Raw genomic sequence first — 72,089 nt, 5'->3', positions numbered from 1 at the left:
CTTTCCTCCTGCCATAATGTTGAGGTTCAGAAGGGACCTCAGAAGTTTGGGGTTACACACTGGAAACGCACCCCTCTCTCAAACACACCTTTATTGTCCTGAGAATTCCTTTCCAGCTTTATAACTGATCTTTATAATTCCAGACATTTTGGGTATCTTGCCTCTATTTTTTGAATGTCATTCCTCTCACTCCATTCTCCTAAATATAACATAGGGTGTAATGCCGGAGAAACTGAGGCAGGAGAGAGATTAGAGAGCTTTCAATATTTTATTAATTGGAGAGTATAATTGACTGTACAGGACTCTCGTCTCAAATTATCCAATCAGACAGAGATAAAAATATACTGGGACCAAGGAATCCGTGTTGGTCCCAGGGCTGGAGGAGACTGTCATCTCAAAGAATCCAGCGTCCAGCATCTAGCATCCAGCAGCTAGCCTCCAGCCTCCAGCCTCCACCCTCCAGCCTCCAGCCTCCAGCTGTGAATAGGAGAAACCCAACTTCTTAAATACCTTTTAGAAACAAAGAAGGGGTAAGTAGCATGGGAAAACTTCTGTCAGGATAGGGGAGGCCATAAATCCTAAAAACCCAGAAACAGGATGTCTGACAGGAATAAAGATATCAATGAGGTATCTTGGAATATTTTTAGAGGGATATTGTAAGTTCTTGAGAACAGGAAAGAGTCAGGAGTTCCACTCTCTTGTTTATTCTGCTTGTGCTGACAATTTGTAACCTTAGAGCAAATGGTTCCCAATCTTAATGGACCAGAAGGGGGGTTACAACTTAGGGAAATAGGGAGAGTGAGATAAGGGAAACTCATACAGGGAAACTGAGGTAGAACAGTTCAAAAGAGACTGTGGCATAACAAGGGCAAGCTCAAAGTTATAAAAATTGTTGGACACATAATCATTTGAGAAATTAAGAATGAAGTTAATCAGGAAAAATAAAGTGATCTCACCTCTGGTTTTAGTTTATGTTTCTTTATTTCTTTTTAAAAGGGATTTCCTCCTTTTTTCTCCCATGTTTTTTATCTCTCAAACTACATGGAAGAACATATAATTTTGGAGAGGAGAAAGTGGGGACTCCAAACCCCTAAAATTATTAGCAGTATGCAAAGAATAGTAAATGGATGCTAACAAGACATAGTTTAGCCAACAGGAATTAAAATGGGGAATAATAAGGAGTTTCTAATCCTAAACAAAAACAAAATCTCTCAGAAAGTTGCCCTTAGTGACCAGAAAATATAGTACAAAAAACAGATTTGGGCCTGAGGATATTAGCTAGGTAAATTTGTCCTTTATTCTATCTAAAAAGAAAACAAAAAGAAGTGTGCTGGGGACAAGGATACTTTCTGGAAAGAAAATTCTGTTTTATCCAAGAAGCAAATTAGATGTTGAGGGATGGGAGTTAGACTGCAAAGATTTTTTTTAAAATTAAAAAAAAAAATTCTTTTATTTTCTCCCCCTAGGTCAATGACTAAGTCAGAGGTTGTTGTTGTTTTTTCTAAAAGAGTTGTAACAAAGGGGAAAAAAGCCTAAAGGCTTTAAGCCAAAAAAGTAATGGCACATTATATTCATTCTCTTATGAGGAAGAGCTCTAACACTCCAGCTAAGGACTCCATCTGAAGCAAGGAAATAAAAGCAAAAAAAAAAACAAAAACAAAAAATAAAAAACAAACAAACAAAAAAAAAGAAAGCTCTACAGTAATGCCTGGCAGTGACCAAAATATCTGAAGAGAGTAAACATGAAAAGTAGCCACTGAAGACTAGACAGAAAGAGACTGATGGAAAAAAGACTGCAAAGAAATTGGTGCTCCAAGAGCAATTACATATTTCTCTTGGAGCACACGTCCAGAACAGATCATGTATTACGTGTAATGAACAAAGAACAGCAGAAATGGGTTATTGTTGTTTTTGTTGAGTTGTTTCACTTCACAATGAATCTTTGAGAACCCATTGGTAATTTTCTTGGCAATGATACTTGAATACTTAGATATTTCTTTCTCTGCCTTATTTTAGAGATAAAGAAATGTAGTTAGTGACTTGCCCAGGGTCATATGTCTAGTGTCTGAGAATGGATGTTGGATATGCACACACAGGGAACCTTAAGCCTGTATCATCCTTGGCTGGAGGATGAACTAAATGAGTTGGAGTGGAGGGATGTGCTTGAGTATTACACTAAGATGATTGGTGAATTACTTTTATAATTACATTGGCCTCTGGACAAGATCCCACTCCCTTTTCCCTCTAATCTTAAGAACTATTACTCTTAGATCCAACCATTCTGGAGAGCAATTTGGTTATCAAATTGTTATCAAACTGTGCATACCCTTTGATCCAGCAGTGTTACTACTGGGCTTATATCCCAAAGAGATCTTAAAGAAGGGAAAGGGACCTGTATGTGCAAGAATGTTTGTGGCAGCCCTCTTTGTGGTGGCCAGAAACTGGAAACTGAGTGGATGCCCATCAGATGAAGAATGGCTGAATAAATTGTGGTATATGAATATTATGGAATATTATTGTTCTGTAAAAAATGACCAGGAGGATGATTTCAGAAAGGCCTGTAGAGATTTACATGAATTGATGCTGAGTGAAATGAGCAGGACCAGGAGATCATTATATACTTCAACAACAATACTAGATGATGACCAGTTCTGATGGATCAGGCCATCCTCAGCAACGAGATCAACCAAATCATTTCTAATGGAGCAGTAATGAACTGAACTAGCTATACCCAGAAAAAGAACTCTGGGAGATGACTAAAAACCATTACATTGAATTCCCAATCCCTATATTTATGCACACATGCATTTTTGATTTCCTTCACAAGCTAATTGTACAATAATTCAGAGTCTGATTCTTTTTGTACAGCAAAATAATGTTTTGGTCATGTATACTTATTGTGTATCTAAGTTATATTTTAATATATTTAACATCTACTGGTCATCCTGCCATTTAGGGGAGGGGGTGGGGGGGTAAGAGGTGAAAAATTGGAACAAGAGGTTTGGCAATTGTTAATGCTGTAAAGTTACCCATGTATATATCCTGTAAATAAAAGGCTATTAAATAAAAAAAAAAAAAAAAACCAATACTATATGATGATCAGTTCTGATGGACATAGCCATCTTTAGCAATGAGATGAACCAAATCAATTCTTATGGAGCAGTAATGAACTGAACCAGCTATGCCCAGCAAAAGAACTCTGGGAGATGACTAAGAACCATTACATAGAATTCCCAATCCCTCTATTTTTGCCTGCCTGCATTTTTTACAGGCTAACTGTACAATATTTCAGAGTCCAGTTCTTTTTGTACAACAAAATAATGGTTTGGACATGTATATTTATTTTGTATTTAATTTATACTTTAACATATTTAACATGTATTGGTCATCCTCCCATCTAGGGGAGGGAGTGGGGGGAAGTAGGGGAAAAATTGGAACAAAAAAATTACCTATGCATATAACTTGTAAATAAAAAGTTATTAAAAATAAAAAAAGAACTATTATTCTTTGTAACATTAGAATTTCATTCTTAAGAGCTTCCCATATCAAATTATGATTGCTTTCTGAATATTTAAAGGTACTTATCATGGACTAGTATGTTTTCTCTTCTTCAGGGTAAATATCATTAGTTCTTCCAACTTTTTCTTCTATGGCATATCTCATAGTCCTCTCATCAATCTTGTTGCTCTTTGAATACCCTCAAGAAAGAAACCCTGGAGACTCAAACAGGGTAATGTTTCTTTGAGTTAAAGCACCATTCAAATTCTCTGAAAGATTGTTGCTTCAGGTTTAACGTACTATATAGTTCTTAATTTCACAAATCATGTAGCATGTAGCTCACAATTGCTCTCTAATTACTACTGTTGGGTGTGGTGTTCTCTTCTTTAAAATATAATGGTTCTCTCTGGGAGAGTAGGTTTCTCGGGGAGGTAGCCCTAGTATCAGTTCAGATCAATAATCACCCCAAATGCAGCCAGGGATTAAAGTACAGTCTTTTATTGTCTCTTCCAAAATCTTATCTTCTTCACTTGGGGCTCGGCTAGTTTTCTGGAGGCCTTCTCTCTCCTTGGTTCTAAGAGCTCTTGCCGAATGTCTCCAAATCCAAAGGTTTGTCCTTCAGCCTCCAGCCAGCATAAAGGTGGAAAATGGAATGAATCTCTTGTCTTCTTGGCTGGGGCTGGGCAGCTTTCTGGAGAGCCTTTCAGATAAGCCTTAGTCTCAATGGGGGAAGTGCAAGAGCCCAGCCACCACAGTGAAGTGAATGAATCTGGCTGTGCCTCCAAGAGAGGGCTTCTCTCTGAACTGAACTCCCTTGACTGGCTCACTGAAGCTCTATTTATGCTCCTTCTCCGAGAGTGGGATTGTGGGATCTGAGAGTGGGATTATGGGTTTCCTCCTAGAGTGCTCTCTGACCCTAAGAGCTTCTTGCTTATATGAGCTCTCTAAAGGTGTGAACACAAGCATTGTTTCTATCCCACTGAGTTAACACTAGGATTCTAACAGTTATGCACTAGGTATATTGGGGTCATAGCCCACCCCTACTTCCTTGCCATTAGGACTGGGAGAATTGAGTTAGAAAAATCTTTGTGTAATGCTGGAAAAACTGAGACAAGATAAAGATTAGAGAGTTTTTAATATTTTATTTGGATTTCTGAGAGGGGGAGATTGTGCTGGGGGCATAATGCCCCCAGGGCTGATGTTCAAAGCATCCAGCCAGTAATGTGAATTCTCAATGACATATTTATAGCTCTTCAGGTAGCTAAACAAAGGCAGGGGGTGGAGTCCAAACTCTGATGAGAGGGAATCTCCAAACAGGGACCATCAATCTTGTTCTGACAGTTGTGGGGTAAGACCATAAATTCTTACAAACTGGGAGTTAAGGAGGTATCTATCTTAGAGCCAGGAAGTCTGGATTTAGAGGTATAAACAATGCCAATTAGGTATCTGAAATAGGATATCTGGAGTCTTCTCTTCTGGAATGTCAGATCTCCACAACCCTAATTATCTCAGTTCTAATGGGCATAAAAGCAGGGTTGCAATCAGGGAAACTGAGGAAGAACAATTTAGGGAAACTAAGTCAAAACAATTTAGGAAACTGAGGCAGAACAATTTAGGGAAATTGAGGCAGGATAATTAGAGAAACTGTGGCACAACACTTAGAGCTCCATCACCTTTATATACCGTTGTGTCATAAACTCCAGGTGCATTATCTTGATCCTCACTAGATTAATTCCTCCTCTGTTTGAGTATTGCCCCTTGCTTCAATGTCTCCTGATCTTGACCTTTTTATCTTGATCCCTATCCTGTTAGGATTAAGTTATGATCCTTTCCTGGAATTATGTCTTGTCCATTCTCCCAGTTTTTTCACCCCCCCCTTACCTGCCTTTGTTTCCCCAATAAGATTATATACTCAGGTTATATATTCTGTTTGCAAATCCTAGTTAGCTAAAACCCTATATAAGTTCCCTGCCTCAGTTTATTTATGCTGAATGCTTTGGATAAGAGTCCCATTCAGTTGGTTAGCCTCAACTCTTCACGTTAAAGATTAAAATCCATCTCTATGTGCCTCAATTTCTCAGGTATTACACTATCTTTTAATAGTTAGGAAGGACATAGAAGTAGCACAGGGGATAAAGCATTGATCCTGGAGTCAGGAGGACCTGAATTCAAGTCCTATGACTAGCTGTATCATACTAGCTAATGTGACCTCTGGACAAGTCACTTAGGACTGACTGCTTTGCTACATTAGAGGAGAAGGTGTGTTGGAATCAGCTTTAAATAATTTGTGAAGGACAATTATTATGTTTTTTTTAGCGTGAGCATTTACAACTCAGAAGTAGGCAGATTTTACAAACTGACTTTTTTCTTTTTGTTTTCTTGATTGTTTAGACTTAAGAAAGTGATAGGTAAAATGTTAATAATGTACATTAAATCCAAAAATATATCATGTATAAATTCCCACCCCCACTCCCATCCAAAGATCCATTTGTTAAATATTTACCAGCATGCCCTTGGCCAGTGGACATAATTAGGTCAATGTAAAATCATTTACTGTAACAGCATAGTAAAAGAATTTATATTCGAATATTTCTCCTAAAATCAAAGGCACATTCTCCTATAAATACATCATTAATGGATAGAGTTAGTAAGTATGATTTTGCAAATGAGAATCCTCTACATGTTGTTGTTTGTCCTTCATTCTGGAAGAGGACCATGACATCAGGAAGGTGATACTATGACCTGCAACTAAATTGGAATTAAGTGAGGGAGGGCTCTCTCACAGTCATCAGCCTCACTTTCCCTTCCAGAGCCATTTAGGTCCAGTTGCAAGATATAGATCAAGAAGACTAGAGATGCAGTGGGAGATAGTGGACTTTTAAAATTAAGGTCTTCAAAAGGTCTCAGTTTAACTGAGGCTGCATCCATTCAGTGAGTTAGGCTAGGCAGTAATTGAGGCAAAGAATCTCCTCTTTCATCTAGTCCAAAAAAAAAATCTAAACAAGTGGAGGGATATCTTGCATTTCCAGTGCTATAGGGTCTCAGATGTGCTCTCATCTTGACATTAAATTACTTACTCACTGGGTGAAAGATGAGATGATGATTGGGGGAGGGGGAGGACAGGGTTGATGAGAGAATATTCTGAGTTCTCTAGCTTTGCTTTCTGCCAGGTGTGGTGTCTCCTCTGGAATTCATATTTTATAACTGTTTGCATAGTGCCTTACACATAGTAGATGACTGATAAATATCTATTAATTGGTTCATTAGCTATAGTTTCTACCTTATGAAATCTATGACCAGGGCACTGACAGGTTCTTTTAGGAGAAATTGGAAACATTATCTTAGGACCAGAAGGAAGCTTCTCCAGTTCTATTCCTTTGAAATCTCAGAAACAGTTTGGAAGTTCCAGGAGCTGATCTCTTTCTTTATCTCTGTGTCTTTATATCTATCTTTCTGTTTCTCCATCTCTGGCTCTCTTCAGTAGACTGACTCTGGAAGTCAAGTCTGTAATATCCTCTCATAGACTCTGTGTAAGCATATGTCTCCAATGGCCATAGCCTTCTGTAGGAAGATGCAATTGTTAATGGAAGAAGTTAGAGGGAAGAGGAATTTCCCCTAATCTCCCACCTGTCTTTGTTTCGCTCTGCTAGAAGAGCTCTTGAGAACTGTCTCAATTCTCTTGGAGTGGGACCAGTTTGCTTTTTGCTTTTTATCTGAGTCACTAGAAATGTGATTAATCTTCTTAGCCAGTTATTAGAAGTTCTTCATGCTCCATCAGTTCCCTTCATCCAATTGCCAAAGGCTCATAATACTATCAAGTTAATTGTCAAGTCACCAAGTGAGACATTTATTAAGTGCCAACCCCTGAGCAAAGTTCTGGGGATACAAAGAAAGGTAAAAAATAGCTTCTGGTGTTATGAAGCACATAGTATAATAGGGGAGACAAAGTGTAAACAGTTGTGGACAAATGAGCTACTTTTAGTGCAGATAGGAAATAATCAACAGATGAATGTGCACATGCATGCACATATACAATTATATAGTATATATAAACACATGTACATAAATGTATATTCATATGCATATGGCTACATGGGATATATAAGTACATGCATCTGTGCATATGAACATACACATATGCACCCATAAACATGTACATATATACACATATACATGCATGCATGTATTTAGTTTAGTCATTCAGTTGTATCTGATTTTGTGATTCTGTGGACTATAGCACACCAATGCTGTCCAAGGGGTTTTCTTGGCAAAGACACTGGAATGGCTTGACATTTCTTTCTCCAGTAGATTAAGGCAACCAAAGGTTAAGTGATTTGTTTAGAGTTATACAGCTAATAAGTATCATGAAGCTGGATTTGAACTCAGATCTTCCTGACTCTAGTTCCAGAGCTCTATCAATTAGGCCACCTTGTTGCTTCTACATACACACACATATAAATTTACTTTTATCTATTTATCTACTTACCTATCGATCTATCATACATCTATATAATGCTAAGATATATAATTGACATGACTTAGCAACTGATTGATTATTTAACTAAGTGTATGTATGGAAAAAGTGAGGAGTTGAGAATGACACCTAGGTGATTAGCCTGGAGAACTAGGAGAATAGTTGTAACATTGATAGTAAGGAGAATAAGAAAAAGGGGAAGATTAGAGCAGAAAGATGAGTTCAATTTTGGACAAGTTGAGTTTCAGATATTTACTAGACAAGGAGTTTGAGATGTACATCAGACAGTTGGAAATGGTAAATTAGCACTAAACAGAGAAGTTAGTACTAGCTTTAGAAATGATTTATATAAAGAAGATCATTGAATTCATAAAAACTGATTATATCACCAAATAAAATAGTATAGAGGAAAAGGACCCAGAAAGGATACCCATGGTTAGTGGAAGAAATATGGATGAAGGTTCACATCAAGAGAGACTCAGAAGAGCCGTTAAGGTTGGAGAGAACAAGCAGAGAGTACTATTATAAAAACCTAGAGAGGAGAGATCATCTGGGAGAAGAGGTTGATTAACAGTTTTAAAGGTTGAGGAAAGATTAAGAAGAAAATTGAGAAAAGTCTTCAGTTTTATTAATGACTAACAATGACCCATATTCAATTAATATATCAATTAGTTTGGAAAACTCTTTTGCACTCTTTTTTTAGATTGTTGGGGAAACTCCCAATTTTCATCGGGGACTTAGTACCTATGATCCATCTCCCATCCATGACGTATTTAAGGGACTACATGAGTAGCCCAATTTAACAAAATCTGAGAGCTCATATTGTCTAATGTTCAAAGATAATATTGGAAAAGCAGTTTAGAGCCAGCTTTTAGAATGACTTGAATGCCAAGATAAAAGATTTTATTCTTTTGTTTTGGCCATGAGAAGTCACCAAACATTTCTGAGGAGAGAAGGCACTTGGTAAACCGGTATCCTCAAAAATTTAATCTGGTTGCATAGGAGTAAGCCAGGGCTGGAAGCAATGTTACCGAGTAAGAGGCTATTTATTGAGTAGACCAGGTGTGAAGTCCAGTAATCAGCTCTCTTCCCAAGGGAGACAACTTGGTATTCTATAGACTTAGAGACAGAAAATCTAAATTAGAGTTCTAAGTTAACTCCTCTGTACCTTAGTTTCCATATCTGTAAAATGGAGATAATACTTGCAATACCTATCCTACAGGAACACATTTTGCAGCCACTATAGACATGTGAATTACTATTATTATTAGTAAGAATAGTAACACCTTACACAGTTGTGAGAAAAACTTTTATCTTGTACTTTATAAATATGAGTTATAATTCTTATAATTGACAGTTTAGTGGTACATTGAAAAGAGTGCTGGATTTACATTTGGGAAGAACTGATTCCATATCCTGCCTCCCCTTTTTTATTAGATGTGGGATCCTGGCCATATTACAACATCTATTTGCTTCAGTTTTTTTTACCTGTAAAATGGGGATGATAATAATAGCACCTATTTCCCAGAATTGTTATAACGATAAAATAAGGTAATTGTAAAGCACCTTGCAAACAACACCATACACATGTCAGCCACTATTAGTATCCAACCTGACAACCAGCAGTATGGCAGAGAGGAACATTCATTAACTCATTCATTCCTTTCATACTTTTTTTTTTTTTTTTTGAGTTTTACTTATTGTTTGTAGGAAATTGCTGTCTCCTTCTTTGAGAACCTCAGGTGTATGCCTGTCTGTGTCTGCCTTCCATTCTTCCCCAAGAAATGTCACTGGCTGTCACTCAGACATTGTCCTGTGTTTAAGACCACTTTGTAGCTGGAGGGGACATTTGACTCTTGTTTAAGATGACATTTTCTTTGTTGGAGCTCTGGGATTTTTTTTTTTTCCCTTCACCTCCTTCTACTGTTGTCTCTGAGCCCAGATTCCTGTCACTCTGGTCTTAAAAAGAGATAAATCTCTAAAGAGGGGGGAAAGCCAGACAATGTTTTCAGCACTTCTCTGTTGCCAATCTGTTACTCCTTTGGGAAAGGAGCTTGCTTTGCAATGTGAGCTCTGGCTGGTGGCTTCATTAGTGCATGTAGCATCTGCATGGGGCTCTAGCTCAGCTTTGTCTCTTAGAAGGCGTTCTGTCACACAGGACAACAAAAGGAGCAAAGAGATTTTTTTTTTGCTGGCTTTTTGTCTCTCTGTCTTTTCTTGGTATAAACATGTATATGTCATTTTACCCTATTTTTGCCTATCTCTTTCTCTAGCACAGAAACAAATGGGTATTTATACACATATCCACTCCCTGTCTGACTTATAATCACTTACCCCATACAATTATAAATTTCTTGATATTGAAACTCTAGATCAGCTATATTTTTAGGTATTGGAGTTAAGGTCATCTAGTCCAAAACCCCCATTTTAAAGAAGAGGATAGTGAGTGGAGAAAGGAAATGGTTTACTCAGGGTCATCCAGGTAGAGTATAATAAAGTACAATAGAAAAAGGGACTACAGAATCATCTGGAGCCAAATGATTGGGCTCAAATATGACTTGTTACTTTTTCTATCTGTATGATGTTATGCAATTCACTTTACATTTCTGGGCCTTAGTATTATCACTTGTAAAATCAGAATATTGGACTAAATGACCTCTTTTCATAAGAAGGTCCACCCATGGCCAAGTGGCAAGTCTGGATGGGAGCTTTAGTGTTCAGCTGGTTTGCTAATGGTATTTTCAATTAATGCATATTCCACTAGTGATTAGAGGCCATTTAGATCTTGGTTCAGACAATGATAGTCCAATGGATTAATGATATAAGTATTTCTTCAAATAATGCAGTCTATAATCCATCCATACCTGCTTATCCCATGTGATTCTCACCAATCTTTTTATGATTTCATTTTGACTTTCTCTTTACAAGAAGAAGATACCAGTGGAGATGATTTTCTTCATTTTTTCTTAGCATAGTACTTCTCTGACTTCTACCCCTGTTTCTTCTCTGTTTCTCCTCCCCTATAATGTGAGATGGTAGAATCAGAGCTGAAAGGAATCACATAAATTCAATAAACCAACTCTTCATCTTGCAGATGAGGAAATAAGATCCAGAAAGATGTGACTTTTCCAAGACCACACAGGTAGAAAAGCCTTAGATTAAAACAGAGGTATCTGATTTCACAACACATACTCTTTTCATGGATCATACTGGCTTCAATCTTGGACCTTTGCTATTCTTTGTCTCTCTAATGAAACAAATAAGAATTTGGGTTTTAATCCATTAATACCTTAGGTCAAATTCATTTATAAGATTATCCTCCTTCCTAGCAAGACATGGAGTGGAAGTGACACAGGACATTTAATTTTGACTAGAGAAGAGAAGAATCTCAGCATAGGGTTAATACAATAGACTGTTGCATATAGAAGGCCTTGGATATCTGTGGTATCATGAGGATCAAAAATTACAATTATCCAATGTGTAAAAAAACCTGCTGAGGCAGAGATGTGAGTCAAAGATACTTTATTAAAGAGTCCATGGCCCCCTCTAATGAAATGGACTCTATTTTCTTCATGATCTGAGTTACTCCTGGTTCCTGGGATCTTGTTTTTATAGGGTTTGATACCCAAATATGCAAAAGAGCCAGAGTAAAATACAGAATTTATTGGCTGATAGATTTTGTTCTTGAGAGTCAAAAATGATGTATCAGCAGGGGATCACAGGTTGAGTGAAGCATGGGACATCTTCACTGACTAAATAATCATAAAATAGTCATGATGGTTACCTGCTCATGTTGGATAAGAGAGAATGACCCAGAGGTACAAAAATAAGTTGAGGAACTTTTCAAAGAATCAAGGTATCCCATCCATGCTGGGTCCGGGCATGAAATTTCAGTAAAATAAGATAGAGATATGTTTGTCAGCATTCTTGTGATCACACAATTGAGCTTCATAACTGCCAAACAAGTGGTGAAGAACATTACATTAAAGTATGAGACCCATATAAAGACCTACTATAAGAACCCATTGTATCTAATTATCCCTATGTGATTCATATAAAATATCAAACTAATGCTAACTGGAATAGAGTAGGGATTCAAATGAATCATTTTTCATAACATATGCCCAAACAAAAGTGGATGATCAATTGATGAAGAAAGTTCTGGAACCAGAATTAGTCAGGGAAGCCAAAGTGTCAGTCTTTTGTGACATAAGACTTCTAGATTCTTAAGGGCTTATGGGTTAAACACTCCTTGATATAAATGCATTCTCTAATTTTATGTATAAGTCCCTAGAAGGGAAGGGAAAAGGAAAGGGGAAAAGGAAAAAGAAAGAAAAAGGGAAAGGGAAGGAAAAAGAAGGGAAAAAGAAAAGGAATAAATATTTATATAGTGTCTACTACATGTCAAGCACTATGCTAAATACTTTACAAATATTATCTCATTTTATCTCCTGTTACAAAAGAGATTGGTTAACTCATCTTCTCAAAAGGTTGTGTAGAAGGTGGGGGTGGAGTGGAAATGGAGATCTTCCCTGATTTGGAAGGAATGATTTGTAAATGCCTTTGCTATGATCTGTAAAAGTGTCAGAAGAGAGAAATGTTGTACCTCTGGCAAGCAAATGGTGGATACTTTGAACAGAGTGGGTGTCTGATAAATGGCTAAATTTATTTACCTAAAAGGTAATTTTTGAATCACAACTTTCATAGTATGGAGGTCTGCAAGTCAAAAAGGTGACTCCTTATTTGGGGCCCTTATATATTTGGTTGCCAAATATTTACAGAGCATCATGCAAGTCCTATGCTAAGATTTTTAAAAGCATTTTGTGAACATTAATAATATTTTCTCCTACAGGCACCTTAAGCTGAGTATCTACTTAATAAAGTCATTGTGAAACCTGCCTATTATTAATCTCTCAGCACAGAAATAATCTTTTATTTATTCCACTGTTGCTTTTTTACCAGCAGACTGTATTTTTGAGCTCTTGAGTAGAACAAAACCTGAGTTGGCTTTGTTCTGGGTCAGCTTGGAACACTTGTCTAAGAGAAAAGAGGAAATGGAGTCAAGCAGTTGATACTTGAAGCTATGAGGAAGAGTGGGCAGGTGTGGACAGGCTTTCTTTCTCTTCTTTCTTTTTGGTTCTAAATGGATTGCTGTTGAGGCTTGTCTGTTCTGAAAATATGTTGGGCTTGTTTGCTGTCTAACTGCCTTCTTGTTTCAGCCAAACAGCAAGCATCTTGACAAAAATTCCGTTTAGGTGTGTAATATATGTGTATACATACATATATATGTATATATTTCTATATATTTATCTAATATATGAGATTACATTGAAAAATAGACAAACACACACACATACAGAGAGACCTCATTCTCTATACTAGAACAGGATGGAGAACTACAGTGAAGATATTCTTTCATTCTGATATGTGAGATTTAATTTAAAAACATAATTACTGCATTATTTAGTTAGCTTACTGTATACTTGTCTTGTTTTGTTAAATTCTACTTGGGAACTGTGTATGCCCTAGTATTTTTTCCTCACCTACAATGAGTAGATAGAAGTACAAACAAACACAAATAAATAAATAAATAGATGTGTAAGTGGAAAATCAATGAACAATAATAACCATAGCTAACATTTATATAGTGTTTACTATTTACCAAGCATTGTACTAAATGCTCTATAGTTATTATTTCATTTGGTCCTCATAATAACACTGTGGGTTGAAACTCTTTATTATCTCCATTTTACAGATGAAGAAACTAAGGCAAACAGAGGTATAAGTGACTTGTCCAGTGTTAAGGACCACACCTAAATATGAAACCCCGAAAGCCTCTAAGGGTTAAAGGGGGACTGTACCATTAAGGGGCAGGTCAGTTCTCTAAAAACCTTCACAGTTCTGAATTATAACACACTTGAAGGAATTGGAAATTATCCTTTATTGATGCATATGTTGCTTGTGAATTGGGAATGAAATAAATAGGAGGCAAGAGGGAACAGGAGAAGAATCAAAGAATGGAAGTGCCTCTCAGTCTCCTTGTATTGTTATCATCCTCTCACATGAAAGGATCTATTTTGTTGGTCAGAATTAGAACCCTAACAGCCACTGGGAGGCGGCTCTTAAAACACCCAGCAGCCACTAGCAGGTTGCTCCTGTAGCAGTCCAGGGTTTCACAGCTAGTCAGATTTGAATTTGTATTCTTGATTTCAAGCCCTTTCTAACTGCCCCTGGGCTGTGAACAAACATTTCTTAATCATTTATTTTGTGCCAGGTACTTCGGTAAATGTTGGAAATAGGACAAAAATAAAAAAAAGAGTCTTTTCCTTCAAGAAGCTTACATTCAAATGATATACAGCTTTTTATACCTTCATGTGCAAGATGCTTACAGAATAAATAAAAAAAAAAAATGCACCAGATATAAGGCACCAGAATCTGAGGAAAAAGGAAACATCTTTTGTGGTGGTTGAGCTAAGCCTTAAAGAATGCCATGGATGCCAAGAAGCAGGGTAGATAAGGTAGAGATTTCCAGTCATGGGAGATAGACCATAAAAAGGCACAGATGACACACAAACATTGTGTGTAAGGAAGAGAAAGAAGCAGTATAGTTGGGTTAGGGTATAGAGGATGGTCAGACTGAGCTTTATCATTTTGGTAGCTGAGTTGGGGAAAGACTTGAGGAAAGCAGTCCTAATAGAAGTTTGCTACCATAGTCCAGACAAGAAGTGAAAAGGGACTATTCAAGAATTATAAAAATGTTGTAAAGGTAAAAATGAAAAGAAATGGCCATGATTTTGATATGTGTGATAATGAGAATATCCAATTGAAGATGACACTGAGGTTAAGGATTCTGAGTGACTGAAAGGATAGCGTTTTGCTTGACAGTAAGGAGAAAGTTGTTAAGAACAGATGATTTTTTGGGGGGGAAAGATAATGAGTTCTGTTTTGGATATATTGAGTTTGAGATACCTATACACCAAAATAATTTGAGATTTCCAAAAAGCAAATAGTGATGTAATGCTGAATCTCAGAAGACAGATTAGGGCTGGATGTATAGATTTAGAAGTCATGAAAATTCCCAAAGAACAGAGGACCAATCATGATCATTGAACTGATAGGAGCTGATGAGATCACAAAACAAAATGGCATGGAAGAAAAAAATGGTTCAGGATCTTAAGGAGAAAACTGGGGCTAATGGATGAGTCGAAATAATTTGAATACAGATCTAGCAAAGGAGATTGAGAAGTGCCTATTGGTTGAGACATAGTGGCACACATAATTCTAGAGCCTAAAGAGATTGAGGCTGGAAGGTATTTTAGGTTTGGGGATTAAATTGAAATTAAAACTATACTGTATGGATCTCCACACTAAATTTGACATTATTGTACTAAATTCTTGGAATGGGGGATTCATCAGATTGTCTAAAGAGGAGTGAAACAGTCTAGATCAATAACAGAAAGGTCAAAACTTTTGGTCAATTAATAATGAGATCAAGAGGTAACTAGATCCTATATTCCAATCTTGGTGAGGTGAGGAAGAAGAAGAAGATGACTAGAAGGATAAAGAAGAGGACAAAAACAATTATGGAATACAATGCAATAATGATAATAATTACAACTGAAAGAATGAGCACTTGAGGAAGCTGTTAAATAAGTAGTAGGAGAACCAAAAGAGAACAATGCCAGAGAAATATGGAGAGGAGAAAATATACTAGAAAAAAGAGTGAAAATTTCAAGAGTTATAAAGAAGTCAAGAGAGATGAGGACCAAGAAAATACCATTAGATTTGTCCACTTAGATGTTTTTGGTGGTTTTGGAGAGAGCAATTTAAATAGAATAATGAGGCAGTCACAGGGGTCCTCAAACTACAGCCTGTGGGCCAGATGCAGCAGCTGAGGACATTTATCCCCCTCACCCAGGGCTATGAAGTTTCTTTATTTAAAGGCCCACAAAACAAAGTTTTTGCTTTTACTATAGTCCGGCCCCCCAACAGTCTAAGGGACAGTGAACTGGCCCCCTATTTAAAAAGTTTGAGGACCCCTGGGGAATCAGATTCCCCAAACTGTTCAGAGACATAGAACCATTGTTTGCAAATCTGGTTAAATCAAGTGAGGTTGTTGTTGTTGTTATTGTTATTGTTTTAAAGACTGAAGAGACCAGGATGTATTTATAGATATCAGAGATTGATCAGAGATGATAGGAAAATTAATGGGAGACAAGGGTAGTGTTACAGATTCCTATGCATGGAAGAAAAGGTTCAGGGTATATATGGAGGAATCAGGTTGTAGAAGGGGGTAGGTGCAGGATAGTGGCAGGGTACTGCAAGATTTCTTGGGTGGAATGCTGGATGAAATATGTGGGACATGATTCAATTATCTGTGACCAATTAGATAAAGTGGTCTGGTTAAGTTTATCCCCCTTTAATCACCACTCTTTATAGCTCTACTTCAAAATAGGAATTTCAAAACTAAGTGAGTTACTTTCTCCAGGAACATGGGTCATGGATTCTAGAGGTCCAGTACTAAAAACAATAGTCCAGTTGAGAAAAAGGGCAACAGTTGGAAGATCAGGGACAATATTGCTTGTACAGTTACTTAGATAGAATTATGAAGCATGCCTAATACATTCCATTATCATAGTAAATGCTTAATAAATATTTGTTAAATGGAAGCATAAGTGAATGAATCTGCAAATTGGTAGATACAACAAAAATGGATTTTATTCCAATCTTTAAGCATGAGATGATAGCAAAAGTCCAAGACTAGGAATCAGAAAATGGGAACTGAATTTTCAATGCAATTAGTAGGTGTTAGAATTGGTAAGCTGATAAAATTCTTTGAGATTCAATTTCATCCTTAAAATGGGGGAAATTGTAGATCTGAAAAAATTCCAAGAAATCATTTAGGTACAGTTTGTCATTTTACAGATGAAGGAATTGAGACATAGAGAGATAATGTGACTTATCCAAAGTCACGTAACTTCTTAATTATAAAGGTGGTCTTACAACCTAGGTTTACTTACTACCAGTTTTACTCTTTCTCTTCTAGCAATCTGGTCCTCTTCTTTCACTTCACTCCCTCTGCACATAACTGTGGTACTCTTCATGTAAGCAAAAGGAATGTTACTGTCTTGCCATCTGTCTCTGGGGAATAGTAATCTCATTAATGCTAATATTCTTGGGAAATGACTTAATACATTACCTTGTGACTCTACCCAGCATTCCTTTGATATTATTTGACCCTCCCTGGTCATCATTCTTTAAAATATTTTGTCTTCTCCTAATAGAATGTAAGTTTTTTGGGGGACAGGGACTATTGTACATTTTGTATCTGCATTTCCAGTACTCTAAAATAGATAAGTACTTTTTTGTTGTTATTTAGTTATTTTAGTCACATTCAAACTTTTTGATTCCATTTGTTTTTGTGGTTCTTGTTATTTTTATTGTTTTATTTTGTTTTTTTGGTAAAGATGGTGGAGTGGTTTGTCTAGTTTATTTTTATATGTGAGACAAACAGGGTTAAATAACTTGCCCAGCAAATAAGTATCTGAAATCAAACTTGAACTCACAAAGATGAGTCCTTCTGACTTCATATCTGGTACTCTAACCATTTTGGCCCTTAGCCACCCTGGTGAGTGCTTTATAAATGCTTTTTCAACCATCTATAGTTAAGAGACTATATGTGTTGATCATCTATCGTTGAGGTCTGAACCCCATTTTGGTTGAACTATCCACAGCTCCTACTCCTCACTCAATGCCTGACCAGATGCATGCTTTGCATTTACAAATCAGCTGGGTGGGTGTCTAGTTCCACATACCAGCAAACTACTTCCTTTTAGGAAATCAGAGAGGATGTAGCCACTTTGAACCTATTTGATATACAGAAAGCTAGGAATCTTTATTCATCCCCATATCTTTTTTGTCCCCTGAGGCAACTGGGGTTAAGTGACTTGCCCAGGATCACACAGCTGGGAAGTGTTCAGTCGTCTGAGGCTACATTTGAACTCAGGTTCTCCTGACTTCAGGGCTGGTGCTTTATCCACTGCGCCACCTAGCTGCCCCATCCCCATATCTTCTTAAATTCAATGCATGCTTGGTCCTACTTTGCTGGTATCTGACTGTAATTTGTGCCTAGATCTCAGCTCATAGAATTTAGAGGTGAAAGGCACCTTAAAGATCAAGCATCTTGTGCAATTGCTTCAGGTTGAAATGAGTAAACAGCTCTAATTAAGTAAAGAGACTTTCTCAAGATCATTCAACTAATAAACAGTACAGTGGATTTTGAACTCTCAGAACTCTTCTAAGTCCAGAATTCTTTCCACTGTTTCTTCCTGTCATCCATATTTCTATCTTGCTCATCCCTTTCACCAGGGATGGTTTAGTGTCATCAATATCTGTTCTAAGTTACCACAACTCTACTACACTTGCTACATATGTGCCTGGTACTGTAAAATTACTGGTATTCTTTGTCCCATTATCCTGGGATCCTGGGTCCAGGATTCATTGCCCATATTTGAACTACTTAACAAGGCAGTTGAGACAATGTAAAGTAGCTCAATAAACTCTGGCATTGGAGGACCTAGGTTTAAATCTCACTTCTACACTTTATTACTCCTTCTTTTGCCCTATCATTGTCTTCCATTCATTTGTCTTGGAATCTCCAATCCCTCTTTGCTCTTTGCCACTGCTGCATGCTTTCCACACGTTATCTACCTTGAGTCATATTTTGCAGTTATTATGAAAGGTGTGAAGAGCCACAGCATGTGGCAGTCTATTTTTTTGTGGCCCTCAAGTAGTTTTCAATTTGTGGTTAAGCCCTTGTAGCTTTCCAGTGGTTTCATGACTTCCTTAAGCTCCCATACTTCACAGCCTGGTGATTTTTTACTCTGCTTCTACTTAGGAAAAAATGCTGAAACTATCCTTTTAATCTTAAATGACTACAGACTAAAGGAATGAATACATAACACTATTTTTCATTCCCTTCCTGACAATTTTCTAACCAGAAAGTGATGTCCAAGATTTCAAAAGAGGTGGTCTCTAAAAAAACAGCCTGTCTGACTATGGCAGAAATCCAAATGTAAGCAACACATTTTTAGATTTGATCTTCAATCTTAACATTTCTGAGATTAAACTTCTCTACAGGTAAAATGTGGATTATTATGATGGCTAATTGAACAATTTTTGGGAAAACATGTTTGGGATTCAATGACTAGTCATGTTTATAACTAAAGCACTAAAGTTCAGAAAAAATTCTAATCATCTGGACTCTAGGGAATATTAAGAACTTTTTAAACCTAGGATGTATCTAGCAGCTAACTTGTGATAGAAAGATCCTCAGATTTTAATTAGACAACTTAAGTTTTAATCCCAGCTTGGCTATTACTACCCAGTGGGGTTAAACAATTCCTTTCTCCTTTTTGGGCCTTGGTTTCTTTACTTACAGAATTAGATGGTTGACTCGATGACTTTTAAATTCCTTTCTAGCTTGAAATCCATAGGGTTATAGAACTACAGCTGGAAGCTATCTTGTCCACTGCCCTCAAAGTAAGTACTTAAGGGAGGGTTAGAGAAGTCAAAGGTCTTAAGAGTATAAATTCTATATCAATATTCTGCAGAAATAACTTTTGGAGGTACTGAATTATTCCTATTCCATTTCATAGAAAGAAAAGCCAGAAAATAGGTATTAATAAAATTCTTAAGGGATGAATACAAAAATCTGGTCTATTATAATAGACATTGTAGGAACCTCTGAATTCATCTGAACTTTTTCAGTTCTTGTTGGAAGATCGCTTAGATTTAATCACTAAGATTGTCTTATTTCTGATATGGGTAAAATTCTTGTAAAATTTCAGAACTGAAAGAAATCTCAGAAGTCATCCAGTCTACCTTACCATTTAAGATGAATCCCTTCTAAAAGATCATAGATAACCTAGTGTTCATTTAAAGAACTTCAACATTGGGGAATGAACTGCCTCTTAAATCTGCTCATTCTGCCTCAGGACAGTCTTAATTTGTTAAGAAAAAAAAAATACACAATCTTCTAAAATCTCCTTTTTTAGCTTCTATTCACTGTTCTTAGTTTTGCTCCTTGGATTCAAGGCTAGGATTGTGGTAGAGCCTCTGGTTCCCCATTAATTCTAATGCGTTTTTTTCTTTTAGTGACTATTTATACATATATATATATATATATATATATATATATATATATTATTTGTATATGGTCTCTGAGCTATTGTCTTCCCCATTAGATTGTAAATTCCTTGAGAGCTAATACTGTTATATACCTTTCTTTGTATCTTCAGTGCTTAGCACAGTATATGACACATCATAGGTGCTTAATAAATGTTTATTGACTTACTACTCATATTGGATCTTGAAAGCTGATTGTTCAATTTTTAAGGTAAGTATTTGTATCTTGGAAACTGGTAAATGCTACAAATCAGGGCTAGATTTATTGTTTTGTTGATTATCCAGATTTAAGAAAGTGATGCAGAAAATAATTCAAATCAAACATAAGTGTCACAAATATGCTTTCCCCCCACCTACTTGTCGTTAAATTTTTTACCGGCAAACTCCTAGTTCAAGCAGAGTAAATCTAATCCCTTGACTATCTACTGGTCTTTAAATGCTGGAGAAGAGCAACTATATATGTCTTAAGAAATCTCAGCAAGTTAAACACCCCAGATCATATAATTTCATTAGATCTTTCCAATAACCTTATGATTCAGGTGATTTCACAGATGCGGAACCTAAAGTTGAGAAAATTAGATGAGAGGCTTAGATTATGCAAGACCATATAGCAGGCCTTGAGCAGGATTCAAATTCAAATCGCTTTTCTTGATTCCAAGTTCAACATTCTATTCACTGGGCCATACAGCTGCCAGTTCCCTCATTACTATTGCTCACTTTCCTCTGGACACTGAAATTATCCTCTAAGTTGTTCATACTTCTCTACTTTGATGGATACATGATTTAATAGATGTAGGCCTTAGTTTTTTAATGGTGTCAATTGAAATCTATTCATACATAGCTTTTCAACCTGAATGACACTTCTCTGTGTCTTTCCATAAATCTTCCATGTGGAATTCATCCAAGCTGTTGTGGATCTTCCTTTAAGTCTCTTGACATTCTGGGGCACCAATGAAACAAAGGGATGTTGTAGCCATTATCTCCTTCTTTCTCTACATGACCAGCTTACATCCCTTTTCTGACACATTTCCTTCATATTATAACTCTTACTATTTTTTGATTATATACCACAAGCCTAATAAAATGGTTAGGGCACTGGTTCTGAGTTGAGTCCTTGATTTAAATGTGACCCCTGCCTTTGACTATCCATGTGACCTTAAGCAAGTCCTTTAACTTCCTTGGGCCTTAGTTTCTTTAGCTATAAGATGAAGTGATTAGAATAAATGGTTTCTTACTTTGGATACCTGAAGTCTATTCTAGACCTAAATCTATGATCTTTATCTTACTCATTATGCTTTAGGTGACTTACAAGTTTAATTTCTTGGTGCCAAATATTTAACACCAAATATAACCAAATATTAAAAAAATTTGCAGACTGTCTTAGCACACATACTTAGGAAGCTTCTGAATACCAAAAGCTTATTACAAAAATATGATACAAGTCAATTAAGCAAGACTGTTTTATTGAAAGAAGAAACAAAACTAAGGGCAATGAGGAAGCATGATAGAAACAGGTTAGGAGTGAACTCTGAGTGGAATTGTGCACCCCACAGGGAACTAAGGGTAATGGAGCACCTTCTTCCAAACCAGTGAAGTCCAGTAGCTTTTTATACAGTTCTTATCTAGATATTCTGTGCATTGGAGGAAGGAAGTGAGGAAAAATCCAGACCTGAGGTCTACTGTTGATTCACACTGATAGGGAGAGAAAACTTTTCAGAATTGGCAGCTAGTTGTTATCCAAATTCCCCAATGTGGGAAGTTATTGCTGGTCTTACTTTCATAGGGGAATTCTGGTGTTTTCTCTGAAGCTTCTTCATTGAATGGCTCAGGCAGTATCCTGTATTCTTTATATAGCCATACCCTATCACCAGAAGAGCAATAGTGTTTAAACATCATTTCTTTGATTCAGAAAAACCTTTGTTTCATTGGCTGCTGTGAAAATTTTTCATTTGATACTCGATTTCTTCAATAGTCTCTGGTTTCTTTAATATCCTAGTCATCTGCCTCCCCATGCCATCCAATTCAGTTACTATGCTTCTAAAAATGGGGCAATTCTGGATTCTAGTTAAAAAAAAAAAAAAAACACATTTTAATTCTTTGGATGAAAAGAGCTATAAACATCGAATAAGCCATTATATACATGCAGAACACTTACTAGAGTTAACATAAGCCATCTGCACTGAAGAAAGGAAAGATTTCTTAAAGTCACTCTTTCTATTGCCGATGAATCTTAATAATTAAGGCAGCTACTTGAGCTCCCTAGTTAATCTTTTTCCTTTCTCCTCTCCTTTCCCTCAAAGAAACAAAGCTGCTTATCTGCTAGTGGGCAAGGAATAAACTATATATTTGGGGCTTGGGGGGTGTATTTTTTCTTTCTTTCTTTCTTTTTTTTTTCCATTCACAAAACTTCACAGACATTAGTCATTTCTATTATGCAAATGGACATGGAGCACAAATAAGGATTTCCCATTTTGAAAACCCTCTTTCCTTGAGAAATTCTTCAGATCCTGCCTGGGACTGAATTTCTTCCACACACTTGCCCTCCTGTTTCCCTTAATCCTCTGGGCTGCATGAATTGAGGAGGGAAATTATTCCTCTCCAGGAAAGGAGAGGAAAGTTTTCCAGAAAAACTTATCATTTGGACTTTGTATTGAACCCAGCCTTCTCTGAAGCTCCTTTATCCTTCCTCTTGAATGAATGAATTGCAGTAATCAATTTTAGCTTTTGAAATAACAGATTGATACTTTTCCCATAATTTACCAGTGACTTTCTTTATCAAAGGAAAAAAAAAAAAAAAACTCTTTCTGAGGACTAACTAGAAAAGTGAGGAAGACTGAACAGGCAGTTTTATTACCTTTATAGGAAAGTTTCTTCTTGAATGCATTCATGAGATCCTAGGGGACCCAAACAGAACTTGGGGAGACATTTGGAATTTTGTACACTTTAAAGTGCTGTGTGAAATCTTTGTTATAATCCAGAACAACCATCTTTTTTTAAAAGAGGAAGAAAGTGAAGTACAAAAGAGAGGTGAATTATTCAGTGATGTCTGGAAATCATGTCAGAAACACTTTGATTCTTAGTCTACTGACTTTTCCATTTGATAGTAAGTCATAGATCATAGACCCAGGGATTGAAGTGACCAGAGAGATGGCTTGGATCATAGGATTAGTCCTTCATTTGACAGATGAGGAAAACCAGAAGGAGAGAAGGAAGCTGACTTACCTAAGGTCAACAGGGAGAAAACATTAAGAGATGCTTCAAACTCAGATCTTTTGACTGCAGAAAAAGTGTTACTTTCCCTATATCATGCTGAATTCTTCTTTCTTATATAAATAGCTAGAAAAAGTAATTAATCCATCAAAGCCTCATGGAATTTTGAGAGAAAGAGAGACAGAGAGTGAGAGAGAGACAGAGAGAGAGAGAGAGAGAGAGAGAGAGAGAGAGAGACAGAGAGACAGAGAGACAGAAAGAGAGAGAGAAAGAGAGAGAGAGAGAGAGAGAGAGAGAGAGAGAGAGAGCGAGAGCGCACCGTGGCAGAGTGAGGAAAAGAAGCCAGACTTCAATGTTTGGTTGACTGCTTTTTCCAGGATATTATAAACTATGGTTCTCAATTATCTAATAGTAATGAATGGATCTGAAGACTGGACATTTCTTCTAAGGGATCAGAATCACTAGTCTTATATTAATATCAACCAGAGAAAATAATTTATTTTGATTTTCTTATGATTTTGCCAACAAATTAGCTATGAACCACTAAATGATTTTGGAGCTTGGTTTGTGCATCTGTGAAATAGAAACAGTGATGCATGAATAATTTATTCCTATGAATTAGGCATTACTTACAGAAAAACCTAATTAATGAAGACTAGTTGGGAGAAAGTCAGAATATGGGAGAAAGTATTCTGGATTTAGAATCTAGTTTCAAATCCCAGTTTTGCTACTCACTACCTGCATGATTTCAGGTAATTAACTTAACCTCTAGGGACCTCAGTTTCCTCATCTGTAAAATGAAATGAAATGAAATAGTTGTACTGGATAACTTTTAAGCTCCCTTTAAATTCTAAATCAAGATTTATTAACCTCTTTGATGGCATAGATACCTTGGTAGTATAATAAAACCTATAAACCTTTTCACAGAATAATGTTCTTAATAAAATTAAATACTTGAATTACAAAGGAAACCATCTATGTTGAAATGCAATTATTACAATAACTTTTTAAATTTATTTTTTATTTTTAATTTCAACATTTATTTTTATTTTATGGTATTGTATGACTTTATATTAAATAAAATAAATATTATTTGTTATTTAAATTACATTAAATTCAATTTAAGTTTAAATAAATTAGTTCCCAGAGTAAGAACCCCTATTCTGCATCCATGATGAAGGAATGAATGAATATTTATTAAGAGATGATTATGAAGAGACACATAGTACAAATCACTGTGCAAAGCTCTTGACATACAAATAGCAAAGTGGAAAGAGTTCCTGCTCTCAAGATTGCTACCATTACTATCACTACCACCATCATCATCTTCAGCTGTATGAATCTGGGTAATTCACTTAACATTGTTCAACCTTAGCTTCCTCAACTGTAAAATAGGATGTAATGATAACATCTTTCTCCCAGGATTTTTGAGAGGATTAAATATGATAATATTTGTAAAACAGTTAAAACAATGCCGGGGACAAAGCAACTGCCATATAAATGCTAAGTATGATGATGATGACACTTTGTTAAATAAAACCCACAGATATATACTCTTTTTTTATCTACTTAGAGCTATAAGAAAAAATGAAAACAAACCAGCTACAAAAGTCTGACTCTAAAACTCATCCCAACAGAGAGACGATTCTTGGTTCTAAGAGGCCAGGCTAATGCAAAGCAAGCTCTGGCAGGTTCTACCAAGCTAAAATCCCAGCAGGAGAGACCATACTTGCTGTTTCACATTCAGCTTAATTCAGCAAAGAGAAGTTAGCAGGTTGACCAACAGGTGATAAATGCTTTGGCCATAAGGAGCCACAAAATAATGTAAGCTCTAAACCTGTCCTCCTCCTTATGGTCCTCTTTCCTCTTTTGCAGTGATGGTGGCAGAGTGACGACAAGGCAACAGGGTGCTAAAAATCATGTCATTTTTTAGACCACCTATAAACAGTACTTTAAATGATGCTACTCTAAATGTCATGAATTTTGCTCAGATCAAATGTCACCTCCTGCATGAAACGGCCTTATTAAAAAAAATCCTTCTTGGTGCTTCTAGCCTATTTTCCCCAAATATATTTTATTTATTTTTCATTTTTAACATACATACTTATATCTATACATGTTGTCTTCCCTGATAGAAACTCTTTGAATGTAGGCACCATTTCATTTTTGTCATTGCCTTCCCTGCACTAACATGGGAATAATATGACAGGGTATACTAGTATGCTAGACTAGTACCTCTGGTATGAATGATGCTGATCCATTTTCAGGGCTTAGTGAATTAAGAGTGCAAAGATTTCTCCAGGAACGCATGAACAATTTGTTCCAACAGGCCTCAGAGGTAATAGAAACAGACACTGTGGAGTGCTGAGAGCTTGGTTAGACATTAAAGATGTCAAAGTCATGCACTTACCATTGCATGCTTATGTGTGCATACATATTTATGTTTGTATGCATATATGAAATCCAGTAGACCTTTAAGACAAACAGCTTTTGATGCAAGATAACTCAGCAGATTTCATATCCAAAAACCAGCTCTGGCAAATGAAGGCCAGCTAACCAAATTTGGGACTGGATAAATCTTTTTTTTTTTTTTTTTTCCTGGATTGGCCAAAGGGATGGGGAAATAACATGAAGCTGGCAAAGTTTTTGCAATCAAAACTAATCTAATCAACTCTCAAAAGGAATGAATGATAGACTCATGAAAATACAATTGTCACTTGCAGTAAAGCACCATGCTACCATTATCAGTGTGTATACTGGCACTATGACAAACCCTGATAAGATAAAAAAAAAATTATGAATAATGAATTATGTGCCTAAAGAGGCCAAGCTTATAATTTGGGTGACTTTAACACTAAAATTAGGCAGAGTAGGTAGAGACTTTCAGACTTGGCAGGGAATCTTTGGGAGAAATGAAGTGGGTCACTCCTATTGGTCACTTCCTACTGAAAATTTTTGCATCTCATCTCAATAGCAATACTTTTTTCCATTTATTTAAATGTAATGAAACTTCATAGATGTACCCTTGCATCAAACATAGATTATGTCATTGTAAAGAGTGATGAAGGCAATGTGTGGCACAGAGTGCTGGACTGATCATAGATTTATTCTTTTCAAGCTAAACATTCACATTTAAAAAAAGTAGCAGCCCAAACGTGAGACTACCACTGTGAGATTAAATGCCAGATTAGAGGCTTCTTGAGTTTAAACAGTTTGTTGCTAACTTTCATGGAAAGTTGGGTTAATACTCAATGGAACAGAAAAACAGCAGACATCTTTCAGAGATTTAGTGTACAGCAGCACATTTTCTCATCTGGGCCAGAACATTCACAAATGTCAAGATTGGTCAGACGAAAATTATGGAGAAATTCTGAAGCCGCTAAATGAAAAACAAGAACTCCATAGGATTCATCAGTAGGATAGTTTGTCTGTTTCTAAGAAGTCAACCTTTAACTCCATCAAAAGTAAAGTGCAAACAAAGGTTAGAATGATATGGGATTCTTAACTTAGTAAGAAAGCAGATGAAATTCAGTTTTATACTGAGAGTAACAGTTCGGTGTATTTTTATGATGCTTAAAAACCTATCTTACAGAGAATTTACACAAGAGAAATCCTTACATGAAGGTCAAAAGAGGCATTATAAGAATATTCTCAAGGACTCTCAAAAGGACTTTAGTACTGATTATAAGACATAGGAGATACTGGCACAGGACCACCCAGAATGGTGTACCCATATCAAAGAAGTGCTGTGTTCTATGAGCAAAGCAGAATTGCAGTAGTTCAAAATAAATGTGAGATAAGTAAATTTAGAGACATTTTGTCTCCCAATGTTTGTAATACGAACTATTTGTGCCCAACCTATCGTACATTCTTCAGAACTCATGTTCATATCAACCACAGTGAGATACACTGTATCTTGACTCTGTCATAATAATGTCATTTTAGTTATCTTTAGGACAACAATCAACCAAGTGCTAAATAAATGCTTTTTGAATAGTTGACTAAATCATAAAGATAAATCAGTGATGAATGAATTGTTATACAAAAGGAAGAAAACCATATTAAGACTAACACTTTTCTTTTGAATGAAATCAAAATAGAGAGGAAAGTAAAGCTAAATGGAGGTACAATTCTTAGGTTCTTAACAGTATGAATAAAAGTCAGCAGAGTTGGTCTTACTATATATGCACTGTGATAACTAGATTTTTGGAAGATAAAAGAACTTGCTTATATAGGAACTTACAAGGTCACTATTTCATGGAACACTTGGCTATTTCATTTGGTAGTGCTTATTATAAGCACAACTAAAAAAACTGTGAAGAAAACTACAACTTAAACACCAATATCTGTTGTGCAGGATGAAGAGGAAGAAAAATTATGCTAAGAATTTGGCAACTATCTCAAGATCAAATCAATATATGATTTCAATATGAGAAAGGGCAAAAGGGAGGATAATGAAAGATACATTAGAAAATGTGATTTGAAATTAAAAATAAAGAGATCTAAATTTCTATAGACTATGAATAAGAATTAAACATGGAAATCATGAATACTTTAAAAAGAGGGTCACATGATAAATATTGAGTGACTTCCCAAAAACTGAAACCAGTTATATCTGAACAAATAAGAAACAACTGATCAACACTAGTTAGAATAAAAAAAAAATCAAAACTGAACAAATTGGAAGCACAAAGTGAGTATACATAATTATACTTCTAGTCCAATTTATTTAACTGATCTGTTGTTTCTCTAAAATGAAAAAATGATGCAAAATAGAGATTATTGACAATTGTAGTCATCATTCCTTAGTGAAGATTAAGGATATAAAACAATCACCAGAACAAGAAGGCCAAAGAAGTTGAGAAACCATCTTATCATGGAAACATTTAATTTCCTTGCCGGAGGAGAAACACAACAATCACAGATAGCCAAAGATTTAGATTATAAACTCAATTATAGAGGAATGTAGAAAAGAATGGTAAAAGAATTGATTGCTTCACAAGGCAAGAAGCTATGCCATATGATGTCCTAAAATGTAAAATCTATCTTTTCCTTTCCCAATAGTCTTTAAACTTAAATTAATAAACACCACTCTAAAATCATAAATGCAGTTGTGCATTAACTTGGCATCTTTATGCATTTTATAACTGCTCAGGGATTTTCTATAACAATCTTTTTTTTGACTAACTTAGATGCTTTTGTACTATATGCTTACAGTTGGCTGCCATCAATTCTATTTAATACCAGTCAGCAAAAACTTAATCAGCTTTATTTCATGCTATCTGCTTCCTTTTGTGCCCTGCTTTTAAAGCTCATATTGCATTTATACAGCCATTATCTATGGCTGACTTTGTATTTCCAATGACATTACCTATGGCTATGACAGTTAAAAGATGGTCAACAGCAAAAGGCCAACTAGTTGCATCCATTCCTAATGAATGTATCCTGTAGAAACTGTCTGAAGTCAGTGCTTCCCACAGATCCAAGAACTCTATTAGTCAATCTAAACTAAGCAAAGGAAATGTGGTGCTAGGTTCCAGAGTTTAGAACAAGATGTTGATGTTCAGCAAAACACAAAGAGGTTGACAGATAAATCAGAATATTAGGTTATTAACAATGAAAGTGTGGTCTGGCTTGGGGGTAGAAGAACTAGGATCACTTAGGATTTAGGAGATGAGAAAGTCACTTATTGAATATTAAATTAAAACAAAGGAAGTCAGATACTTTTAAAGAATATTCCTGCAAATCTAGGTTACTTGCTGAAGGATCCTTCTATATCTTGCAGTATTAGATAGCACCTACCTGGATCTCAATAACCCCTTTGAGCTTAGAACTTCCTGCTAATACTCATTCTTCTTTAGAGACAAGACTTTTCACTTTCTTTCATGATTATATAAAAGGAAGGAATTTACTTCCATAATTGAATAGGGCCTCTTCTGGACCTCTTCTTGGAAACAGTCTTATCCTTTGTAGGAATACCTCTTATTCACCACTTCTTATTCTTTAGCTTTTCTATTTCTAAACTCCATGTAGGATGCCAACCTTCCATGATAAACATTGTTGTATTTTTCATACAATAATACAATTACTTTACTGTTTCCCCTTCCTCCTCATCTCAATCCTTTCCAAATCAGTCACATCCTACTAGGAGATTCTGGGAGTCTTCCTGTACAGCTTGTCTAAGTCTTATATATTATATTATCAGTAGCCACAAAGTAAAATTATCTCTTCTCTTAGAAGATTCAACACAAATTGATTAGTAGCCTAGTGTGTGTAGAGTTCTGAAAGGTAGAGGTGAAGAAAGTATATTTCCCAGTCACAGGAGGGAATTTCACTGAATGCATGGAAGCAGGAGATAGAGTATTAAATTTTTGGGGAATTTTTGTGAGTCAATCTATGCCTTTTATTGCATTATTGGTTAAAAGAACAATAATTTTAGAGAAAGTAATTTCAGTGGCAAAGTTAAAATCCAGTGCTCAGGGGGCTAAGATTTAAGTGAGTGTTGAGAAACTGGAAGTAAAGAGTAGCTTGTACTAAAAGTTTATCAGTAAAAGAGAGAAAGAGAAAGGTGAATAGGATTTGGAAAAATCAAGCTAAATGATAATGATGATGATGAGGAGGAGGAGGAGGAGAACCAGAGATTTGTATTATGACAGGGAAGAAGCTAATAGATGAGAGAAAAGGGAAATGATCAGTAGTCCAACTTCTTGGGAGAAGACTAGAGGTAAGAGAATGCAAGGTATGAGGAGAGCACTTTTCTTAGCAAAGATAAAAGTCACTTATTTCCTTAGAGAGAGGAGTTAAGGAGGGGTGGTAAGTGCGTTGGAGATGTTTACTTTTAGTGCTATTTAAAGAAAAGGGGCAAGATCATAGCCAACTAAATCAAGAAAAGCTTCCTGGAGGAGATTACACTTTAACTGGTCTGTGAGCAGTGGCAAGAATTCAGTAATCTAATCCAATCCAATAAACAGTTATTAAGAGTGTTCTATGTGCCAGGAATTGTATTAAGTACTGGGAATACAATTAATATAAAGAATGAGTCTTTACCCTCAAGGAATTTACAACCTAAAGTTGGGAGAAATTCAACATGCAGAAAATGGAAGGAGTTCATTAAAGTAAACAAAAATCTCAAAGACATAAAAGGCAGGAAACTATAAGGACAAATTCAAAGTTAGAGAAAAATCTAGTTTAGGTAGATAAAAAACTGTAGAAAGAGCTATTAAATGGTGCAGTGAATAAAACATAGGGCTTGGAACTGGAAAGACTCATTTTTTTTTAGTTCAAATGTGGCCTTAGTCACTTAATAGTTGTGTGACTTTGGATAAGTTATTTAATACTTGTTTGCCTCACTTTCCTTATCTGTAAAAGGAACTGAATCCCCAGTCAAAGTCATGTAAAGTCAAGCATGACTGAAATGACAAAATAAATTGTAGGAATTATAGAAAGAAGAGTAACTTGAGATAAATTTGGAAAGATGATTTTAGAGTATAAACTCTTTGAGGGCAGGGATTATCATTGCTTTTTATATTTCTATACCCAGCCCTTAGGGCAGCACTTGACACATAGTGACTGCTTACTTTATTACTTATTTTCCTTTCCTTTCCCTTCCTCCCTCCCTCCCTTCCTTCCTTCCCTCCTTCCTTCCCTCCTTCCTTCCTTCCTTCCTTCCCTCCCTCCCTTCCTTCCCTCCTTCCTTCCTTCCTTCCCTCCCTCCCTTCCTTCCTTTCCTCCTTCCTTCCCTCCTTCCTTCCTTCCCTCCCTCCCTTCCTTCCTTCCTTCCTTCCTTCCTTCCTAAATATTATTCCACATGGCAAGGGAACCAGTAATGTCATTCAGTTATCCTAATTCCAAATCCAGTACTCTTTTCTTCCTTCCTCCCTCCCTTCCTTCCTTTCCTCCTTCCTTCCCTCCTTTCTTCCTTCCTTCCCTCCCTCCCTCTCTCCCATCCTTCCTTACTTCCTTCCTTCCTTCCTTCCTTCCTTCCTCACTTCCTTCTGTAATGCTGGAGAAACGGAGGCAAGGTAGAGATTAAAGAGTTTTTCATATTTTATGTGAAAGGGAGAGATTTACTGGGACCAAATGGCTCCATGGTTTGGTCCTAGGGCTGAATGAGACTTTTGTCTCCAAGAATCCAGCATCCAGCATCCAGCAGAGAATGTGAGTTCATGATATATTTATATTTATACATAGTATACAAAGTAGCTAAATAAAGGTAGGGGGGTGGAGTCCAAACTCTGGTGATCAGGAATCTCCAGGCAGGAACCATCAATCCAGTTCTAACAGGCTGGGCAGGGCAGGACCATAAATTCTAACAAACTGGAGGTAAGAAAGTATCTGGCTAGAGACAGAAAGTCTGGACTCCCCCTTTTTGAATTTACACATTGACAATTTATAACCTCTGAGTTATAACAGTCTTAATGAACCGGAGGAGGCATGGGTTTCCAACTGAGGGGATTGAGACAGAACAATTAAGGAAACTGAGGCAGGACCAATTAGGGAAATAGAGGCAGAACAATAGAGAACTGTGGCACAACACTTCCATTCTCCCTCCCTTCCTTTCTCCCTCTCTCCCTCCCTTCCTTTCTCCCTCTCTCCCTCCCTTCCTTTCTTCCTCTCTCTCTCCCTCCTTCCCTTCCTTTCTCCCTCTTTCCCTTCGTTTCTCTCTCCCTCCCTCTCTCCCTTCCTTCCTTCCTTCTTTTCTTCCTTCCTTCCTCCCTCCTCCTCTCCTTCCCTCCCTCCCTTCCTTCTTCCTTCCTTCTTTCCTTTCCTCCCTCCTTTGTAGATCTAAGTTAAGTCACCTCCTATATGAACCCAACCTTAACTACAAAGTGATCTCTCTTTTCTGATCTCAAAGCACTTCTCTTAGCTAATATTAATTTAACCGACTTGCTTAATGATTTACATTTATCATGTCATTTGTTGATTTAAAAAAAATAGATTTCTTTTCCATATCTTTTGTTTTTACATTGCTTACATCTTCCCCTTAGCCCCAATCTCACTTGATCCTTAAGCTGACCTACTGATTTAACTTCTCTAAATATTATCACCATGTTTATGTGACCCAGGACTCAAGATCCCCTCCAAATCATCCAAATGGTCTTCCTCAGAGAATGATCCCTAGGCTTAGTTTCCTTCTTTGATCATTATATCCTCACCCTGTAGTTTATTCTTAGAAAATATCTAAAATAAAACTTATATATTGTTTGTATCTAGGTTTCCCCAAATGTGGGTAATTTGGTCTGAAACTCTGTTGCAAGTACACAATATAATAAATGCGTATTGTATAGGACAACCTTTATTTTACCTCAAAGAAATTGTGGAAGATGCAAAGGACTCACAGGAGCCCATAAAACAGATAAAGAAACACATAAGGACTCACAAGAGCCCATAAATAGATAAAGATGCACATAAAACACTCAAACCAATTCCAATATTTCAGTTCATCTTTCTCTAATCCCATTGAGACTCTCTAAGGGATTGAACTCTCCAGGGAAGATACTAAACAGCTATGATTCACTATAATAGTCTGGGTGTGGGAGAAACAGGAAAAATCCATATTTCTTACAGCCTCCAAGACCCCCAAATGTGGCTTTAATCCTTTAGTTGTAGGAGTCATGTTGGTTATCTTTTTCTTTTCCAGAGAAGAGCATTGTTCAGAAACTGTGAGGGATCTTTCTTTAAAAGGCTTCATGGCTCAGCACTCAACTTCTGAAATTGGCTGGGGGAGAAGGGGAATGGGATAAATGTTTATATTGTTCCTATCTCATACCAAATACTGTACTAAATGCTTTTCAAATATTTTGTTTGATCCTTACAACAGCAAGGCTTATACTAGTAGGCAGTGTCTGAGACTGGATTTGAAATCAGATCTTCCTGACTCCAGTCCTGATATTCTATTTACAGTACTACCTAGCTTCCTTTCACAGAAGCTCTGACTGCAGCTTGTCCATGGTAGGTTGGTATGTAGCCTGTTCAAGCTTTGGGGTCTCTTTCCTAGAATAAAACTTAAATAAACAAGATTGTGGCCACTGAGTATGAATAGATACTAGAATAACCAAAGAATATATGCCACATAAAGGAGTATGAAGAAAACCAGAGCAGAGTGATGAAAAATTGGCAGTGGGTATAGATGGAATCAGTCATAGGAGATATCAGCATTTGAACTAGTTTGTTTGTGGAACTAAGGATTCAATTTGTCTTTGGAGAGTAGAGATGAATCAGTGGCTCTGGTTCATGAGTAACCCCTATTACTTCCACATTAAACATCCAAGGGATTTAATTGTGAGAACAATCCTGGGAAAGTCTATTTTTTGTCTACCAGAACAGCTAGGAGTGTAATTGATCTCTAGCTTTGGGCTTATCTACAGACAAAGGGGACATTTGGATTTGAGCCCCTGAACTGTATTTTTGGAACTTTGAGTTTGCTCTGAGAAGGAACTATACCCACACAGAGTATTTAAATATTTTGATAATTATTTATTATTAATGAAATGTATATAGCTATGTCTATTTCTTGAGAAAATTCTCTTGAAAAACAGTAGAAAAGAGAAAAAAAGCTTAGTTGTTTTTTTTTTTCTGCCTTCTAGAAGGCAGACTGAGCAAAGGTCTAAACCCCTAGACTAATGAGATAAGCAGTGACACTCAAAAAAGAAGTTGAGCTAGATAAGAAAGAGCTTATCAGTTATTGGCAACACAGAGAAATTGCCATGACCTGGAGCACCTTCTGGTGTTGGGTGGAGCAAATAACAGCGATGAGCACGTGACTGATATACCTACCGACTAGGAAACTGTTCAGCAGTGCTCCCTGGTGGTTAACTAGGCATCCACATTAAAAGAACCTCAGAATTGTAAAGAAGCTCAATTTAGTTAAATGTTACTGGATAAGGAATTTCTTCCATAAATTTCCCAATACGTGTACATCCATCTTCTTCTTCCATTCCTCCAGTGATAGGAGACCCAACCTTCTAAGGTGGTCTTTCTACTTTTGGACAGCTCCAATTCTTAGGGAACTTTTCTTTCTGTTGAGTCAAAATCCATTTCCCTATAACTTCTACCCATTGCTTCTACTTCTGCCCTTTGGGACAAAACAGAACAAATATAATCCTTCCACAACCACTTTTTTTAGGATCTTGAGGACTGCTATTGTTTGTCTCCCCTGAGTTACCCCTTCTTGAAGCTAAAACTCCATTTCTTCAATTGATACTTGGATATATGAAATTATTATCTCTAGTTATCAGTACTGCTGTTTTGTAACACTGAAAAGGTGGGTGTGTAGGGTTTTCCATATAACTTTGTATTGTCTGAATTATTTGCATTATCACCTGTTTTTTTTTCTAATTTTAAAATATTCCAGTTTACTTCTATTTAATTTCAAGTATTGAAGATTCATTGACTTTTCACTGAAACCTTGAGCAATGATACTAGTTTATATATCATGAAAGTCAGAAATCATTGCCCACATGAGATGATAATCACCAAATAGTGATATCATCTTGCATTAATTTAGAGATTTTAATTTTTTCAAACTGCTTTCATAACCATTCTTTCTTTATAAAAAGGCTAAATAAAGGCTACCCTAGTAATTTATCTCAGATTTGCAAACAAGATCTGTCTTAGGAACATAAAAAATAAACAGAAAGCTCTAGGGCTGAACAGACTTCAGAAGCTAACTAGTCCTAAATCTCTGAGAAAAGTTAAGTGATTTGTTTAAGTTCACACAGATGAGCTCTGAGGCAGGATTTGAATCACAACTAGCACTTTTCCCTCTTTTAAGAGCCTATTATGTGGCTGGGAGAAAACAACAACAGCAAAAGAACAAAACAAAAAGATAAACATTGTCTTTATGGAGTTTTCAGTAACATCTCAATTACAACAAAGGGTGTCATTTGTATCAGGGCCAGCTACACAGTGCAGTAGATAATATGTTGGACCTGCAATCAGGAAGACTCACCTTCCTGAGTTCAAATGTGGCTTCAGACTTATTAGATGGATACTATGGACATATCATTTAACTCAGTTTCCTTAGTTTGCCTCAGTTTCCTTATCTGTAAAATGACCTGGAGAAGGAAATGGCAAGCCCACTTTTAGTACCTTTTTAAAGAAAACCCAAAAGAGTTGGACAGCTGACTGAATAAGAACATTTTGAGTCATATAACCTTCAAATTTGTGAAGTTCTTTACAAATGTTATCTCATTTTGCAGATTACCAAGTATTTAAATGCCTAGTATTTATTAAGCTGCAGACACTGAGTTAAGTTTTGGTGATGCAAGGAAAGGTGAATATGATTCCTGTCCTCAAAGAGCTTACAATCTATTGGGGGAGAGACAGCATACAAATATATATGTGCAAGGAAAATATCTGTAGATAATCAACAAAGGGAAGAAACTATCATTAAGAGGGATCAGGAAAAGTTTCTCATAGAAGGTGGAATTATACTTGAGAATCAAGAAGCCATAGAAGTCAGGAGATGAAGATGAGAAGATAATTCCAGGTATGGAAAATAGTTCATGAAAATTCAAGTAGTCAGGAGATAGAATGCCTTGTGAAAGAACAGCAACATATTCTCTTAGCTTATTGGGGACTGCATTAGAATGGGGAGAGGCTTGAGGCAGGACTATAAGGCTATTGTAATTCTAGGTAAGAGGCCATAGGGAACCATACCATATCTGGCGATGTCAAATGAGAGAGAAGAATATAAGATGTTAAGAAGGTAGAGTTTTGCAACAGAATTTTACAACAGATTGAATGTGGGGGGAGGAGGAGTAAGAGACAAAAAAGAGTTGAGGATAATATTTAGGTTGTGAACCAGAATGACTGGGTAGTAGGTGGTGCCTTCAAGAGTAAGATGGAAGTGAGAAAGAGAGGTGTATAATAGGTGGGTGGAAGTGATAATGAAATGGACATATTAAAACTCAATTGAATTTTAAGACTCAAGAGTTTAATGGATATTTAGTTTAATATATCCAGTAAACAGCTGGAGATTTTAGACTGGAACTCAGGAGAAAGGTTAGGACTAGATTAATAGATCTGAGATTTATCTGTATAGAGATGATAATTGAATCCATATGAGCTGGTGGACATTCTTTCCATGCTGCTTACTTCATTTACAAAAATACCTTGAAGTCTCTCCCTATCCAAGTTTTCCTCCATTAGGCTACCAAAATAATTGTCCTAAACCATAGCTCTGCCCATGACCTTCCAATCCCCAAATCTACAAAATCTAAAGGCTCCCTGTAAACTTAAGAACAAAATATATTTGGCATATTTGTATGTTTGGAATTTAAAGTTCTTTATAATATGATCCATTTCTACCTTTTGAGCCTCATGTGTATAATATATGCATATATTATATTGTATACATAATGCATATATGTGTATGTGTATATATATATATATAGTTACCTACTCCATTAGAATGTAACATCAGAGGGAGCAGGGTAGTAAATATATAGAAAGTGCGTTTTGAGCTAAGTCTTTAAAAGAGCTAAGGAAGCCAGGAGGTAGAGGAGGAAGAGATAAAGATGATGAATGGAGTGTGGTGGTTGTCAAAAATAGGGAGAGGAACCCAAAATGGGAAGAAGTGGCCAACAAAGGCAATACCCTAATCCCAGACACAAAGTTCCTGTGCAGGTACTCAGATAAGAAAAGGGAAGCATAATGGAGCATTTTGATTTTTTCCCTTTTAGTTAGAGTATATGGAGGGAGGCTCAATTAAAAGGAAGAAGAAAACTTACCAGTTACCAAGATTGGAGGAGAAAATGTCTTAACTGTAAATTCATGTTGAGTGAATATATTTTCTTTTTTATGGGCTGGATGGGTCTCAAAACCTAGGATGGAGATAAACATGTAGGCAAGGGTTAAATGTTCCCAGTTGTGAGAACTAGGATATATAGATAGTCATTCAGATTGGTTATTATCATGGAGAGTACTGAGTTCCCTGACATTTTCTTGGAGGTCTTGTGAACAGATTTCAGGATTTGGGTAAACATTGTACTAAATGGTATCAGAGGCACCTTAAATCTCTGAATCTATGGAAATTGTGTAGCAACAATTTAGCACTGGGTGGTGACTTGGGTGTCAGGAAATATAGGATCGAAATAATAATAATAATATATACCTAAAACTTCTACATATATAATTTACTATATACCAGGTACTGTGCTAAGATTTACAACAATCTTGGGAAGTATAATATTATTATCCCCATTTTACATTTACAATATTACATCTTCAGATAAAAAATCTTAGATAAACATAAGTGAAATAATTTGCTCAGGGTCACACAGCACTATGTAAGTGCCTGAGATCAGATTTGAATCCAGATCTTCTTGACTTCAAATCTGGCATTCTACCCACTGTGCTACCTAGCTGCCTAGTAGAAGCTAGAAGCGTGCCCTTGTACATGAGCCTTAGTTTGTTCATCTTCAAAGGGAGGGGGTTAGAATGAATGATCTTCATATCCCTTTCAGCTGTAACATGCTGTGATTTATGATTAAGTTTTGCCTATATCAATACCTACTAAGGCATAAAGGGAGTGCAATCTGTATCAAGGGAGGGAATGTGTGCACTATTGAAACCAAAGATTCTTGAAATATAAAAGCTTAAGGCCAACTTACCCCCCTCATTCTGCCTGTACTCTGCCGGAGAGGAAATGAAAACAGGCAAAGTTAATAGATCTTTGTTGGAAGATCTGGGGGCTGGGGAAGTGAAATTACAGATCTGAAGGTCATATGATAAGGGGGTTAGGAGTAGACTGAACCTGCAAGATCAGAGACAAGATGATATTGATAAAGACAGAAGTTTTATTATTTCAGTATTGCCTATACAGGTCTCTGAAGGTACTTTTTGAACGATGCATGAGATGAGAAATCTCCGTGGCCCACCTTCAGTATTGCTGCTGCCCTCTAGCAGAGAATAGCACAGATAAAGGCATACTCCATGCTACACTCAAATGCCAAGACTGCAGAAGAAGTTTCAGAAGTCAGAACTTGAATAATTTTAGTACGTACACATATTTTATGCAAAGATAACTTATAGCTATTTGCTCATCAATACAAGAGAGGCTGGGTGATGAGTAAAACTGTGAGCAACTCATGATTCCTGGCCTGAGTCCTCTCTTTATTGAAAGACCAATTATTGTTTTACCAAGGCACCCACAAGATCTTGTATGATTTGAAAACTCTAATGTGTTTGTTGGACGACTTTCAGGCGTCAGGCATAGTGTCTAAAAATAAGGAGGATGCTTTTGTTACTAGATTTCAATACTGCCAAACTCAAATATAAGTGGATTTCTCTGGACCACATATTGACTTAGAAAACTTCAAATTAACATTAAATATGCTATATTGTATTTATTTTTGTTGTTGTTGTTGACTATTCTGTTGGGAATTTGACATCTCTTCTACAGTCTACTCTGGTTATAATATTATGTTTATTTCAGAACACTACATTTTAGAAGGACATTAATATCTATTTGTCTAGTAGAGAGGATTTACAATGGGGTGGGGTGGGGAGGATGGAGACAGTTCCACATAAAATTGTTGAAATAAATGGGAATATGTCACTTGGGACATATGATGACTTGGAGAGTTATGATATTCATTTCCAAATACTTGAATAATTGTCATGTGAAAGAAGGATTAGATTTTTTTTTTTTCTGCTTGGCCTCAGAGGGCAAATCTCAAACCAGCTAGTTTAAATTTATAGGCAAGCAGATTTCAGCTAAATATAAGAAACAATTTCCTAATAATTTGAGTTGTTCAAAAATGGAATGTCTCTTTGATGAGTTTTAATTTCAGTAAACCAAAAGTTTTAAAGTGGAGATTGGACAATAATTTGTTTCAGTGAAGATATCTTTCAAGTTGGATTAGATGATATCATGAGGGGATCTCCTGTCTATAATTATTTAATTATAGGGTCACCTTTTTGAATTATATGTCAAGATTGCAAAAAATATTGCTTGCATAAGCTGTTGTAATTAGCATTAAATTTTGATGGATCTGTTATGTCATTGATATGAGCCTTTTAACTATGCAGATCATGACCTATTTCCACCTTCTTATCCAGTCCTTACTATCATGCTTGACATATAATCATAGACATTAAAAAAAATACTAGCTAACTGACTATGTTGATATTAAGCAAGATGGACTTCTGTCTCAGGGTGAAGTTTGTGAACCATTAAATAACTGCAAATTTCCCAAAGAAAATCCAACCGTCTTTTCTTTTCCTTTTTCAATTTTTGGAGCCAGTTTATTATTATAATAGGAAGTATTAAATGAACAGCTCTATAGATTATCCATACTACTATAATCCAAGCCTCAAAGTTCCTTTGTATGGAAGTTCCTTTGTATGTCACTTTCTTTTTATTTGTGGAGATTGATTACTTGATTTTCTATGCTAGCATGAGGAATAGAGTTGAAAGAAGCAAAAAAACCCCCAAAAAACAAAAAAACAAAAACAAAAACAGATCTTGCTTTTCTGGCTTCCAGTTTTAAAATGATGTACCATTCTAGATTCTTTTAAGGTCTCTAGAAGAAGAAAGACATTGAAATGAAATCTACAAGTAGAGGAGCTGGCAATCTTCATCATGTGACTATTCTTAGTCTACTTTATTACAAACTTTAGAGCATTTTCTCTTAGGTAAGAGCTGAGACTCTTGGTTGAGCTACAATATCTCAGTTCCAACGGGAGAACTCATTCACTCTATATTCTCTGACATATTCTCCTATTAATATCTTTTCTAATTATTTTCATTTCTGTTTTGCTATTGACTTGGATAAATAAGTTTATTTCCTATTTGCTATGTGTGTTCATTGTGGGATTGGCTTTGGTGGGAAGGGAATCAAAACTTGGATATATAGATTGAGACTTTTTTTTTTTTTTAAAGAAATAGCAATTAGAAGTGAAGAACTAATTCTTCCTCTCTAACCCTAGTCCAGACTAATGATGTTTAAAGGAGCAGATATATATAATATAATTCTAGTCTGTTACTCCTTTTCTCTGAAAGAAATAGAGGTGCTAACCTCCGAGTATTAACCTCAATATCCGGTTTCCACTTCTGGCAGGAATCAAATTTTGTTTTGGAGAAATATAAGGAGGAGACTCGAGGGCTGTATCTACTCTTGCATACTTTCTAGCTACATTTAGACAAACCTATATGGTCAAATAATACCTCCTTGGATACAACACAGTAATCACATACTCCCTATACCAGTTAATAGTGGAAGTATCAACATTATATTGCCTTTTTTACTTAATAATCAAATATTTTTAAGCCTTCTTTGGAAATTCAAGGAATAAATTTTTTACACTGATCTCAGAAACACAAAAACTATTGAGTAGTCCCAGTCCTTCCCAGCAGTCTTCATGAACTAGCAATACTGTTATTTCCCCCTCTGTTGAGTAAGTTAGACAATGAAAACACTTTAGTATCAAGGGAAGAAAATGTAAATTTACCCTGACTGCTTACTTTACCATTCAGAATCCTAATTGCCCTTTAGAAAAAAAAGTTTTCATAGAGAAACCTTAAGATACTTTGTTAAAGAAGTAACCATAGAAGCTCCTGCATTTTTAGAGTTGTAACTTATTCCTGCAACTGTAAAAAAAAAAACAAAAACCCACATCTTTCAATTGTTAGTGTTCAACAAACAACATTTTAATCATATGGCTAATTAAAAGAATAGGAAAAATTGCTATGAATGCACCTTCAGTTTCAAGATTTGATCATTGGATCTCTAATAAAACTTTTCTGGTACTTCTTTAAGTTGTACAGATGGCTTAGGTCAGAATAGAACAAAGTCTAGTAGATCTTGCTGAGCCAGAAAAGCTTTGAGTGTGAGCCCAAGAAAGAATTCAGCATGTATCATCTAAAAATCAGTCTAGTCAAGTATAGACCAACTCATCATCACAAGATTGACCATGATTTAAGAAAATTATCAAATTAAGTAAGCATGAAGAGGTTTCAATTTGCTCTGGCGAAAGCAGTGCCCACAATGATGAAGTTCTGGCTTTCAAAGTTTTGAAAAAGATCGATATCATCTTTTAAAAGTTAATATTCTACGATTATATAAAATACATCCAAACTTACTGTAACAGAATGACATGTCTGATCCTAAAATTCAAACCAAATTCAAATACACAAGCAAAAATAATAAATATGTGATTCATGAATTGAATAAAATTTAATCAAATTAAACTAATTTAAACTTTTTATACCCTTCTTTGGAGGATATGTTAGATAGGATGGTTCTGGACCTTTGATTTTATTAGTGTAAAATCTCAATGTCTTGAGCACATTATCATTCTTTCAGGGACTGGTTAGCTATGTTTTATCACCACTCCTCTGGAATCTTAGTTAGTCATTGTGTTATATTTTCAAAGTTTTTTTCTTGGTCTTTTCTTGTTTTTTTTTTTTTTTTTTTTTTTTTACAATGTTGTTGATATAGTATAAATTGTCTTCTTTGTTTACATACAAGTGTTCCCAGGTTCCTCTGAAACTCTTCATCTCAGCCTCTTGGCTTCCTCTACTCCCTTTAAGATTTAGCTAAAGTCCTACCTCCTAAAAGAATCCTTTCATAATCCTCTTTAATTTTAGAGCCTTTCCTCTGAGATTATCTCCAATCTACATTGTCAAGATCTTGTTTGCACAAAGTTATTTACATGTTGTTTCTCTCCTTACACCATGATTTCCATGAGAACAAGGACTATATTTTTTGGAGGGGTATTGTTTTTTGGCCTTCCTTTATATCTCAGTTGCTTAGAACAATCCTTGCTACACTGTAAGTATTTCATAATTGCTTGTTGATTTCAATTCTTAAAGCATAATAATGTATTTCATTGCATTCATATATTATAATTTTTTTTTTAGCATTCTTTAGTTGATGGGCAATCCTTTATTTTCTAGTTCTTCAATAACATAAAAAAATCTTTGCCTTCTTTCTTTGATTTCTTTAGGGTGCATGTCTAATAGTGGTATCACCAATTCAAAAGATGGTCACAATTTGCTAGCTTTGGGGACATAGTTCCAAATTCTTTTTCATAATGGTTGGACTCATGCACAGCTCCCCCAACAGACTAATGTTTCATGGCAATTGATCCAACATTTTTACTGATCAAGTTTCATCTTTGTTAGAAAGGCAGAAGCTTCACAAATGGATTCACTAGATTATGTAGCACATCTTTCTCTCCATAATGAGAGACTGAAATGTCACCTTCCAAAGACTCATTCTCCAAGGTCAAAATCCTTTTGGAACCCAGGTCTTTTAGTTAACCACCTAGAAGCTACAGGAATCTAGCCTGCCTTTTGAAGTGTATTTTCTTTGAGTAGCAAGTTCACTTTACCAAACCTTTATTTGACATGGTTAGAAAGGGACCGTGGTTTTCCTCAGTCTTTACCCTCCTCTACTTCCATGCCCCAGGTGTGGGTCTTGCTATACAAATGAATAAGTGGAGGTAGGGAAAAAAATGAAACAAACTCCCAAAAAGGTTAGGTGAAGTCATAATGAGTTTGCTATTCTGTTCCTTAAATCTTTGTTTCAAGATTCTGTCTTTCATTTATGGCTTTCACAGTATGGCTAACAACCAACCCCCTAGGAACTTTTAGAAGACTAGTCAATAAACATTTACTAAGTAGGTACCCAGGGCCAAGCACTTTGCTAAATCATGAAGTTACATGTGCAAATACAAGGAAAGAACATCCCTGCTCTCAAAGAGCTTACATTCTAGTGTGGAAGACAACACATAAAAGGGAGCTGAAGAGCTGGATAGGAAATAGAAGAGTAATAAATGAGAAAAGTTGCCACTTGGGCAGGGCAGAATGTTATAGTATGGAAATCCTGAAAGTTAGAAGCAAAGTTGGGAGGGGTATTAAGGTTGACTTGCCTGGGCTGCTCTCCAAACTTGGGAACATCATGAGAAAATTTATCCCTTAGTGAAAGGGACCAACATGGCAGAAGGATGTGTCAGAGTGAAGATGTCCCAGGCACTGAGACAAAGGACAAAGTCCAGAATGTCAGAAGCACAGCCAGGGTCCTAAAAAGACTGTAAACAAAATTCCATGTGGGTTTTGAGTATAGAAAAACCATTAACAACTGAGGGGTTGTTCAGGGAACATTTTATAGCAGATGCAACATTTAAATAGGGATTCAAAGGATGAGTAGGAATTCTAAAATGGAGTAGATAGAATTATTCAAAATATAAAAAACATTGTAAGCAAAAGCACAGAAAGAAGATGATATGGTATAGAAGAATAAGTATGTGAAACACCAGTCAAGTAGCAAACTGAGGGATGATATCTAGGCTAGTTGTTGATCCTAAAACTATGCTATATATATATATATATATATATATATATATATATAGTAACTCAATTGAACTATACAGTATGTAGAGGAGAGTGATGAGTTCTTGAGCAACAAGGTGGGGTTGGCAGAGAAAGACTGACAGATTGATAAGATTTCTACCTGAGGCAAGCAGTGAAAGACACTGATGGGGATCAGTTTAACCTTATAGTTCCACCTTCTGTGGAGGTCATGGGTAGCCCCCAGTAAAAAATTCATAGGTTACATTTAAATAGTTGTTTAAGATTTACAATATCATCTAATTTAATCTGCATAGTAGATCTGTGACGTAGGTGTTATTATTATCCTGTTTTACTGATGAAAAACTCAGACAAGCAGAAGTTAAATGACTTGCCCAGGATTATATAGCTGTTAAGTGTCCGAGGCAGTATTTGAACTAGGGTTTTCCTAAAGTCCAATCCTCTAGGTTTGATGCTACCTAAGTGCTACACACATATACATACACGTAAGCATATGTATATTTACACACATGTATGTGGGCTTACAAATGTTTAAACTTAAGATTGACTTGAATCTGAGTTCAACTTTCTATCTACTATACATTATTTCACACGCGTGCGTGTGTGTGTGTATGTGTGTGTGTATATTCAAACTGGACAAGTTTGCCTGGCAGAATAGAAAAAGTTAAGTCATGAAAAGAAGGTTGGGTAGATTGTGAGGAAATCTTTGGGATACATTGAATTTGGGAAGGCAAAGGGAGATTCAAGTAGAATAGTTCTTGAAGGTCTATAGTTTGAAAGTAGGATCCCAATTAGAGATTTTGTTTTGGGAATCATTTTTCTAGAAATGGCAGTTCAAGCCAAGTGAAAGAATTACCTTGCCAAGAGAGACAGTATAAAGAGAAAAAAAAAGACACTGGAAATCATAAACTTACAAATACTTTCCTTAGGGTTGGAAAAAATAATCAAAACTAGTGGACGTAGAGAAGGAATATTTAAAGAGGTTCAGGAAAAACTGGATACCTGGTATCTCAAAAGCCAAAAGAAAGAGAGGATAACAGCCTTACATACTGTATAAAGATCAAAGGGACTTGAGAAAACATTTCCAGTAAACTGGGAGAAATGAAAAACAGACATTAATGGGTAGAGGAGACAATGGATTATGAAGAAATGAAGGAAATACGTATAGATAACTTTTAAAAAGAAATTTGACCATGAACGAGAGAAACAATGAGGTAGTAGCTAATTGGGGAGAAAGATTGGGGAGGGAAGACTATTTGGGGATTGGTAAGACTTGAACATGTTTATAGGCAGAGGTAAAGGAGTGAACGGAAATGGAGAAAGAGTTGACTTGCTCCCTTAGGAGAAGAGGGACACTCATAATCTTATAATATGAGAGCTCTGAAAGTCAAAAGGATCTTGAATTATTAGTATCTAGTAAATAAACTACTGTTGCCTCCAGTCTAGACCTCTGTCTGCTATTGATCCACATTGTTCCTGCCTCATGGGTTTACAGCAGCTTCACTCTGTCATTCAATGAATACCCATGGGGTGATTGTTCCCTTCCAGTTGCTGTAGAAATTCTATAGATTTTCGCTAAATTTTAGGTTCAGATACGAGGGAATCATTTGCAAAGGAGCTAAGATACAAAAGGTAGATTTTACCCTATGTAATCAGTATAGGTACCTTATTATAAGCATCGAGAAAAGGATACCCTAGAGCAGCCCATGTTCTCCAGTGTAATTAATTTCCAGTCAATTTCCAGAGCCACAAGGCATCATTATTTTTTCAACGGAGTGGGTGATGTGCCATCCATGTACAGAAGCACTGAACATGCAAAAGGCTTTGTCTTTGGTAATATTGTTAGTGAACCAGTCCCAAATCCTGACTCTGAATGTCTAATGGTATCTCCATCTATCTCAGTTCATTGGGAGTTTTTGGCTTCCCTGCTAACATTTTGTCATCTGCTCTTTGGTCCCTGGATGGCACAAAAACGGCACTAATTTTACTTAGCTCAAATAGATGCCATTTCAGGGAGCAATAAAGTAGCAGCTGCAGTGGCACAAGATGGACTATATAACTGTGCTGATTGTCTGGAGTTTTTGGGGTTCTAAAAAAAATTGGAGCAAGCTGGTGGTAACTATTCTGCTTGAGACTCACTGTGGTAGAGAAGTGGCACGTTATAGCGGAAAACACAGAGTTTATAGTCAGAAAATATGTGGAGTGACCTAAACTCTTCTATTTACTATCTGTCATCTTAGAACAGTCACTTGATCTTTTAGACCTCCATTTTTGATGGAGGTGTTAGAAAAAAAATAGAGATAGGTACTTTTCAGGGCTGATATGAGAAAAAAGCACTTAATGAATTTTAGAATACTAATAATGGTAACTATTATTAATATAGTTCCTTAAGGTTTGAAAAAATATGTACATTACATTACACTGTATTATATTATATCATGTCATATCATATTATATTATATTATATCATATCATATATTATATGGCAGCAAGATGCATGAAGGACAAATCACTAGGCCTGGAATTGAAGACATAAGTCCAAATCTGACCTTAGATTACTGGCTATGTGAACTTGGGAAGTCACTTAACCTTATTTGCCTCAGTTTCCTCATCTATAAAATGAGTTGGAAAAGGAAATGGCAAATTAATCCAGTATTTTTGTCAAGAAAACCCCAAAATGGGTCATGAAGAGTAGGACATAAATTTTAAAAAATAGTTAAACAGCAACAACAAGAATATTATACCACACTACATCACATCATTATAAATTATAATATAAATGTTATTTCCTTTTGTCCTTACAGCAACTGTGATAGATAAGTGTTATTATTATCAACATTTTAGTAAGGAGCTTTTGAGTTCTAATTTGACCTCAGAGACTTGATACTACCTGTGTGACCCTAGGGAGATCACTTCACTCTGATTGCCTCACCTCCCTCCCCTTCCCCCCCAAAAAAATCATCATTTTATAAAATGAAGCTTAGAGTTGTATAGCTAGTAAGTGTTTGGGATCAAATTTGAACTCAGTTCTTCCTGATTCCATGTGTACTATTCTATTAATTTTGCTCCCTAAGAGCTATAAAAATATGAGTCTCTATAGTAATAAATGCATCAGTCTCAGAAATTTAATCAAATTCCAGTTACAATGAAATTCTGGCTTAGCTTCTATCTACTGGAACCCACTCTTTACTCTAAACTCATTGTGTGTACACACACACACACACACACACACATATACATCTATGTGTGTATGTAGACATATTCCATGTTCAACACTGTATTCTCCCTTGCCTTAACACACATTCAGAAAAAGTTATAACAGTTTAAATTTGTATTTCAATTTTTTCTTCCTTTTATAGTCCATTTATGCTTGCAATCAAAAACTTTCTTTTATCACTTTTGCTGTAGAAATTTAGAGATATTTGCTTATTCAATTTGAGTTCCTATGTGTCTGTTTAAGTCCCAACATCCATGGAAAGGATAACTACTTAAGGGTTTCTAGGAGTAGTATCCCTTGGAGTCCAGTGGAAGGAAAACTGGTGTGATTTAATTTATCTTACACTTTTCATTTCATCTCTTCACCTTGAAAAACCTATGCCAATTTTGAGTTTGGCATTTTCTCTGCCATACACATCTGCCTTTCCCTTCTTCTCCCAAACATGCTCTAGTGCTAAGCATTTTAGGAGGCAAATCACAGAAATAAAATCATGTTAGATGATTTCTGGCAAGAAGAGTAGTTTGCTCTATTCCATTTTTCCCTTTCTTTTGGCAACCAGCCATAGGTAATTTGAAAAACCTCAATCAGTTGTTAAAAAAAAAAAAATTGAGGGATGGAGAAACAGTGAGAGGAAGATAATCCCTTTGACCACTTAGACCCAATGGGAGATGATAAAATGTATAGGAGAAGTACTAATTAGGAAGTAGAAAAGAGAGAATTCAGATGGTAATAAGCCACCATGAGTCTGCATGGAATTGGAGAGATCCACTATTAAAGTACAAAGAAAAAGAATTTCTATCGCTTCTTGAAATCTCTCTTAGATGGGATCCCTGATGCTATAGGGAAATAGTGTTCAATATAAGACTTAAAAATAGCCTAGTTGTAAGAAGTTATATCATTAAAAATGTAGAAGAGAATGAGATAAGATATATTTCATAGCTATGGCTAAGAAGAAGATGCATAACCAAAGAAGAGGCATTTCCCCTGAGGATAAGTGATCAAAAAATATGAGGCAACAATTCTCCAAATTTTTATTAAAAGAGGAATGCAGATTGAAACAACTCTGAAGTTCTACCTTATGCCCACAACATTGGAAAGATGACAATGATGGGAATATTCAAGTTTAGAAAGCCTATGAAAATACATACTACATTCTAAAACATTGTTGGTAAAACTGTGAATTGTTCCAAGATTGAGGAAAACATTTTTAAAGAGTAGATGATATAAACTTTCATGGAGCTCTAGATTTAGTGTCAAAAAGATCTTAGCTTAAATCCTGCCTCAGAAACTAGTTGTGTGACACTAGGCAAGTTGATTAACCCATGTCATCTGACTTCCCTCATTTATAAAATGAGGAGCTAGACTAGGTGATGTAGAGTTCATCAAAGGTCCTTCTAATCCTAAATCTATTAAATTATAATAATCTTCTACTAAGGGAAAAATGATTAAAGAATTCATCTCTTTGAAATGAATTCATTGCTAATCATATAGTCCAATTTGGTCAGACAAAATATTTATAGCATTATTTTTGCTATAGTAGCAAAGGACTAGAAACAAAGTATATGCACATAGGCTGGGAAATGGCTAAATCAACTGTGATACATGAACATAACAAAATGTTATAGCATCTTAAGAAATGACAAAACAACAAGAGTTCAGAGAAGCATTGAGAATATGTCTATAAAATGATGCAACATGAAGTACAAACAGATGATGCATATGACAATTTCAATAAACACCACAACTGGAAACAAATAATAATAAAGCTTGACCTGAGAAAAGCTGAAAAAGTTAACACTCCTGCTTTGCTTGAAGATGTGGAATACTTTGGTATAGAAAGAACTATGACAATGTAATGTTCAGGCTAGCTTTCTAGAAGTCCTTGAGATCAGCCCAAGTCCTTGGTCTTAGTGGAGAAGTGATGAAGGCAGGACCATCACAAGGCTGGTCAAAGATAGAATGTCTATCTTCCAGTCCTTATATACCTTATTGTAATTATATCATTACTGCATACTGATTATGTATGAACTTAACCATTACATCACTATACTAAGTACTAAGTATATATGTGAACTGAAGAACCATTATCTCATCACTTCCACTTGCTTCAAGTATACTTCTCCAGAGTTGCAGCCCTCTACATTTCCTGCTTTCTTTTATTTTATAAAACAAGTGGTCACATCTCCTGACTTCTCAGGAAAGTGAGAACACCAAACCAGATATTGTTAGCAGGTTTCCTCTGGACTGAAGGGAATTACTTGAAACAGGTATACATAAATCTATCAGCATGGGAGGTATTATGAAAGCACATAGTAATATAACACAGGCTAGCAGTGATGTAACAAACAACATGAATCAACATGAGGAATTATATATGTCCATAAGTCCTAGAGATAGTCCAAAATCAATCTATTGCCCATTACTTCATGTGTCAGGGAATCCAATGATTCCTGCATATTTTGAAGTTCTGCATCAGTCTCATTAACAATTTTTGATGTTCACTGTCATGCTTTTTCAGTGACACTTGTCAGAGATGGAACCATCTGATGTTTCTTGGGTTTTTTCCTTTATTTCAAGGGTCTTCTCTGTCTCTCTCTGATAAACAAGGTGAATGTGGCTTGTTGGCACCCATCTGATTCCTTCTCGATATGTAGAGATACAAGCAAACCCTCTCCACGAAGCAGTTAACCTATCTGTTCCCTTCCATTCACCATTTTCTGGATCTCTCCACAGATTATCTAAAGCTAAATTTAGAAGTTCTCTAGGGTTATCTGTGGCTCCCCCTTTCTTTTGTTTTTGCCTATTAGGAGTCTGTATCAATAAACCTGATACTACCACTTCTCCTGGGTAATGTCACACATTGTCTACCTATGTTAGTGACTGAGATATTAGCTACACATTCCCCCTTTTCCCAAATCAGTATATGGATGGACACTGTTTTGTAAGCACTCTCAGGAGGTGAAATAATCAAGCCTACTGTGTCTGGAGGCAAAGGATCTATAGACTGGACAAGGACAGATTTCACCTCTCCAGGAGGTATCTCAGTTGTTCCAGCTGCATACAACTCTATTCTTCCCAATTGTAATCCCTTTCTCTCATCAAGTTGCTTCTTGGCTGATTGTCCATGTTGGAGTACTGAACTTCTAAAGACTCTCTGGGTGTAACATTGGCTGCAATCATGTTTCAAGTGATTTTTTTGCCTGGGGCTCTGGAGCTGGGCCCCCGCTTCCCATTTCCTCTTGAGAGTGCTTACAAAACAGTGTCCAATTTGGTGATGTTTGCTTAGATTTTGACTCCCAACAATAGAATCCAAGACCTTTTACAGGCAATAGTAGAGAGGAGAAACAGAGACATCAAGACATTCCTTCAAAAACAAAAGAAAGGGGGAGCCACATGACAGGGAAATATATTCAGAAATGAAGATGATATAAAACAAAATATTATATTGAAATGCAATCTTAAAGGAATATTTTAGACATATTGAGCTAGAGATATATGACTGAGCTGTAAATATGCCTACATGGTACCATATGAGAGTCAAATATTAGAAAATGGTTTATGAAAAAGAGAACAAATCCTGGAGGAATGGAAGATTTCTGGGAAGACATTGAATCTATGTTCAGAAACTACAATAAAATAACCAGTTACTGAGAGCCGAGTGGCAGAAAGTGAAGCTAGGGAAGATGGTAATAGACATCAACAGCAAGAAGTAGGAACTGGTATCGACAGGGGGAACCCTGAAACTGTCCTCCTTGAAACTGTCCTTCTTGACTTTTGGGGTGAGCCCTGAAATTCTCTGACAGGGGCCCACCCTTTGGGACAGATAAGTGATTTCATTAAGATTGGCCCAGGATCACTCCCTACTTAGCTCGAACTTAAGAGGTCTCATGTAGCTAGAGATCTGGACCTGATATTTCTATTGAGTAGCTGCACCCTCTATTGAGTTGAAAATTAGTCCAGGACTATTCCTAGTGGCTGGAACTTAAGTTGTCTCATTCATCTGGAAATCTAGGCCTGGAGGAAATGACAGAATTGAAAGAATCTCATTCAATTGAAACCTCAGTCTCAGATTCCCTTATAAAACATAAATTTAAACTCAAAACTTGCAGAGGTCCAAAGCAGGATTATGCCTTGTCAAAGAACTTCTCTCCTTGGCATAGCTGCCTGCCAGGACTCATGCCCACTGTGAAGACATTCTCATCTCAGTAACAACCCCTTTTTATTTCTTTGCCGGGATTTCTTTGCTAGAACCTCTATTTTTCCCTACCAAGACTTTGCCACTGAGAAAATCTGCTTTCCTAGCAAAGCTGACTTCTCAGTGCCATTAAAACTTCCTTTTTGCCACTAATATTTTGGTTTTGTGAATTCTTTCACATTGAACCTGTGCTAACCAGAAGGGGATTCTCACACCTCAACTCTCTGCACTGCTACTAACCTCATCATTATTGCCAGGACAAAACAGCTGGAGGTGAAAGCTGTTAGAAACTAACACACTACACTGTGGAGAAAACACTGATATGGAGAAGAACTATTCTTTGTGAGAGTCCTATCCAGAGAAATTCTGAGTCAAAGTCAGTCTCTGTGAGAGAGTTGCCATCTGGTGGGGTTTAGGGGTTCTTTCAAGGAGAACTAGGATCTCTGGTAAGAGGGCTTATCAGGCCCCTTTCCAGGTCTGTTTATTCATCTTTGTGGTCTACCTGAAACTCAATTTTTACCTGCGGCTCCAAGAAGCTATAGCATGTGCTGTGATTACACCCAATATGATTCCCTTTGCTGAGGATTAAATCAGGATGAGGGTACCCAATGGACCTCATTAAGTTAGGAGGGGGAAATTCTATCCCAAATATGTGAAGTTTTCTTCCTGTGGGATGAGGAAATGAAAAGAAAACTTGTTCCAATGGCCATGATGGAGGCTAAAGAGGGCATTGTAGATTGCTTAGAAGTTGGTCATATATCAAAGCCACCAAGGTCGTCTACTACATCGTGAGCCATTTGCCAGTCACCTTGACTTTTCTCTTGCCACTGGACTTTGATGACTCTGAAAGAGAAAATAAAGTTGATGACTTTGTGAAACTTCACCTGTCTTAAATCTAATTCATGTCAAATCAGGCCATCACCTTATGTTGTCATTAGTCCTCTTTGAAAAGGAAAAAAGGGGAAGAAATAAACAATTACTTTTTATTGACTTGAAGGAGAATATTTTCTGTTACAAATAAAACTATTAATATTTTGAGCTTTGTAGACATAAAATTGAAAATTGATTTAATTATTTTTTTTCTTTTAAATTAAGTTTTGATTAAGATCAAGCTACATTTTCTATTCCTTTCAGTTTCCGTTCCCTTGTAAACTTCACCTACCATCCACATCTGGGAAAAACTTGTACAAAGGTCAAGCTTTTGTCTTATAATTACCTCTACTTTTGTAACCCAAATTCACTTTCCAGAGAAATTTAATTAATTTTAAAGGTCAAATTTCATCAGTTTAAACCACTATAACAAGTCTTATCACCCAAGAACCTTTGTCTTGCTGTTGAAATTATGTGCCTTGATTGTGGTCAAGAGGGTTTCAGAAGGGGAGATCCATATGATATAATCTCAATTCTGGCTATGTCATCAATAGCCAATCAGAAGAAGATACTTACTGTTCCTTGGGATTTTGTTTTGTCCTTTGCTAATTGTTATAAAAGACCCTGTCAACCTTCACTTAAGGTCTTTAAGTATTGGGAGAGGCCATTGACCCAGTTTATTGGTTACTGCTAACTTAATTAATAAATTGGTTGTGTTAAGAACTTTAGTCCTCAAAATTTCTATTCTGATATGAGTCTTTGTACTTTCAAGATAGGGACTGGCTCTCAGACACAAAGTTTTTCAGTTAACAGAGTGAAAGCAACATATCACAAAAGAGAGAGATCCCTCAATATATAACTAAGCCTTTGAGTTAAGTAGCATCTTTTAAAATAGTTGTGGGAATGATACAATAGAAACTGAAATTTCCATCTTTATATTTAGTGACTAAAATGTAGCAGAAATGTTGGCCAATGGATCTAATAGATCATTGGTTAAAAAGTCATCTGAGATTTTTATGGTAGCATGTTCGCATGAGTGAGCTGAGAGATTCTGTACAATCTTTGAAAATTATTAATTTTTATATTTTGAAAAAAATCAAATCAAATTTTCACTTTTCTTTGTAATTCCTTTAAGCTGAAGAGTTGAATGTGACCCATCATTCTATATGTCTTCAGGAATTTCTATGTCATTGTTGAGGGCCAATGAAGACTCACCCCAATCAGACATATATCCTAACCAAGTGCAAAGGGTAGTTTGATTTAGGATATAAAATTAGAGAATATATGTGAAAGCATTTGAAAAAGTTAAAAACTTTATACTCATACAAGTTACAATTAGCAGGGACTTTAGAAATCATTCAGACCAACTACATTGTTTTACGGATGAGGAAACGGAGGCAAACAGGCTTAAGTAACTTACCCAGAAGCATACTGCTACTAAGTGGAAGCTTGATTTGAATTCATGTCAACCTGAATCTAGGATCAGCACTGTGCTATCTAACTTCCCCTAATAAACATTTAGTAAATGTTTATTTTCTCCTTTCCTGCAAACAAGATACTATAAGAATCATAAAAAGTAATTTCCTATGAAGACACTGTTTCAGTTATAGGAATTAGGGAAGATTTCATGCAGGTCATGATATTTAAGCTGGGCTTTGAAGGATGGATAAAATGTATAAAGAAAAGTTGCAGGGAATTCTAGGAAAACAAATAAGGAACTCTAGAAGCAGGAAAGAACAGGGCTAGTGTAAATTGCTATTATTATAGTATATTTAATTATCCTGCATCATTAGTTAAATCTAAGCCTTTATTGATGATAGATTGTATCTATATCATACTTTAAGATTTTCAAAATACTTAACAAACATCTCATTCAAGCTTCATAACAACCCTTGGGGATATTATTATCATTGGGCTTTTTTGGGGGGGAGGGGAAGAAGAGGGAAAGCACTTGGAATTAAATGATTTACCCAGGGTCACATGACTAGAAAATGTCAAGTATCTGAAACTACATTTGAACTCAGGTCCTCCAGACATCAGGGCTGGTGCTTTGTCAACTGAGTGAACCATCTGCCTGCCCCTAGGGATATCATTCTCTTGATTTTTACAGATGAGAAAAGTAAGTTAGTCAGACTTTAAGTGATTTGTTCAGGATTGTAGGGCTAGCAAGTATCTGAGAATGAATTTGAACTTAGCTCTTTAGGACTCCAGGTCTAGCACAAAATCTGCTGAGCACTTAGCTGTCCTTTAAATGTCAAAATTTATTTTTAATTACTCATCATACATCTTTCTAAATTCCTCTACCTTTTAAGATGTGTATCATGGTGGAGATATCCTAATGAGATAGATGAAGCCAAGGTTTTATTCCTGGTATTGTCACAATTAGTTTTGTAGCTAGGCAGTTTGACTTTCTGAGACTCAGTTTCCTCATTTGTAAATGAGGAAATTGAATTTCTAATGATCATCCTTCCAGATCCAAAATTCTTTAGAATAACTTTTTTTTCCCTGATCAGATTCACCATTATAAAAACAAATTATTCTACTGCCTTCAGGATCTATTGATCCTTATGGGTCAGTTTTGGTCTATATGGAAGTTCCAAAATTGCTTTGCTTTTTGTGTTATGTTTTTTATTTTTTATTTTGTTTTGTTTTTGTTTTTTGTAGTTTAGTTCTGCCTCTTACTTTATCAAGGAGCTGTCAACTCTTACTGTTGTTGTTGTCAGTGTGCTGCCTCTAGCATGTCTTTTTTCTTCTTCTACCCAGGTGCATATCTAATAAGCACCAGTTTAAAAAAAAAAAAAAAAACTAAAACAAACTAACACAAAGAACCCAATCATTTTAGAATAGTGTATAAAATAAAAGGAATTAGAGCCCCAGGGATTTGTCAATAACAATATGAATGAATTTTAGTACAAGAACTTTGTGATGTCTATTTCCTACTGTTCCAAGACTTTCTAAGTTTCTGTTTTGTATCTTAGCTATGTTCTATATAGTTGAGGTTGCTGGATAAGTGATAAGCTGGATAGGTAAATAGTGCATGTTGTATTTAAAACTCTAATAGCTGGAAAAATGCCACCCCCTACAATACTGTTTTGGTTAAATAATTATTAACAAAACAACTTTATTGTTTAACTCAATTAAAGTATTTTAATGAACTTCATTGTAATTTAACTCACAATGCTAATACAAGTGATTTTTAAACATAATTTAATTATTGCTGAACTCAATAGAAAGTATCAGTTTTATTCATTTATTTCCATTAAATATTATTACGCTTCTCTTCAAGGGAGGAGAGAGAACAATTATTAAGTTCCTACTGTATAACATACCCTGTGACAAGTACTTTACAAATATCTGATCCCTAAAACCAACCAGGTAAATGAGGCTATTATCCCCATTTTACAATTGAGAAAATTTAGATAGAGAGGTTAAGTGACTACTGCCACATAGTCAGTAAGTATCTGAGGCTATTTTGAGTTCATCTTGACTGCAGGCCAAGGGTTCTGATCACTGTTGTGTTACAAATTTTCCTTTACTTGACATGTCATGTCATTTTAGAATGTGCAATGACATTGTGCAAGTACTATGCAAGGACAATCATATCATTTTGGAATAAATGTATACATGTGGTTATAGATAAATCCTTATTTTTTGCCTTTCTTTACTCTCCCCCCCCCCCCCCCAATAATGCAGGGAACATCAGGAAACAAATGAAATTCACCCTGTCTTAAATATCTGAGACCAATAGATTCAAAAGATTCTGTCTCTTTTTCTGTGTAAGGGTCCCTCTACTCACCAAGAGGGTCTCAACTGGACTCCTACCTTTTCCCCGGTCTTCAGACGTATCTGGCACAGCTCTCCACAGCTGTGTTCTCTCCCCACAGAGCACCCGGGACATCAGATGTTGTACAGAACAGCAAGCGCTTATTAAGCACTCTACATCTTCTCTAATGGCGTCGTGGCTTCTAGCAGTTACATTCCTTCTTATATACCATCACATTACATCATTTCATACCCAGCTTTCTTTGTCTTTACCCCGTCAAGTTACAAGCTACTCAATAACAAAATCATTAATCTTGGGGTAAACAACCTTTCACTACTGCCTTCCTGTTTTCCTCCTCTGCACACCTTGTTCCCCCTCCTCAGATTATTTCCTGCTATACAGCTCCTTTTGCCATGTATACCTAAAATCATCTAACACTTCTGGACTACAATAAGCTGACCCCAAGGCCAGTAGATGACTGATAATAAATGCATAGTGACTGTCTACTTCAAATATCCCATAAGTACCTCTGAAAAATGAATTGTATTCAGAAGACCACATGCTCCATAGGAGGCTTCTCTTTTCTACATGTCAACTGGTGCTTCTTCCTGCCTTGTCTTTTATCTACAAAAGACCTAAAACCTGTTGACTTATACTCCAAATTGCAAATAGTTTGTTTTCTTGCATTAACAATATGAACAAGAATCCTCTTCCATTTACTGATAGGCCAGTTGATTTACAGATGAACAGGATTCCACAAATATGCCCAAACATATACGAGTTTGCCAATGTGCCATAAAAGAAATAGAATTCTAGTATTAACCTAGTAGGTCTTTCTTGATGCTATTTCCACTGCTTCAATTCAAAGGAATTCCAATGAATTCCTTTTCTAATAATTCATCATGTTAGCAACTCTCTAAAACTGTTATCAGAAAGGGGAGACCTACTAAGTTGGAAAATCAACCTAGTGATGAACTGTGTGTCTCCTGAATGTATGACCAGCCTAGATAAATTTATAAAAGCTTATCACTAGTGTACTCACCACAAGGAAATGACAGAACTTTTGACAACAAAAGGTTTTGAAGGTTGTCTAATAAGGGTCAAGGTACATAAGGGAGGGATCTCATGATCTTTTTTTTTTTCCCCACTTTTATGAAATCCTGAATCTTTTGACATGTTTATTAGATGATACTTTGGGCATTGTACTGTGGGCACCTGGCTGCTAAGACTTCAGGGTAGCCTATAAAGTTCCACTGTGCCTGCTAAAAAGACATTTTCCCCAGCAACATTTTTGAAAATCCTTCACTTTATTCTGCCTCTGTCAAAACAGCCTTGGGCTACATCTGTACGGTGCCAGGCATAAGTCAATTATCCAGATGCCGCAACACTTCACCTAACTGTACCGCTGCAGCTCAGTGGCCTCAGTGATTGGAAGCCCCACTCTCAAGGAGGAAGGCAGTAAAACAAAGGACTCTGAGTAGCCCAAATAGATATCATTAAACTGTGCAATGTAGCTCACATACTATGGCTATAGGGGAGGCCTTCAGGCCCTCACTCAGAGACTATGTGCTCTTACATACACAGCATTCTAACAACCTTAGTGGGCTGTTTTTCAAGCCCAAAGCACATTAGACATAGAAAATTAGAAAAGGGAAGGGAGAGGTTCCTAGAGGAAAGCAAATCAATAGCATTGAGAAGTAATAACTAGACAGTGTGGGAAGAAACAGGAAAAAAATGACACTAAACAGCACTGGAATTTAGTATAGCAAACACATCATAAAATGAAAGCATTTTTGGGACAGGAGGTGCAATGAGTCTTTGTTTCCCAGTATCTGGTCCATTACCCTCTACATTATTGCTACTTGATAAATACTGGTTGATTTGAATTTCCTACTATATGTAGGACAATGGACTATTCCTTGGGATACAAAGAGAGAAAATGACAGTCTCTGACCTCAATGACTTCCCAATCTTATAGAGAGATCAGACATGCACACAAATAAATATAACCCACCACTACTACTAAATTCCCTCTTTCTGTTTAGGTCTCCATTATCTTCCCATCTTCTTGAAATTTTGGTGCCATTCTTGTTTATTCTCTTTCCCTTTCCTTCTACATCTGACTAATCATCTAGTTTTTTCTATTTCTATTCCTATACCATTTGTGACACTACCCCTTTCTTTATAAACCCACATTGATACTATCTAGTTTGCAAAAATTTCACTTCCTTACATGATTAGTATAATAGTCTTCTATTTGGAAGAGTCATTACAGATTCTTTCATCTGTGACCTCTTCCTACCACAGTTGCCAAAACCATCTGGCTAAGGTATATCTGTTAGCACGTAACTCTTCTGCTCAAAAGCTTTTAGAGATTCCCTATTGCCTACAGATCAACTAAACCAGGTTGAGGAAAACTTGACAGGCCTGAAACTTGTTGGTGAGTTAGGGGGATATCTATCCCAAGCATGCAAAGACTTCCCCTGGTGGAATGGTAGATAAAAAATTGAAGATGGTTGAAATAGGTGCTATGGAGCACATGGAGCTTGGTCAGAAATCAAAATTGCCAAGGTCATCCTCTTATTTGAGGTCATCACTATTCATCCTGAGTTTTGACTTACCACTGAACTTCAATGATTCCCGAAGAGGAAAAAGAAGTTGAATACTTTGTGTTAACTCTATCTCACTTCAATCCAATTCAGGTACAAGTCAAAACATCATGCCATGATGTTATTGGCCCTCTTTGAAAAAGAAAGGACCAAAAATAATAACAGTCTATGCCTTTGTATAGACTATATTCAAAGCCTGCAATTGATAAAGTCCTCATTATTACAAATAAAGAATCCCCTTGAAGTGATCACATTTTTCAAATTTGGGCTAAATATTTCCACTGGGTTGGAATCAATAACCACATTTTACATAGTTATAGTTACAACATAGTTAGATAGTTATAGTACAAGTTGGAATCCATGGACCACTTCAGGGGATTTATTATCATTACAAGCCATTTCTTAGTTTTACTTTACTTTCTTCTGAGATGTTGTCTCAGAATCCTCATTTTCCTTCAAGATTTAGTTCAGTTGACACATTCTCTCTGAAGCTTTCCCTGTTCCTCCAGGAATTAGTGATGTTTTTCCTCCTCAAATAGCTACCAACTGTGTGATCTTGGGCAGATTACTTAATCTTTCTAGGTTACAGTTTCTTCATTTGTAAATTTAGTGATTTGAAGTGGTTGATCTTTTAGGTCTCTTCTAGCTCCAAGTCTCTGATTCTACCTCATTGTTATTCATCAATGTACATGTTTAAATTAAAAACAAATTACATAACAGCAGGGCTATTTTTGTCACAAATATCTGGTACTGTGCCTTGTATATACTTCAGTATACATGATTTCATTGGAAGTAATGTGATGGATACATGATTTTATTGGTTCATAGGATTGATCATAACTTTGTTATCTTATATGGAGTTGTACAAGGCAAGTGTTTAAATGGAAGTCAGAAATGGTACAAAGATATGGTTAAAGTCTACTTAGTATCAAATGTGAGACATGGAAGATGCTAGCAGTTCTACCTAGTTTAGTAAACTCATATCAAAGAAGGTACTGTGCTCTATGTGCAATAACACCAAGAAAACACAAAATGTGCAAATTTAGAGACATCTCCAACACAGATGGTCATATAGACTATATGTACCCAACCAGTGATAGAATTTTCTGAGTTCATATTATACTTCAACATCATGATGTTAGTGATTCTCTTCAAGTATAGAAGGACAAACACCATTTCCTATATGGGTTCAGTGAACTTGCTTAATATATACATACATAAATACATACACACACATATGCATGTATACATATGACTTTATACATGTGTGTATATATGACCATATAGGAATGTATACAAACATATATTACATTTACACACATATTTACATTTGTACACAGACACATATATGAACTACATTTCAATATGGTTAGCTTCTTTTGCAATCTTATATATTTTACTTTATGCATTAAAAATGTTCTGAGAAGAGCATTATCAGATTGGAAGATTCTAATATACACATGCACACACATACACACAAGAAGAACCTTTGGAGATGAAATTTTTAGTGACACTTTTTCTGTTCAAATTTTCATTGGTGATATGCTGGCCTTTATTTGTGCTCTGTCCTTTGAGTCATCCAAGATTTAGCTTCTTCGGACATTCTAGTGTTGCATGTTTAATGGGTATATCGTATAAAGAGAATATTTTTCTTTAAAAGTTATGTCTTTGTTCTGAGAGTAATATGCAAGTTTCTACATGTAATCTGCTCCTTTTTTTCTCTTGAAGCAACTAAGTAGCACAGTGGATAAAGCATTGGGCCTGAAGTCAGAAAGAACTGAGTTCAAATTCAGTCTCAGATACTAGTTGTGTGATACAAAGTCATTTAACCTCTGTATGCTTCAGTTTTCTCAATTGAAAAATGGAGATAAACTGTCATGAGGATCAAATGAAATATTTATAAAGTTCTTAACATAGTGTTAGGAACATAGTAGGCACTGTATAAGTGATTATTTCCTTCTTTTTCACCTTTACTCCTTCAATTTTGAGTTCAGATAATTATGTTCATCTACAATGTCTGTCCAAATTGTATGTACTATTGTATCAGATTTTTTGGTTTCATTGTCTAGATAATGAAATTGTTCAATTAATTTAACTGTGCTTTTGTTTGTTTATTTTCTCCCATGAGTAGCTAGGCTGAACTCTTTTGAGTGATTTTGACTCATATGTGTGTCTAGTATTTCAGGGTATGATATACATTTAGGAAAATGAAACCCACTAGATCCCATTGTTAATAGGGAATGTAAGTCTGAGTTAGCCTCTATTAGAATTCTTCATTATAGTGACTGAGCACAGAAGGCACTTAATAAGAGCTCTCTGAATTGAAGTGAGTTGAATTAACCAAGTCAAATGAAAATAAAGGAAGTGCCCAAGAGAGGTCATGTAGAAAGGAATGAGAGCATGAAGGCTTTCTTGTACTTTTTACTATATTCTAAAAAGTACACACACAATTCACAAGGAATTATTCAAATGGTTTAAATTCTTTTAAAAAATGTTTTGTTTAAAGAAATGAACAGTCACCTGGAAAATCCAGTTGTTTAAAATAACAAGTTTCCCAAGTTTTCTGTGTGGCAAAACTTTTATTGTATTATTATTATTATTTTGGTATGTATCATTTGGAACTTATTTTCCCTAACAAATAGATTAACCCAAGCTCAAGGTAATTTATAGGTCTAGATCCATTTGAATAGAATAGAAGTGTTTCTTCTTATTCATATTCTAATATTCTTATTCATAGAATAAGATGTGTTTACTTTAGTCAAAGAATGGATATTATCTATTCAGAGAAAATGTGTTTTATAAATTAGCATAATAACAAAATAGTAGAAAAATCATTTTTTAAATCCTGATCTTTATAAATACTTATTTGGTTATTTATTATTTTATTTTTTTGACACACATTGATTTATGAATCATATTAGGAGAGAAAAAATCAGAACAAAAGAGAAAATCCATGGGATATATATATGTGTGTGTGTGTATGTATGTATGTATATATAAAAACAGAAAAAAGAAGTGAACATAGCATGTGCTGATTTATATTCAGTCTCCTTATTTCTTTTTCTAATGCAGATGGCATTTTCGTCCAAAGTCTATTGAGATTGATTTGAATTGTTGAACCACTGAGAAGAACTAGGTCTTTCATAGTTGATCATCACACATTTTGGCTATTATTGTGTACAATATATTCCTGATATATTGCTTGTTTCACTTAGCATCAGTTCATATACATCTTTTCAGGCTTTTCTAAAATCAGCTTGTGCATCATTTTTTATAGAACAATAATATTCCATTACCTTCATATACCACAACTTGTTCAGCCATTTCCCAATTGATGGTCATCTTCTCATTTTCCAATTCTTTGCTACCACAAAAAGATTTGCTACAAACATTTTTATACAGGTGAGTCCTTTTGCCTTCTTTATGATTTCCTTGGGATATAGAGCCTGTAATGGCACTGCTGAGTCAAAGGGTATGCACAATTTTATAGCCCTTTAGGCATAGTTTCAGATTGCTTTTCAGAATGGTTGGATCATTTTACAACTTCACAAACAATGCATTAGTGTCCCACTTTTCCCACATCTCTTCCAACATTTATCATTATCTTTTCCTAAAATCTTAGCCCATCTAAGAGATGCGAAGTCATATTTTATTTTGCATGGTGTTTTAATTTGCATTTCTCTTATCAATAGTGATTTATAGCATATTTTCATATGACTATAGATGGGTTTAATTTCATCATCTGAAAATTCTCTATTCCTATTCTTTGACCATTTATCAATTGGGAAATGACTTGTATTCTTGGATTGCATATTTGACACAGTTCTTTATATATTTTAGAAATGAGACTTTTATCAAAAATACTGGCTGTAAAGATTTTTCCCCTACTTTTTACTTCCCTTTTAATCTTGTTCCTGTTGGTTTTGTTTGTGCAACTCCTTTTTAATTTAATATAATCAAATTGTCCATTTTACCTTTCATAATGTTTTCTAGTTCTTCTTTGGTCACAAATTCCTCTTTCCTCCAAAGATCTGACAGGAAAATTATCCCTTGTTCTCCTAATTTGGTTATAGTATTATCCTTTATGCCTAAATCATGTGTCCATTTTGGCCTAATTTGGTATGGGATGTGATATATAGATTTTTGCCAAGTTTCTGACATATTTTCCAGTTTTCCTAGCAATTTTTGTCAAATAGTGAATTCTTCCAGAATTCCAGAAGCTGGAGTTTGGAGATTTATCAAATACTAGATTGCAATAGGCCTTGTTTACTGTGTCATATGTATCTAATCTATTCTGCTGATTCACCATTCTATTTCTTAGCCACTACCAAATGGTTTTGATGACTGCTGCTTTATAATATAGTTTTAGTTGTGATACTGCTAAATCACCATCCTTTGTATTTTTTAAAATTAATTCCCTTGATATTCTTAACTTTTTGTTCTTCCAGATAAATTATGTTATTTTTTTCCCTAGTTCTATAAGACTTTTTTTTGGCAGTTTGGAATGGCACTGAACAAGTAGACCAATTTAGGCAGAATCATCATTTCTATTATATTAGCTTGACCTACCCATGAGTGATATTTTTCCCAATTGTTTGGATCTGACTTTGAGAAGTGTTTTGTAATTATGTTCATATAGTTCTTGGGTTTGTCTTGGCAGATAGGTACCCAGGTATTTTATTTTGTCTACAGTAATTTTAATTGGAATTTCTCTTTCTATCTTGCTTATGGGCTTTGTCAGTAATATATATAAATGATGATGATTTATGTAGGTTTATTTTATATTCTGCAACTTTACTAAAGCTGTTAATTGTTTCCACTAGGTTTTTGAGTGATTTTTTAAAGGATTTTCTAAGTATATCATCATATCATCTGCAAAGAGTAATAGTTTTATTTCCTAAATTGCCTATTCCAATTTCTTTTTTTTCCTTTTCTTATTGCTAAAGTCAAAATTTCTAATTCATTTTTGAATAATAATGGTGATAATCAGCATCCTTGTTTCACCTCTGATTTTATTGGGAATGCATCCAGCTTCTTTCCATTAAAATAATGCTTGTTGTTGGTTTTAGATAGGCACAGCTTATTATGTTAAGAGAGATCCTTTTATTCCTATGTTCTCCATGGTGTTTTCAATAGGAATGGATGCTATATTTTGTCAAAAACCTTTTCTGCATCTATTGAGATTATCATATGATTTCTATTGGTTTTGTTATAGATATGGGTGAATCCTGATATCAAACCAGCCCTGTATTCCTGGTATAAATCCTACTTGGTCATAGTGTATTATTCTGCTGATAAGTTGCTTAATCTCTTTGCTAATATTTTATTTAAAAATTTTGCATCAGTATTCATTAGAAAGATTGGTTTATAATTTTCTTTTTCTGGTTTGGCTCTTCCTGGCTTAGGTATCACTGCCATATTTGTGTCATAGAAGGGATTTGACAGTATGCCTTCTTTAATTATTTTTCCAAATAGTTCACATGATGTTGGAATTAATTGCTCTTTAAATGTTTGGTAGAATTCATTTGTAAATTTATCTGGCCATGGAGATATTTTCTTAGGGAATTCATTAATGAATTGTTAAATTTCCCACCCACCCCCAAAATGAGATTATTTAAGTAATTTATTTTCTTTTCTGTTAACCTGGGCAATTTATATTTTTGTAAATATCATCCATTTCAGTTAGATTGTCAGACAGCAAAATAGCTCCTAATTATTGCTTTAATTTCTTTTTCATTGGTGATAAATTTACCCTTTTCATTTTTGATGGTGATGAAGAGTTATTTTTCTTTCTTTTTTTTTTTTCTGATCAAATTAACCAAAGGTTTATCTATCTGGTTGTTTTTTTCATAAAACCAACTCTTAGTTTTATTCATTAGTTCAAATGTTTTCTTAAATTTCATTTTTATTAATCTCTTCTTTAAGTTTCAGAATTTCTAATTTGGTATTTAATTGGGTCATTTTAATTTGTTCTTTTCTAGCTTTTTTTAGTTGTATGTCCAATTCATTTATCTCTTTTTTTTCCTATTTTATTCATGTAGCTATTTAGAGATATAAAATTTCCCATAAGAAATCCCATAGGTTTTGGTATGTTGTCTTGTTATTGTCATTTTCTTGGATGAAATTATGGATTATTTTTGTGATTTGTTGTTTGATCCACTCATTCTTTAAAATTAGATTAATTTCCAATTGGTTTTTAGTCTATATTTCCCTACCCCTTTATTGAATAGAATTTTTATTGCATTGTAGTCTGAAAAGGAAGCATTTACTATTTCTGCCTTTCTGCATTTGATTGTGAGATTTTTATGCCCTAATACATGGTCAATTTTTGTGTACGTGCCATGTACTGCCAAGAAAAAGATATATTCTTTTCTGTCCCTATTCAATTTTCTCCAAAGGTCTATCATATTTAGGTTTTTTAGGATCCTATTAAACTCCCTAAGTTTTTTCCTTGTTTATTTTGTGGTTAGATTTGTCTGATTCTGAGAGGGGAAGAAGGTTGCGTTCCCTACTAGCATAATTTTGTTGTCTATTTCTTTCTGCAACCTGCCTTAAAATCTTATTTAGGAATTTAGCTGTTCTATCACCTGGTAATACACATTTAGTATTATTACTATTTCATTTTGTATGGTACCCTTTATCAAGATATACTTTCCTTTCTTATCTCTTTTAATAAGATCTATTTTTACTTTTGCTTTATCTGAGATCAGAATTGTTATTCCTGCTTTTTTTTTTTTACTTCAGCTAAAGCATAATAAATTCTGTTTCCAACCTTTTACCTTTACCCTGTATATGCCTCTCTGTCAAATGTGTTTCTTGTAAACAACATATTGTAGAATTCTGTTTTATGAGAGAACTCATCCCATCCTCATTCACAATTATGATTACCTGTATTCTCCTCCATTCTATTTTCTCCCCTGTATATACTTTTGTTTTCTCTTTTCACCCTGTCCTTATTGGTGTTTTTTTTTTTTAACTTAGCCCAACTAATATCTTATCTTCTATCACTATTCTCCCTTCTCTTAGTAGTTTTTTGTCCACCTCATCCACTACTTATCTCCTTCTCTCCTTCCCCTCTTCTCTTACCTTTTTTCTTAGTGTTTCTGCCTTCTCTTCTATCCTGACCCTCTTTTCTTTATTCTTTCTCCTTCTACTTTTTAGATTTAGATAAATTTATATATGCAGCTGAATGATTTATTCCCTCTTATAGCCAAAAGTGATACAATCAAACTTCAGGCAGTGCTCATCCCCCTTCTTTCTTTCCCTCAATTTTAACAGTTCTTTTGCACCTCTTCATGTGAACTAATTGTCCCATTATACCTCCCCTTTCCTCCTTTTCCAGTACAGACCTTTTCCCACTCCTTAGTATCTTTTTCTTTGATATTATCACATCAGAGTCCATTCACAACCATACCCCCAGTCCTTGTGATGTCCCCTTCTATCTGCCTCAATGACAAATACAGTTCTCAAGAGTTACCAATATCATTTTCCCATCTAGGGATGTTAACACTTTAACCTTTAAATTATGTATCTATACATATAATTTATATCATACATATAAATATATACTATATATTATATGTGCATATATATTATGTATTCCCCATTTACCTTTCTATGCTTCTCTAGTCCTGTGTTTGTAGATTAAATTTTCTGGTTAGTACTTATTTTTTCACTAGGAATGATTAGAAGTCTGTTACTTCATTGAAGCTCCATCTCCTCCCCGAAAGATGATGCTTAGTCTTGTTGGGTAGTTAATTCTTGATTATAACTCTAGGTCCTTTGCCTTCCAGAATATAGTATTTCAGGCCTTCCAGTCCTTTATTGCAGAAGCTGCTGAATGCTGAATAATCCTGATTTTTGCTCCTTGATATCTGAATTGCTTTTATCTGGCAGCTTGTAGTATTTTTTTTTTTTCTTTGAGACTATAGTTCTTGAGTTTTATAACAATATTCCTTGGGGTATTTTTTGTGGGATCACTTTCTAAAAGTGATTGATGGATTCTTTCAATGAGTATTTCCTCCTCTGTTTCCAGAATATTGGGGCAGTTTTTCTTAATGATCTCTTAAAGAATGATGACCAGGCTCTTTTTTTTTTTTTTTGGTCATGGCCTTCAGGTAGGCCAATAAATTTTAAAATTTTTTCTTCTGGATTTATTTTCCAGGTCAGCTGTTTTTCCAATGAGGTACTTCAAATTTTCTTCCATTTTAAAAATTCTTTTTATTTTGTTTGATTCTTGATATCTTATAAAATCATTAGTTTCCATTTGCCCTGTTCTAGTTTTTAATGTGTGATTTTCTTCAGTTAACTTTTATATCTCTTTTTTGCATTTGGTTAATTCTATTTTTTAAGAAGTTTTCTTCATTTTTTTCCCTTCCTTTTCCAAGCTGTTGATCTCTCATGCATACCTCTTATTCCCTCTCTTATCTCTCTTATTTGCCTTTTAAAGTGTTTTATGAGCTTCCAAGAAGCCTCTTTAAGCTTGAGACCAATTCATATCACTCAGATTTCTTCCGTGGACATTTTGTCTTTGAGTTTATGTTTTGTTCTTTCCTGTCACCATAGTAGTTTTCTATGGTCAAAGTGTTTTCTATTTCTCACTCATTTTCTTCCTTTTCTTTTGGTAGTTCCTCTTTTTTTTTTAAACGTTTATTGGTGAGCTCTGCTCCTTGGGTAAAGTGGGTGCTGCCCCAAGCTTTCTGTGTAGCTCTGAGCCTTGGTTTTGAGCACAAGGGAGATAGCTTTCCTGCTCTTTTCATGAAACAACCTGGTTTCCCAGAGTTTGCCTTCTGAGCTGGGACTGGAAGCATACCCACTTATTTGCTCCTCTACTAAGCCAGGAATGAGGGTCTTAGTTGCTGATTTGCTGTGATTAAGACCTTCTCACCAGCTTTCCCAGAGTCTATCTAAACTGTACTGAACACTCTTTTAATCCCAGTGAGATTAGCTTTTTTTTTTTGAAGCTTTTCCACACAGTCTTGAGCTGGAGAGTGGTTTCATTCCATCAGAGGCTTGATTTCATGTGTTTTTTGAGGGGGAGTGGGAGAGCTGAAGCAGCTTCATGGCTTTACTTTGCCATCTTGGCTTCACCCCTGGAAGTCAACTAAATTCTTTCAATTTCAAAGGTTTGACTGGTTTGGTAAGTGTGTGGGCAGAAATGATCACTAAAACAATCAGAAGTCTGAATATGAATGTAGAAAAATACTTATTTCTTTCTCACGAGAAAGGGTATGCAGTCTCAGACACACAAAGTGTTGTTTCAAAGAGATACACACTTTTGTAATTATTTTTTATTCAGAGTTTTCCAACTGATTTGCTTAGAAATCATTTTGGAACTTGAAGCAAATTACCTTTCATATGTTATAGAATATCATCTTTTACATTTAGGTATCTATTGCAGTTTGTTTTAATTATATGTATATATACATATATGTGTCTATGTGTACTTATCTCATATAGTTTATTATGGTAATATATATTATATGATGTGATATATATACATACATATATATATACACATACATATATATGTATGTATGTATATATACATACATATATATGTATAATATGCTGTTTTAAACTAAATTTATGCCAGAATTCACTCCAGTTTTCCTAGTAGTTCTTGTCAAATAGGGAGTTCTTATTCCAGTTGTTGAAGCAAATTGACAAAACTCATAAATAATGATCAGGTGAGTCTAGGGAAATAGAAGAAGCCTGAAGTGAAGGAGAGCATTGCAAACGATAGGAAGCACCATAAAGTGATAGGTAATTCATAAAATGATAGGATCATAGAGTAAGGATTGGAAACATTGGAGATTATCTTTTATCCTCCTCATTTTAAAGATGAGGAGTTTGTGATTTGCTTCAAGTCACATGAGTCCTAAGTGACTATGTTGAAATTCAAATTCAGGTCCCCTGATTCCAGATCCAGTGTTTGGACCTAAAGTAGAGAGGTATACATCAGATAAAGTATGAGGTAGTTCACAGGGTATAAGAGGAATACATGGAGAGTGTATTTCAGTGCTAAGATAGTGGCAGATTATGTCAAGTCCATTGTGAAATAGTATAATTAATGTGTGAGGACAGGCTCAGTAGAAGGTCTGACATACTCTGAATAAAAATGATATATATTTGAGAAAGAAGGATATATGAGAGAAGGGGAGGATGAGTTCATGGATTCAGGGAATGGAGAAAAGGGTTGGATGGGGAACATATCTTTTCCACAATGGGTTAGAAGGAAGAAAGTGCTGTTCTCTTCATCCAGACCCATTCCTACTCTTGTGCCACAGTTCTCTTTAACTGTCCTGACTCAGTTTCCCTGTACTAGTTTCCCTGCACTAGTCCTGAGTTTCCCTGAATTGTTCTTTCTTAGTCCTGCCTCATCCCCTTAATTGTAACCCCCCCACCTCTGGTCCATTAAGTCTGAGGACCATTTGCTCTAAGGTTATAAATTGCTATTCAAAATAAGGGGGGAGATTAGACTTCCTGGCTCCTTCTGCTCTCAGGAATTTGTGATACTATCTTTCTAAAATATTCCAAAAGATAAGACTATCCCAGATACCTCATTGACATCTTTACTTCTGTTTATTCAGACATCCTGACTCTGGCTTTTAGTAAGAATTTATAACCTCCTCCCCCATCCTGAGAGAGCCAAATGGGTCTGTGAAGAAAGTTTCACGCTTCTGTCCTCTTCTTTGTCTGTAACTTCCCACTCTCAGTATTCTGACTCTGCCCCTGCCTTGGTCTACCCCTGTAGCTGAGCCATGTGGCCATATACTTCATTAAGAACTCACATTCATCTCTGGATACTTTGAAATGAGAATCCTCTCCAGTCAATTATGCTCTCCAATTAATAAAATATTAAAAACTCTCTAATCTCTCTGCTGCCTCAGTTTCTCCAGCATTACACTACAAAATGGAAATCCTTTAGTTTGTTAAGGTTTCTATCTTCCCTCTGGATCCTTACTCATTATTCTTCTTCTCTTAATATGAAAATTCTTAGGATACTGTGGCACAATTTGAGGAAGACCATCTCAAATGACTTCATTATAGATATCTGTGAGATTTCTCAATGTAAACTGCAAACTATTTAAGGGCAAGGATAAGGTCTTCTCTTTATTGTAAATAATTCTGGTCATAAGTATAAGTTGTATTTGACAGTAGGGTTACAGGGAAATAAAGAATCTGTGCTTGTTCAAAACTATTTCCCTCCCTACAAGTAAGAAAAAAAACCTAAATCTAGAGTCAGAAGGAACCTGAGATTTTATTCCGGTCCATTAATTTTAAAGATGAGGAAACTGAGCATTAAGGAAGTTAAATTTGCTGCTCACGGTCACACAAAGGTAACAAGCATCAGAGGCAGGATTTTCCTCTGATTCTAGAATAGAGTGCTTTTCTCTTTACCGACAATTCAATTCAATTCAATTTGTTTCAATTCAATTCAGCAAGCAAGGAGAGAGGCAATAAATCTGTTGTTATTCATTCTTCATTCAGCCACTAAAGTGATTTTTTTTCTAAAATGCAGGTCTGAACATGTCATCTCCACACACACACACACACACACACACACACACACACGATAAACTCTAGCGGCTTCCTATTGCCTCCAGGTAAATAGAAAATGCTGTTTGGCAAAGCCTTTCATAACCTAGCTCTCTCCTACCTTTCCAGTCTTCTTACAGTTTACTCCCTAACTCAAACTCCAATCCAGTCATCCTGGCCTCTTGACTCTTCCATTAATAAGCTACTTCATCTCTCTGCTCAGGGCATTTTGTTTAGCTCTCCCTCCTCTGCTCCAACTACTGATCTCCCTGGCTTCCTTTAAGTCCCATCTAAAATTCCGCCTTCTACAAAAAGCTTTATCTAGCCTTTCTTAATTCCATTGCTATTACTCTTTTAGTTTTTTCCCTACTTATCCCGTAATATATTTGTCTGTATGCTGTCTCCCCATTAATTTCTAAGTTCCTTGAGGTCAAGGAGTATCTTTTGCTTTCTTTTCACATTCTCCACATTTAGCACAGTGGCTGGCATATAGAAAATGATCAATAAATATTGAATACGTGAATGTAAATAACTTGTAATGGAAAAAAGGCTTCTCCCAATCATATAGTAGGCTTATGCAAAATGCCTATGCATATACTAATCTTATAGTCTCCCAGAATCAATACACTAGTATCTTTTGTGTGGATGATATTATCATAACAAATTGGTGATTTCTGTACATTATGTGTCATATCTCTCCACTCCCTCATTACATATATGAAGTACATTTCCAAGCAGAAAACACTATATAAATGCTAGCTATTATTGGTGTAAGTCAAGTTGCATTACTCATCATAATCCAAAAATATACTGCCTTTTATCTTATCCTTTATCCTAATTTTTCTGCCTGTAATAATCTCTCAAGGTCTGGCTATCTTGAAAGCACTGGGAAAAGAGTGTGCTGCAAAGGATTATATTTGTGTCTGAAGACTTCAAATTTTGGTCTCAATAAACTCAATAACAGTTTAGTCCCCTTGTTACCCCATGCTATTCACCTAAGCTCTCTGTTCCTCAATTTCTTCATCTACAAAATAGGACAGTAATATGCTAATTTCCTGATCTATAAGGTTATAGAAGGAAAATACTCAAGAAAACTCAAAGCAACATCCAAATATGTTATTTTACTCACCCTCCAAAGTCCAAATTAAATGTCACCTTTTTTATTAATCTTTCAAAAAAACTGAGTTATAATGGAAAGTATATCAGATCACATCCAGGTCACAAAGACCTGGAATCAAATTTTGCCTCCAAAATTTAGTAGCTGTTTCACTGTGTAAAAGATACAATCTTTCTGGACCTTAGTTTTTTCTTCATTATCATCATCACCATCAGCTGCATTAAATATGAAAACTATCTAGTAACTGTGTTGCTATGCCTTGGTATTGTGGGACCTAAATGATATTTGTACGGCAGAGTTAGGAAAATCAGTTGGTCTTCCAAATCTTATTATTTTTTCAATGCCCTGTAAATATTAAAGCACTATATGTGTTGATAATAATAATAATAATATATATAATAGTAATTATAAGAATAACCAGAATTATAGTACAAAGTACTTTACAAATATCTCATTTGATCCTCACAATACCCTTGAGAGGTAGATGCTGTTATTATTCTATATTTTATTTTATATTATTCCAATATTTTCTAACTGAGGAAACTGAGGCAAACAGATTAATTTACTCGCTCAGCATTCTACACCTAGAAGTAATCTTGAAGTCTAGCACTCTAGCCCCTTTTGATATCAATACTATTATTATCTATTCATCTCAGACATAATATCTACTTCTTATGATCCTTGACAGAATTTTTATTGCACTTCCATTGTTCTTCATTTTGGAGTAGGTAAAGAGGCAAGGTGAAAATTAATTCTCACTTTTCAATACAGAAACCTTAGTTCAAGTCTCATCTCCAATACCTGTGTGTGTGTGTGTGTGTGTGTGTGTGTGGCTATGTGCAAATCACTCCATTTATCTGAACCTCAATTTCCTAATCTGTAAAATAAGCATTATGATATTCATTTTATCTAATTTGTAGATGAAAAATATTTTGTAAACACTTCAGGGGTTTAAACCTTAAAAAAATGTGAGTTCTTATTATGTTACTAAATGAGTGTTGAGTGACCATGCTTGATATTTGAATGGATTTCCTTTCTTACAACTGTTTCCTACTTATTTTATTTATTAAATATTTCCCCCCAGTTACA

This window comes from Sarcophilus harrisii, chromosome 1, assembly GCF_902635505.1.
Source record: "Sarcophilus harrisii chromosome 1, mSarHar1.11, whole genome shotgun sequence".
Classification (NCBI taxonomy): Eukaryota; Metazoa; Chordata; class Mammalia; order Dasyuromorphia; family Dasyuridae; genus Sarcophilus; species Sarcophilus harrisii.
The sequence above is the reverse complement of the archived record's forward strand: the minus strand, read 5'-3'. Positions refer to the sequence as shown.